Below are 72,089 nucleotides of genomic sequence, written 5' to 3' on the forward strand. Positions count from 1 at the left end.
AGGACATCTCTGAAGATCCAAATCCTCTAGTCTAACCATTTGTGCCAAATAATTAATACTCTTCTGATCTTTGGTAAAGAATTAGTTACAATTACTAGCTTGAGGAATCCAGAAGGAATTTACCTTAATATTAAGCTGTCTGATCTCATAATGTAGTGTCAATTGGGGAGGTAAGACTGTTATGCACCATAAGAAAATAAAAAATGGTAAATATGTTAACAAGTAACAAATGTAAATAGTTTTTTTATTCCTGTTCTACTTGAAATTCATTAATAAATGTTCTTGCAAACAGAGTAAATTGTCTTATAGTTCATTAAATTGTAATATAAGAAAGACATGAAGGTATCATTCTTTTTTTATATATAAATTTATTTATTTTAATTGGAGGCTAATTACTTTACAATATTGTATTGGTTTTGCCATACATTGACATGAATCTGCCATGGCTGTACATGTGTTCACCATCTTGAACCCCCCTCTTACCACCCTCCCCATCCCATCCCTCTGGGTCATCCCAGTGCACCAGCCCCAAGCATCCTGTTTCACATATGATAATATACATGTTTCAATGCCATTCTCCCAAATCATCCCACCCTCGCCCTCTCGCACAGAGTCCAAAAGACTGTTCTATACATCTGTGTCTCTTTTGCTGTCTCGTATATAGGGTTATCATTAGATCTTTCTAAATTCCATATATATGCATTGCTGCTGCTGCTGCTAAGTCGCTTCAGTCATGTCTGACTCTGTGCGACCCCATAGACAGCGGCCCACCAGGCTCTCCCGTTCCTGGGATTCTCCAGGCAAGAACACTGGAGTGGGTTGCCGTTTCCTTCTCCAATGCATGAAAGTGAAAAGCGAAAGTGAAGTCGTTCAGTTGTGTCCGACTCCTAGCCACCCCATGGACTGCAGCCTACCAGGCTCCTCCATCCATGGGATTCTCCAGGCAAGAGTACTGGCGTGGGGTGCCATTGCCTTCTCCGATATATATGCGTTAGTATACTGTATTGGTGTTTTTCTTTCTGGCTTACTTCACTCTGTATAATAGGCTCCAGTTTCATCCATCTCATTAGAACTGATTCAAATGTATTCTTTTTAATGGCTGAGTAATACTCCATTGTGTATATGTACCACAGCATTCTTATCCATTCCTCTGATGCAGGACAGACAGTCTATTGCTTCCATGTCCTGGCTATTGTAAACAGTGCTGTGATGAACATTGCGGTACACGTGTCTCTTTCAATTCTGGTTTCCTCGGTGTGTATGCCCAGCAGTGGGATTGCTGGGTCATATGGCAGTTCTGTTTCCAGTGTTTTAAGGCATCTCCACACTGTTCTCCATAGTGGCTGTACTAGTTTGCATTCCCACCAACAGTGTAAGAGGGTTCCCTTTTCTCCACACCCTCTCCAGCATTTATTGCTTGTAGACTTTTGGATCGCAGCCATTCTGATTGGCGTGAAATGGTACCTCATTGTGGTTTTGATTTGCAATAATGTATTTTTGAGTTGAACTGTTTGAGATGGTACATAATACAAGGTTTCTTCATTAATCATTCTCCATAGGAATTCAAAAATGTCATAGTCGCTTAAGCAATTAAATCAAGGAAGAAAACAACAACCAGGTTTACCAGTTGGGTCATAATTATAACTAATCTTAGGCAAGCGGATCTTCAAGACTCTAGGTACTCTAAGTAAAGCACACTGTTCCAGTGGCATCCATGAGCTGAAAAAGTTCTTACATCCCTATTCATTCCATTTATTTTTATCAAATACTGAAATTCCAAGGGACCCTATGAGGGTTTCCTCCTTTTTTGATAATTTTTTGGCTAATCTGAATATATAGTGGTTCCTGGATATCAAAAAAACGGTTTTAATTGAAAGATGACACTCTAAATAGGCAATGATTTGGGAAGGCAACTAAGGCAAAGGAGTTAAATCATGGGGTACCCTCAGACATCAGAGGCTAGCTCTTTAGTTTCTAGAACTCCATTTGAGGAAGCAAAAGAGACCCATGAAGTGAACTAGAAATCAGTTAATTTCCTAAAATCTTAACTCAATGTTAAAAAAGAAAAATTATTATAGTTTGTTGTAGAATTCTTAGGTAAACAATGACTGACAGTTTGCTATTTAACCTGAAATACAAAATGTTCTGTAGTCAGTCATTTTTACACTTATGCTTTCAACCAAAAGTGTATATTGAAGAAGGAAAGACATGTTCATGTATTTTAAATGATGGTTCTCTGAATAAATTTCTCGCATATTCATGAATTTCATGTATTGTCTTTCTGTGTTATTCTTCTAAAATTTATACAAGATTATGTGCCACTTCAGTGATGATTTAAAAAGCATAACTCTTTATAATTCTATATGTGAATTTCACTACTATAGATTGCCCATTTATGGAAATCTCTTTTCAGAGATAATTAAACTTAACTTTGAAATTTGACATTTTCATTTCCAAGAGAATATAACCTTTATCCTTTATGCTAAGGCAGGTTGAAGGTGATATATATGACAGCCTTATTCCTTATCTTAGATGAAATAGAAAGCTACAGGTTCAATTTCAAGGTGACTATGCATTAAGAGATGTTGCATTCTGTTGGTGAAAAGAGAGATTAGAAATTATTGAATAAAATATGTGTCCACGTAGTCTTGTTTATTGAAATTTCACTTGTGCTAACCAAGAGTTTTATTAAATGCAAATTGAAAGCAATTTTAGTTATAGATGAACTAAAATTTATATTTTTAAAGCACTTTAATAACAGGATAAACCAACCAGGTTTGAGGAGATTCCCTTTAGGAAAAGTAAAGACAGAATTAAATTATAAAAGTATATATAGATATTAATATGTAAAATGAAATGATATGGTAGATTACAAATGATAAGTTTACAAATTCCACAAACTCACAAAACCCATAAAATTAAGATATAGAGATTATTTAATAGTTTCCTATATCTCTAAAATACTTTTTAAGTTTTGACTAAATATTATTAGATATTATATTATCTATAGAGAAAAGAAACATGCCATTTATATTTTCCTCTAGCACGGTATATCAAAATTCTTTCATTAATAGTAATTTAGAAAAGTATTTTTTACCCTCCCAATACATTGTTAATAATTTAGTGCAAATTGTTAAGGCTTATGCAGATTTGGAAAAATTCCATAAAGTTTCTTTCATACATAGACTGCAATATTTGGAAAAAAAGTTCTATTTTCTGTTTTCTGACTCCTTCTGTTTCAGATCTCACCTACCTTTGACAACCTACATTCCTTGTTTTCTGGGTAGTAATATCTTCCTATTTTATGTTTTACTGAAAGATAAGGATTAATTTGTCTAAAATTCAATCTTAGGCTAGACTCTATGGAAAGGAACAAGACATTTAAGCAACAAGGAAACCACCCATGAATGTTGATACCTCCACAGTACAGTTTATCTCTAATTTTGCCAGGAGATAAGGAGATGTGGCAGATTCTACCACTGCCTTATCAGAATATCTGCAGAGCACCAACCCCTGCTTACAACACAGGACTGGTGCTACTTCCAACCATATTCTGAGTAGACAGGATGGGGGAAAACCAAGTTTCTATAAAGCCATTTGCTCTTGCATTCTTACGCATGTTCTCAATAGCAAGAAAGGCCAATGCTTCCCAGTCATGCCACTTAAGAAGCATAAATCTCAATGTTTGAGATCACTCTCCCAGAGTCCTGTTTTGATTTGCCAGGGTGTAATGGTCAAGAGTGGATTAACAGTTTCTGATCCTGAGTCCATAAATTTTCTCCAATGAATGCTACTCCATATGGCCAAGTATGTGTGCTACTTGGCCATCTGTTTTAATTGGATCTGGTGGCTCAGACGGTAAAGACTCTGCCTGTAATGTGGAAGACCAGAGTTCTCCAGAAGAAAGATCTGCTGGAGAAAGAAATGGCAACCCTCTCAAGTATTCTTGCCTTGAGAATTCCATGGACAGAGAGGTCTGGCAGGTTACAGTTCAAGGGTCACCAAGAGTCAGACATGACTGGGCAACTAACACTGTCACTGTCACTACCTATTATTTCTGCATCGTTTTTGATGGACTTGGAAAGGGCAAAGGACATTCAAAGTTAGTAGTAAATAACAGTTTTACATAAATAAGTGCTCTTTTAAAATAAAGAACACACCACTTTTATACAAAATATAATATGAAATAATTGTCATACTGACATATGAATGAATTGCTTCAACCTGAGAATCCATTTATTCATCCCAAATATTATTATTTCCAGGGTACCATCAGATCAGATCAGATCAGATCAGTCGCTCAGTCATGTCCGACTCTTTACAACCCCATGAATCGCAGCACCCTAGACCTCCCTGTCCATCACCAACTCCCAGAGTGCACTCAGACTCACGTCCATCGAGTCAGTGATGCCATCCAGCCATCTCATCCTATGTCGTCCCCTTCTCCTCCTGTCCCCAATCCCTCCCAGCATCAGAGTCTTTTCCAATGAGTCAACTCTTCGCATGAGGTGGCCAAAGTACTGGACTTTCAGCTTCAGCATCATTCCTTCCAAAGAAATCCCAGGGCTGATCTCCTTCAGAATGGACTGGTTGGATCTCCTTGCAGTCCAAGGGACTCTCAAGAGTCTTCTCCAACACCACAGTTCAAAAGCATCCAGGGTACCATAATACACAGTAATTATCAACAAATTTCCTGCTTTCTTGAATGTTGAAGAATACAGAAAATAAAGCAAACATTATGTAATATGTGTTGATATGAAGGTAAATGAAGCAGGATAAGGAGATAGAGAAGGGCAGAAGAGATAATGAAGTTTATATGAACTTACAGTGATACTGAAGGTAACTCTTTTATATTTTAGAATGAATAGTCAAAGAGTAAATACAAAATTTACAATTCTGACCAAAGTTGCTAGTTTTTCTGCCAGCAACATTAGAGTGTCTCATGAGGTAAACCTTTAATTTCCTAAATTTGTGCTTTTATTTTTTACATCCCTCTGTTTTATTTTTTATTGAGATATAATTGACAAATTACATTAGTTTCAGTTGTAAAATGTTTCATTATCAGTAGTCTAATAGTTAATAAGAAGTCTTGTTAACATCTACTAAGTAACCTATTTAAAAATTTTTGTTCTAATTTGTTTTTAATTTTATATTGAGACCAGCAGCTTTAGAAGATAGAAATATATTTTGAGAAAAATAACAATTCATATATGATTTTAAAATATCTGTGAAGAAGCAGTAAAAATATCAGAATATTTTTGAAAGGTATTTTGAAGTCTGTAATAGAAGAGTTCTATTATTTGGTCTTTTTCTATTTTATCCCAAAGTGGTTTAATGCATTCAAGTAGTTTCTGCATACTCTTATGTCTTTCTCACATCATTAGTCTAGAGCTACTGCTGAGAAGTAGCATTACGATATCAGCTTCCACTGAGAGGCTATTTACAACACTGGAAATTATGGAAATTTGGAATTAGTGACAGGTGTTTCTAAAAACTCCTCTGAATTAACATGTTTACATGCTTGGTGATATTCTTCAAAACCAGTGCCTTTAGTTTTAATAATATATTGAGAACAGGATTTATTAGTTTATCAAGCCTATAGTATCAATTAAAATATAATCAATTAAATGTCAATATAAGAAAATACTGAGATAGGAGAAGAGGAATAAGTATTAGGAGAAAATGTGTGGAGTGGGTACAGGAGAATGAGTTTCTAGCACATTAAAATTGCAGTTTCAGAAATGAGGTTTGTGCAACAGTGAGGCTGATAACCTGAGAATTCCTATATTTTTTTTAAAAATGCATAGCAAAAACTATGCTGTAAAAACAAGTACCCAATGATACTGAAAGACTGCTTTTTCTATATATACCTGATATCATAATTATAAAACTTGTACATATCAGTGGGTGCCATGATACTATTTTATTTGGAAAATGTTCTGTTTACTTCATTTTAGTTTGTTAATCTCAAATCCATATATATCTATTCTAGAAGAAGAAGAAGGTAAGCAGCAATAATTACAGCTGAATAAAAGTAATTCTTAAAAGCAGCTGTCTGCTTATTGTCACAAAGAAAAAAATTATCTCACAAGAAATGAATTTGGCCAAAGTGAAGAATATCAATCTATTTAAAAGCCCCTCAGAAGTGACAGAAAGAAGACCACACCCTAATAATTTCTATTGTGACTAGATAAACAGAATATAAAAAACAAGATCAGAAGATATAAAGCCCAAACCTCTGATATATTTATTACAATTTACAGCTTACAAACACATCTAAAGTTCTACTTCACTCAGAACTTTAATATTTGATGTATAGTTCAATATGGATGAAGAATTTATAAAAAGCCACAAGAGAGTATAAAAGGCTTAAACTTCACAATCCATAGAAGTAGGGGTGTTGCTACATATATTGTATCTGCAACTTGTCATTTTTTAAATTACATCATAAAATGACTAATATGTAGGATGCTTGGCAGAACCTGTAATTAGTAATACCTAGTTGCCTAAATGTGGCATTGAATTAAAATATAAGCCCTCAAGTTTCCTGAGATCATGAGATTTTCAATGTGTAAACTGAGTCAAGATTATCTAGATGATCTCTACAGAAATTATGCAGCTCAGCTTAGATATAGAACTCAAAAGCATTGATCAGATCAGCCTATATTTTCCCAGATTCATACATTCTCCTCATTCAGTCAGAGAACACGAATGACCTTGAGAGGGTTGGCTATTCCAAATTATTAAGATGAAGTCCAGGAATTATTGTAAGAGTTCTTAAGATCTGTTATCAGGTAAAATCCTGAGTATGCCCCAGTATAATAATGTCCTGAATATTCACTTTCAGAACAATGAAGTTGTTAAATTGGTTTTGAAGATTTGAAAATTAATCAGATAAATTTAGACCAGTGGTAGTCTATCTATTTTCCTGTGTTATTTGGTTTTGTTGAGGGAGGTATTGGCTTTTTGACCTCGACAAACTTTCTTATATTTCATCATATGCTTGTCAGAAAAAATTTGTCAGGTTTTGCAACTGTTTATCTTTCTCTCAGACTGTATTGCAGATACCTTAATTTCCTAAGAGAATATATATTTATTTCTGCTTTGCTATCAATCTTATGTACAAAGCTATATTTCCAGAAGATGCTATGCTGGACATTCTGTGACTTTTACTCATTATGAAGTGATGTAATACACTGTTCAGAACACTGTCTTTTGCACACTTTGGCAGAAACATAATTATTGCAACTCCAAATATATTAGATTTTGATAGAAGAACTTTTCCAAAGTCGACAGTAGCCTATTTAAAATAGAATAAGAAAAACACCTTTAATGCCTGACTATATGAAAAACTTCAGGGTTGTTTTTTAAGGAAATCTTCAGTTAAACTGAAATTTTTAAGTGTTTATATTTTTAGAAGCCAAAATTGATTGACTAGTCCTACGTTTCACAATGAATACCTTAGAGATGTGCATTATTTTATTACTTGTCAGATTTTATTTTTACATTTTGGCAGCTCTTAGTCCCTTGTTTTTCAGACTTACAATTAACTCTCATTTGTATCAGCAAGTTTGCTCTCTCATTAGTCTTGTACTTCACTCTGCAAATATCACTATCTATCTAATCATAGAAGCTACAGAGAGATGTGAGAATATCCTTAAACTTTGGGCCTGAAGACATCAGTCAGTTGATTTATTACTATCCTTTTGTACTAGGAATAGAATAGATGATATGAAGACCTGAGTTAAATATAGTTTATGGCCATCCATGCTTTCACCTTAAATTTGTATGAAAATCTCCCTTCTTGACAGTGGCAGTTAATGTGAATAAAGTAGACTGGGACCTGTCCTCTGGGTCACTATATTTAAACTTCTTTTCTTTAAATATATCCAAAGGCCTATAATTAGTATTTGCTGCTTTTGAAAACTCCCTAGCACAAAACAGAAACAAATTTGAAAAATGGTTCCAATACTTAGACTGTGATGATAAAGAAGAATTCAAGGACTAACTCATAAGGACTACCTTCTAAACACAGTTACCTGCTCCTCAAGCACAAGCCTTTGTAATAACATCACAAATTTAAATGGCACTCTTTTTTTCCCAAAGAACTCAAGGAGTTTTTGCAAAGATTATTGGGAATACTCTTATTCAGCCTCCCAGCATCTTTATGGGCATGAGTTCTCTTATTAATTCTATCCTGCAAATAGCTAAGGTGGATGTAGTCTGTTCATAAATAAAGTTCTCTGAGCTTTTAGGAATGTCTAAGGGATAACTGTATAAATGGAGACTTTAGAGTTTAGTTTCCTAGAGTCTTGACCTTACTATACATTCCTCATTTCTTTTTGAAAAATTGCAAAAAGGGAATTACAAAAGCATTTGCAAATAGAATGTTTCTACCACAATACAACCTTCTTGAGTGCAATGCATTATTCAACCTTATTCAATAAAGTACAACATAATATGGGACTTTGGTGAAACCAGTAACCATGCTAAGAATAGCTTTTAGGGGAAAAAAAATAAGTTCTTCCTTAACCTGTTTGAAAAATAACAATAAAAAATCCAACAACCTTGAAAGCTAATGTCAGAGCCTGATTTTAAGAAACTAAAAGGCAGCTATTTCATTGATAAAGAACAATAGCAATATATCTGTCACCCAGCATTCAATAGACAGAAATGGTTGTCTTCCGAACAGTGAATTATAGATCTTAGAAACATAGTCACAGGAAGTAAAAGGGACCATGAGAGGACTTTAATGTCATTTATCAATGTATGAAGCAGTGACTACTGTCAATTCTACTAAAAAATGTGCAGATTTTTCTCAGATACAAGTGTTTTTTTGCAACGTTGACATATTTTTAATTCACCTCTTTGAAAAAGATGGTAAGTTGTGTAATGTGATGAAGAGTATAGTACACCCATTGCTACCAAATTCCTGTTAATATTTTACAAATAGTTTCATGAAATAAAGCAATTTTAAATGGAGGGTAGTACGCCTAGACTGCAGTGATGCTACTAAGCTAGACCATTCTGACTAGAAATTCTCAAGCTAGACACCTCACCTGAGGAAAATACATAATATTTTAATATATTAATTTTAAAATGAGGCTTTTTACACAAAAAAGTGAAATTGTTTTGCTTTTTCATACCTACCAAATTGATTCTGGCTTATAAAATACAAATACACACATATTCATGAAGTTGAAATATCTATTTTCTGCAATTTTCCAAACATAACAGTATGTAGTGTCTGAAAAATAATTAAAATTTAAGATACATATCAAGTAATTTTAGTTAATTAAACTCAGTTCAAAGACATATATTTTGAATTAAGGCCAGATTTTGAAAAGAGAGAGATAAACATTACACATACACACACATGCACACTCATTTTCACAGGCACACACGTCTAAACACACATAGAAAAATCTTTTGGGACTAGAATAAAAATAAAAACTGACAGAATAATCAGGGCCACAGATTGAAAGAAATTCATAACATTAACTCCACAAGAGCAGGGACTTTTTTCTGTTCTTTACTGTATACCCAAAATCTAGAACAAGCTCACATTAAGTATGTATTTGGTGAATGAAAGAATATGGGTAGAAAGCAGAAGCTATCAAGTATTCCTATGCAATGAGATACTGTCTATATATATTGCCTGAAATGGGATAAGTACTATGCATGATCCATATTTCTCTTATTCTGAGAAATCATAGCGAATACTAAAGTTTTTCAGAAAGAAATAAGAAACACATAGAAGTGCAATACCTCAGAAAAAACTGAAACTTACATCAAGAGCAGCTCTGAAAACCATGGGAAAAGTTTTATTTAAATACACCAACCACAACAACTTTAACCATTTGCAAAACAAAAATAATCAGCAATACTCCAGTATTTAATGAAATGAATAATGAATATTTTATTTTCAAATGAACGGGCAATCAAAAAAATTTTTATTTACCAGGATTGTTAATGTCCTCAATATACAAATGATGTTATAGTATTGACACACATTATTAAGTCATTTTTAAGTTTGCAACTATGTTGTTAGATTCAGGATGTGGGTAATGCTTTGCTAAAGTCATATGGAGGAAAAGTTAATTTAACCATCTTATATGTCATGAGTATATTAATAGTAAAATAAATATGGAATTCTACATAGATTATATAGCAGTAAAAGACTGTCCTTTTGCTTGTTCTTAAAAAACATTTCCATGAATGTTTGTTTTATAAAAATTCCTACTTGTATGAATTGATTAAAGCAAATATTCTAATTTATTTAATCAAATTTTTTTGGATTTGAGATATCCTGTGTTAACCGAATTAGTGTTCTGTAACTTTGTTTTGCATTCTGTCACTCTGACTACAAGTTTAATCTTGAAGCTTGCTTTAAAAATAGCAGACTCAATGCCAAAAAAGACTTGGGAGAGTACTCGCATATTCCTGCTTGTTCTTTTGTGCCTCTGCAATCACCTTGAGAACACACTCAGGCTTGTCTGCTGGAGAGTAAGGTAGAAAATATCAGTCAGTTTGCTCCAGTTGTCCCAGTCAGTGTCAGCTTAGACCCACGGACAGCCAGACATGTGAGCAATCACAGCCAAGACTACCCTAGATAACTGTCCCACATAACTAGACAATTTATTATGTGCTGTCGTCTTATGAGGGCTTGTTTATGTTGTTCTTATTATATTTATGTCACTCTATAGTGTCAAATGATAATGAATATCAGTTCAGTTCAGTTCATTCACTCAGTCATGTCTGACTCTGCCACCCCATGGAATGCAGCACGCCAGGCTTCCCTGTTCATCACCAACTCCTGGAGTTTACTCAAACTCATGTCCATTGAGTCAGTGATGCCATCCAACCATCTCCCTCTGTCGACCCTTCTCCCGCCTTCAATCTTTCTCAGCATCAGGGTCTTTTCTACTGAGTCAGTTCTTCACATCTAGTGGCCAAAGTATCGGAGTTTCAGCTTCAGCATCAGTTCTTTCAATGAACATTGAGGACTGATTTCCTTTAGGATGAACTGGTTGGATCTCCTTGCAGTCCAAGGGACTCTCAAGAGTCCTCTCCAACACCACCGTTCAAAAGCATCAATTCTTCAGTGCTCAGCTTTCTTTAGAGTCTAACTCTCACATCCATACATGACAACTGGAAAAACCATAGCCTTGACTAGATGGACCTTTGTCAGCAAAATAATGTCTCTGCTTTTTAATAAGCTGTCTAAGTTGGTCATAACTTGTCTTCCAAGGAGCAAGCATCTTTTAATTTCATGGCTGCAGTCACCATTTGCAGGGATTTTGGAGCCCCCCAAAATAAAGTCTATCACTGTTTCCACCATTTCCCCATCTATTTGCCATGAAGTGATGGGACCAGATGCCACAATCTTAGTTTTCTGAATGTTGAGTTGAATATCATAGTCACCACTAAAAAAGTTTGATGTTGATTTTATTTTATTTTCATGCTTCCTTCTTTTGGAAACTTGCTAATCTTATACTATTCAATTATGAATACAGTAGTTTTCTAAAGAACTTTGCAATAATGAATTCAAGCTTTAATACCTCTATTAAAGTATCTGAAAAAAACACAGTAGCTATCAGATTTGGTAGTATCCTTTCTGTGTCCTCCTCATGAACCAGAATTTGACCTCATCAGCTATTCTGTTGATATCCCAGATGAATTCTCTAAAGTGTTTTCCCTGTGGGTTTCTCTCTAGTTTGTTCTTGAAGAGTTCTTAGGAATTCATTAGCAAAAAATAGAGAAAACCTGCTTATTTTCACTTGTGGTACCTGAATTTATCCTGCTAACTCCTAACTGGTTAAACTTGAAATTCACTGAGAAAATAAAAGACATAAATAAAAGCCCCCCTCCTTTTACAGGGTTGAGTAATATAAAAAAGTACTGCTAACCCTAGAAGTATGCTAGGTCACTGTATTTTCCTCCCTAAATGTATATTTATCTTTCTTAATTTCATGATTAATGACATTTTCTAACCTTGAAATCTTGAAAATATGTATGCATTTTTTTTTTCTCAAAAAGTCAGGCTCAGTGCAGTGGCCTAGTATGTAATATCACTAAACTCTGAAAAATTTACAAGTTATTAAATTTTACTAGTTCATACATGCTTGGTCTATATATTGGGATGTAAAGGCAACTGAAAACTGGTCACAAAATATGTCCACATGATAATCTCTTGAACCTATGAGTATTATTTAATATAGAATGAAATAGGGAGATAGTCTATTAATGATGACATCACATGGGTCCATTTAGAAGCAATGAAAGAGGATCCAGAGTCAGACATGAAAGAATGCACTGTCAGAAACAGAGACTGGATTGATCTACTTTGAGGTGGAAGACAGGGCTACCAACCAAGGAAACAGACAGTGACTAGAAGCTTAAAAAAAAAAAAAAAAAAGCAAAGAAATAGCTTCTCTCATTAGACCTTCCAGAAAAAAAACAGCTTTGTTGGTACCTGGATTTTACCCCAATGAAATCAAGTTAGTACTTTGTTCTCCAAAACAGTAAGAGAACACTTTGTGACATTTTGATTCACTATATTTGTAGTAATTTAATTTGTTACAGTATCAAGAAGGAAGTAATACATGGATCTAGTCAGTTTACAAGTCTATCACCCACTGTTTTAAGGCAGGGTTTAATTTTGTTTATTATTCCTTCAGGCCTTGTTTGCCTCTGCTTCTAACATTCTATGCTGAGTTCACAAATGTTTGCACTTTAAATCCATTCTTTTTTAATCCTTATATTTGTAAACTGATAAATATAATTTAGCATCTCCTCACCTGGCTAAATCACAGGGTTATAACAATTGAGTCTAATCCAAATACAATTCTTGAAGCTGCAAATAGTATTGCTATAGCAGAAACTAGTTGAGGCACCCCCATTATGTCAGCCCTTAGTGGTGGTGTTGTGACTGCTCAGTAGTGTCTGACTCCCAATGACCCCATGACTGTAGCCTGCCAGGCTCCTCTGTCCATGGAATTATCCAGGCAAGAATACTGGAGTGAGTTGCCAGTTCCTACTCCAGGGGATCTTCCTGACCCAGGGATCAAACCAGCATCTCCTGCATACTCAGCCCTTATTCTTTATGCCCTTTCAACGAGTCTCCTGTAGATGATTTTTACACCTTCTCTCGTTTAATTGCACTCTGAAAATGATTGCCCTCTAGTTAAAGTTGTACTATGCATACCTGATGTTTACTTCTCCAAGACAACACTTGCTACTACTCCTTTCCTTCCTGAATATTCTTCATCCCAGGAATAAGGTCATGGAAGGATAACGTGGGGGACCACCAGAACCTTCTTTGGAACTACCCCCAGCCCTAGTGATCTCACTGTCTCTAAGAGGAAAGAAGAATGCTAGGCAACATCAACCCCAATCCTTATTTACAGTCCTATTTTTCACCCTGAGACCATAAGATCCCTTCCTACTTCCCAGAAAATGGGGACATTCTTGAGGGCATTAGCCTGTGTTAGAAATCTGCTCTTTTCTGCTCTGCCAGAACTCCGTCTTTGCATTTCTATTTGGCACTGATGAACAGAGGACTGGTTTTTGGCAACAGTATTACTTAGAGTTCTCCTAAGCAGCAGGATGACAGAGCTTAGTTAGCCTCCCTGGGAGCACCCTTGAGTTTTAAGTTTGTTACATATTATAGCAGTTAAAAGATTATTGCTCTAATAGTCATAGTTTTATTTCAATTCTTTTATGTATGAAGAAATTTCCTCTCTGTCCACATTTGCTGTGAATTTGCTATTCCTACATATTTTATGAAGCAACATTTTCTTTTGTCTTGAACTTACTTTATTCTTTCTTCAAATCACTCCTCTTGATCTCACTATGTTATTACTTAGCAGAGAAGCCAGTGTTCTCCCACAGTGTAAAATATTTTATGCATTTTGACCATTTGTCTTCTCACCCTTATCTTTACTAAACCAGAGTTAAAAGCTTTCTGACTGAAATCATAAGCTTCCATTTTCCCACATTTTTTAGAGCCCCTTGTCACAGAAAGTTCAAACTTCATTGCTTCTGTTTTTTTGGACAGAGAAAATTTTGGACAAAAATGTTTATTAAGCAAAATATGCCCTTACTGCTTTTACAGTTTTCTACTCAGTAAGACACAATTGTTTTCCTTCCTAAAACTTAGATCTACTCTCCTTAACATCTATCCTTGACTTCATTCCAGAATTATCCTTATGTTTTATCCTTATGGTAAAAAGGATAAAAATTACCCCTTTTATCATCTTTCCAGAAATAAATAAGTTGATCTTCTAATAGACTATGCTGTTGGTAGAAAACCAGAGGGGATCTCCCAGGAAGTCATTAGAATTTTAAAAGGAATATTCAGCTATAAACTCTTTAAAATTTGAAATACTAGAACTTCACAAATGATCACATGATAAAGAGGTTATTTGGGGTAAATCAGTCCCAAAACTTTCAACCTCTACAAAAATTCACGTAACTGAACTTGATCTTTTTTTGTTAGCCTAAAATAATTTGAGTCCAAGGGGATTCTCCAAGAATTAACTTCATGTACATAGTGAAAAAAATATTTTCACCACAAATAATGATTAATTCAAAGTCACTGCATGAAAATGCCTTTAGGTAAAAACAAAATATCATCCTTTATTTTCTGTGTAGTACAAAATGTGCGTGCAGGAAGAAATGGCCTACTTACACATTTATTTTATACGTTTTCCCTTGAATTATCTTTTCGTGCTTTGCTAATTTTCTAATTCAATGAATGCAGATAAATTTATCAGAGTGTTTCTAATTTTCTCATTAATTGTTCACAAATAAATATTTCAGATAAAGGTTAAAATTAATTAGTAGCATTGCCACTTTTCATTTAAAAAAATATTTATTTTTGCCTGCTCTGGGTCTTCATTGCTGCATGTGGGTTTTCTCTATTTGCAGAGATTGGGGACTACTGTCTAGTTGAAGAGGACACACTTCTTACTGTATTTGCTTCTCTTGTTATGGAGCACAGGCTCTGCGGGTTTGCAGGTTTCAGTAGTTGCTGCATATAGGCTCAGTAGTTGTGGCACATGGGCTTAGTTGCCTCGAGGCATGTGGGGTCTTCCAGGAACAGGGATCAAATTGGTGTCCCCTGCATTTCAAGGTGAGCTCCAGGACCACCAGGAAACCAGGGAAGCTTGCCATTTTGCCTGTTTGAAGTGCTTTATAATTGCTAACAAGGCATTACCACCCATTGTTTTACCATGAATGCCAGTATCTACACATTGCAACCTTGCTGATGGAGTAAGGAAACCATTCTTGACACATTCTATTTCTTAAAACAAAGATACCATGACTCACTATCTGTTTTTCTGGGGCTTTCCATTTCTTGATATTAGCTAACTAGCCTTTGCTGCTTATTAAATCACGTAGATGGTGACATCAACAGAGCAGCAGTTCTCAGAGATATTACAGTTCCAACTTTGGCAGAGGTAAAAAAAAAATTGTTGATGTTCTGAATCAGAAATTTTTCAATGGTTAGATATCAATGAAAGAAAAAGTAGCGAAAGTGTTAGTCACTCAGTCGTGTCTGACTCTGTGCGACCCCAAGAACTGTAGCCCTCCTGGTTCCTCTGTCCATGGAATTCTCCAGGCAAGAGTACTGGAGTGGGTAGACTTTCCCTTCTCCAGGGGATCTTCCCAACCCAATCTAACTCTAATAACAAAACAGTTTAAAGATTGTATGTAACACATTCTAATTTGCATTTAAAATTTTCTCAGAAGATATATCCATGGCATGAATATTTGTATGTGTTTATGTATATTGTTTCTGTTTTTCTTGTTATTGTTAAAGAAATATTAAGTTGGTTTGAAAGAGTAGAAAGAAAATCAGTTCAGTTCAGTTGCTCAGTCATGTCTAACTCTTTGCGACTTCATGGACTACAGCACGCCAGGCTTCCCTGTTCATCACCTACTGCTGGAACATCCTCAAACTCATGTCCATTGAGTCAGTGCTGCCTTCCAACCATCACATCCTCTGCCATCCTCTTCTCTTCCTGCCTTCAATATTTCCCAGCACTAGGGTCTTTTCCAATGAGTTGGCTCTTTGCATCAGGTGGCCAAAGTATTAGAGCTTCAGCTTCAGCATCAGTCCTTCCAATGAATATTCAGGACTGATCTCCTTTAGAATGGACTGGTTAGATCTCCTTGCAGTCCAAGTGACTTTCAAGAGTCTTCTCCAACACCACAGTTCAAAAGCATCAATTCTTTCACACTCAGCTTTCTTTAGAGTCCAACTCTCACATCCATACAAGAACTGGGAAAAAACCATAGCTTTGACTAGACAAACATTTGTTAGCAAAGTAATGTCCCTGCTTTTTAATATGCTATCTAGGTTGGTCTTTATTTGGACTTTACTTTCTTGGGCTCCAAAATCACTGCAGATGGTGACTGCAGCCATGAAATTAAAAGACACTTGCTCCTTAGAAGAAAAGCTATGAACTAGACAGAAAGAAATTACTTATGACTAAAAATAAAATCCAGGACTTCCCTGATGGTCTAGTGGTTAAGACTCTGTGCTTCCTCTGCAGGGGGCATGGGTTTGATTCCTGGCCGATGTGGTGTGGCAAAAAATAAAATAAAATCCAGCGATCTCTTAGCCCCACCCTCTTCTTTTCTCTTTTGGCTAGAATTCTTACAAGATGTGATATTGCTGGTCAGAGATCTTCCTGTTGAAAGTGGAGTTAGGTGAAACAAGATGAATAAAATTAGGATCAATAATAAGGGTGCCTTAAAGAGGAAGTATATTATTTTGGGTGGAGATTACTGAGAGGGAGACTTGGAACTATATTTTCTTTTTTGTAGAATAAAGTTTTTCAATTTAGCAGTGTGTAATTCTTCCATATTAAGTGATCTTGAAATGCATAAACTTTCAAAGATATATCAGACTATATCTTTGGCCTTTTGATACATTATGTATGCTCAGTTGCTCAGTTGTATCCTACTCTTTCTGACCCCAGTGGACTGCAGTCTGCCAGGCTCCTCTGTCCATGGGATTTTCCAGGCAAGAATACTGTAGTGGCTTGCCATTTCCTACTCCATTTGATACATTAATGCTATAATAATGTAAATTAGAGCATTTAAGCTTCATGGCTCTATAGCTTTGAACTTTATAAGTAAACAACTGTCTAGCTTTTCAGACACTCATATAATCAGGCATTTTTGAAATTATGAAAATTCCTACTGACACTTATTCTTCATTACTCTTATCAATTTGCACATTGTAGTGTGCTCAGAATTTAGTAGTCATACACATAGAATATTCTCAGTAGATTATTTCTCATAAAATACATTAAAATTATAGATCACTTATAATATAGCATTGACTGATAACACCTACACAGTAAATTATGTTTATTTAGATTGGAATAAATTACCAAATCTTATCTAATGAAATATCCTTGAGGTTATCCTTTAAGATACTTAGTTAAAACAACTCAACATGTAAAATATATAACCTAGACAATCTGATTTTTACATTGCTTCAGTTTCCAATGCTACATAATAACTGCCAAAATGATAATTAACAGTTGCTGCTAAGTTACTTCAGTCATGTTTGACTCTGTGCAACCCCATAGATGGCAGCCCACCAGGCTCCCCTGTCCCTGGGATTCTCCAGGCAAGAACACTGGAATGGGTTGCCATTTCTTTCTCCAAAAATTTTTTTTTCCTCAGAGCTTAAAAAAACCACCATGTTTCCCTGGTAGCTCAGCTGGTAAAGAATCCAGCTGCAATATGGGAAACCCAAGTTTGATTCCTGGGTTGGGAAGATCCCCTGGAAAAGGGAATAGCCACCCACTCCAGTATTCTGGCCTGGAGAGTTCCGTAAACTGTATAGTCCATGGTGTTGCAAAGAGTCAGGCATGACTGAGTGACTTTCACTTTAAAAAACAGAAACTTGCACTAATTCTATTGAACATATATTGAACTGATTACCTACATGAATATATCACATATAATTCTAGAAACATGATCTAAGGATGCAATTTAATGTCATAGTTTGAAGCACAGTCTTTAACACTAAGCTTCTTAGGTTGAAGTCCTGGTACAGCCACTCAGTTTTCATTCCAATCCCAAAGAAAGGCAATGCTAAAGAATGCTCAAACTACCGCACAATTGCACTCCTCTCACACGCTAGTAAAGTAATGCTCAAAATTCTCCAAGCCAGGCTTCAGCAATACGTGAACCGTGAAATTCCTGATATTCAGGCTGGTTTTAGAAAAGGCAGAGGAACCAGAGATCAAATTGCCAACATCTGCTGGATATGAAAAAAGCAAGAGAGTTCCAGAAAAACATCTATTTCTGCTTTATTGACTATGCCAAAGCCTTTGACTATGTGGATCACAATAAACTGTGGAAAATTCTGAAAGAGATGGGAATACCAGACCACCTGACTGGCCTCTTGAGAAACCTGTATGCAGGTCAAGAAGCAATAGTTAGAACTGGACATGGAACAGCAGTGGTTCCAAATAGGAAAAGGAGTATGTCAAGGCTGTATATTGTCACCCTGCTTATATAACTTATATGCAGAGTACATCATGAGAAATGCTGGACTGGAAGAAACACAAGCTGGAATCAAGATTGCCAGGAGAAATATCAGTAACCTCAGACATGCAGATGACACCACCCTTATGGCAGAAAGTGAAGAGCAACTAAAAAGCCTCTTGATGAAAGTGAAAGAGGAGAGTGAAAAAGTTGGCTTAAAGCTCAACATTCAGAAAACGAAGATCATGGCATCTGGTCCCACCACTTCATGGGAAATAGATGGGGAAACAGTGTCAGACTTTATTTTTCTGGGCTCCAAAATCACTGCAGATGGTGATTGCAGCCATGAAATTAAAAGACACTTACTCCTTGGAAGGAAAGTTATGACCAACCTAGATAGCATATTGAAAGGCAGAGACATTACTTTGCCAACAAAGTCTATCTAGTCAAGGCTATGGTTTTTCCTGTGGTCATGTATGGATGTGAGAGTTGGACTGTGAAGAAGGCTGAGTGCTGAAGAATTGATGCTTTTGAATTGTGGTATTGGAGAAGACTCTTGAGAGTCCCTTGGACTGCAAGGAGATCCAACCAGTCCATTCTGAAGGAGATCAGCCCTGGGATTTCTTTGGAAGGAATGATGCTAAAGCTGAAACTCCAGTGCTTTGTCCACCTCATGCAAAGAGTTGACTCATTGGAAAAGACTCTGATGCTGGGAGGGATTGGGGGCAGGAGGAGAAGGGGAGGACAGAGGATGAGATGGCTGGATGGCATCACTGACTCGATGGACGTGAGTCTGAGTGAACTCCGGGAGTTGGTGATGGACAGGGAGGCCTGGCGTGCTGTGATTTACGGGGTCGCAAAGAGTTGGACATGACTGAGCGACTGAATTGAACTGAACCAAAGCAGCATGACTCTGTATATGTGGATAATAAGCCAAAATGTCCTATAAGAAATGGATTATAGGTAAAGTTTTTGAAAGTAGTCATCAAGGAAAAAAAAGTGTTTACTATTATATTGCACTACTTCATTTGTAACATTTTTTTCCTGTTTTCATTTTAATGTTTTCTTTCAGTGTTTTTATTTCAAATTTTCAACTTAAATTACCTGAAGATCTTCCATATGTTGCTGAAATGTACTGTTAAGTATTACTTGTTAACAGTTCTCAAAGTTCAGATAATACCAGTTGAGATTCTAATGTGTCAGCACTACTTGACTAGAGAGCTGCCTAAATGGAACATTTAATATATCCTTGCTCATAAATGTAAACAGTAATGCCCTACTATAGTTTCCTCTTTTAATATATAAAACTGAATTATCTCTTACATTAACAGACAATGAAAGCTTACTGATCCATTCTAATAAAGGCTTTAACTTCATTAGTTAAAACAGATAAAATGTAATAGCATCCATTGCTATAGATAATGTTTTAGATTTCTGATAAATAAAATTATTCTCTATGAATCTAGATTGATTTGTTGAACATATCTAGATGATACATGAGTATCACATGGATTATAAATCTTAAAAGTGCATTTATTTTTTGTTGTTCCCTTTATATTAAGCATTATAGTATTTCTATAGTCTTGTCTTTCTTATGTTCCAATTCTTTTCATTATTTAAAATTTTTATTTCATATTGGAGTATAATTGATAAACAATGCTGTGTTAGTTTTATGTGTTCAGCAGAGTGATTCAGTTATGTTGTTGTTGTTCAGTTGCTAAGTTGTGTTCAACTCTTTGCAACCCCATGCACTGCAGCATGCCAGGCTTCCCCCTCCTCCACTATCTCCAGGAGTTTGCTCAAGTTCATGTCCTTTGATTTGGTGATGCTATCTAACCATTTCATCCTTGCCTCCCTCTTCTCCTTTTGCCTTCAGTCTTTCCCAGCATAAGGGTCTTTTCTAATGTGTCAGCTCTTTGCATCAGGTGGCCAAAGTATTTCAGCTTCAGCTTCAGCATCAGTCCTTCCAATGAATGTTCATGGTTGATTTCCTTTAGGCTGATTGGTTTGATCTCCTTGTTGTCCAAGAGAGTCTTCTTCTCCAGCATCACAATTCAAAAGCATCAATTCTTCTGGACTCAGCTTTCTTTATGATCCAACTCTCACATCCATACATGACTACTGGAAAAACCATAGCTTTGACTAGATGGGCCTTTGTCAGCAGAGTGATGTCTTTGCTTTTTGATATGCTGTCTAGGATTGTCATATCTTTCCTTCCAGGAACCAGATATCTTCTAATTTCATGGTTGCAGTCACCATCTGCAGTGATTTTGGAGCCCAAGAAAATAAAGTCTCTCACGGTTTTCATTGTTTCTATTTGCCATGAAGTGATGGGACCAGATGCCATGATTTTGTTTTTTGAATGTTGAGTTTTAAGCCAGCTTTTTCACTCTCATCTTTCAACCTCATCATGAAACTCTTTAGTTCCTCTTTACTTTATGCTATTAGAGGGGTATTTTCTGCATATCTGAGCTTGTTGATATTTTTCCCAAAAATCTTGATTCTAGCTCGTCATCATCCAACCTAGCATCTCACATGATGTACTCTGCACATAAGTTAAATAAGTAGGATGACAATAGACAGCCTTGTCATAATTTTTTCACAATTTTGAAGTCAGTTGTTCCATGTCCTGTTCTAACTGTTGCTTCTTAAGCTACATACAGGTTTCTCAGGAGACAGGTAAGGTGTTCTTTTCTTCCCATCTCTTTAAGAATTTTCACAGTTTGTTGTGGTCCACAGTCAAAGGCTTTCTTGTATTCAATGAAGCAGAAGTAGATGTTTTCCTGGAATTTTCTTGCTTCTCTGTGATCCAGAGAATGTTAGCAATTTGGTCTCTGGTTCCTCTGCCATTTCTAAACCTGGCTTATACATCTGCAAGTTCTCAGTACACGCACTGCTGAAGTCTAGCTTGAAGGATTTTGAGCATAATTTTACTAACATGGAGGGTTATATAGATTCATATCTATTCTTTTTACAAATTATTTGTTTATGATCACTATACATATATTAAATCTTAATGAGTCACTTATAGTTAAAAGGAGACACTTCTTTACAGTTAAGTATTGATTTGGATGGAAAGCAGAATAGTATTATGTACTTACACATATATATTTAATATAATTCAATGTTAAAATTAACTTGTTTTTAACATAGCTGACTTAAAGTACTAAAATTATATCAGTCTAATTACTGTTTTGTTTTGTTTTGTTATTCATGCTTACAGACTTTTGTTTTGTTTTGTTATTCATGCTAACAGACTTTTAAAATTGTATTTGTTCCTCTTTTTCTTGTAAAACGTTTAAAACTTCGGTGTCCTATTTGTGACAACACAAAATGATGTCTTTTTGATAAGCTTATGCTAGCTGTCCCCCCCAAATGAGAAAAAATCACATAATAGTATATTATTATAATGCTATTATTAAACCATAAATTTTTTTCTTCAGTGTCTTGTAGTTTTTGGAGTACAGGTCTTTTGCCTCCTTAGGTAGATTTACTCCTAGGTATTTTGTTTTATTTTATGCAATGGTAAATGGGATTGTTTCCCTAATTTATCTTTCTGATAGTTTATTGTTAATGTATAGAAATGTGACAGATTTCTATATATAAGTTTGTATCCTGTAACTTTATTGTATTTATTGATGAGCCTGGTAGTTTTCTTGTGGTGTCTTTAGGCTTTTCTATGTGTAGTATCCTGTCATCAGCAAGCATTGAAAGTTTGACTCTTTGGATTTGGATTCCTTTCCAATTTGGATTCCTTCTGTGTGTTTTTTCTTCTGACTGCTGAGCCTTGATTCCAAAACTATGTTGAATAAAAGTGGAGAGAGTAGACATCTCTGTCTTATTCCTGATCTAAGAGGAAATGCTTTCAACCATTCACCATTGAGTATGATGTTAGCTGTGGGTTTGTTGTATATATCCTTTTTATTATTTTCAAGCATGTTCCCTTTATGTTGCTTGCTGGAGGGGTTTTGTTTTTTTATCATAAATGAATGTGAATTTTATCAAAAGATTTTTCTGCATCTATTGAGATGATTATATGGTTTTTATTCTTCAATTTGTTAAATTTGCAGCAAAATGGATGGTTGGCATTATGCTGATTGAAATAAGTCATACAGAGAAAGCAAATACTGTTTGATGTCACTTATATGTGGAATCTAAAAAATACAACAAACTAGTGGCTATAACAAAAAAGAAACAGATCAATGGATATAGAGAATAAATGAGTGATTGCCTGTTGGGGGGAGAGGAGCAATATAGTTGTGAGGCAGTGGGAGGTGCAGACTACAGGGTGTAAAATAGTCTATAAGGTGGTATTATACAACACAGGGGATATAGTCAATTATCTGTAATGACTGTAAATGAAGTGTGATCTTTAAAAATTCTATAAAAATAAAAAAATGAAATGTATATATTTTAAAAAGCTATATATTTAGTGTACAGATAAGTCCTAATTCTTAGATTATATATATATTTTTTTGTTGTTGTAGTAAATGTGACATGTGATATTAGAATTTTTTTGTGTAATGTTTCTTCTCAAACAAACAGAAAATGAAAAGCCCTAATAATTACAGGTAGCTTTCCTTATTAAAAAAAATAATTGTACTAAGTTATCACTGCTCTAAAGAATCTACCTGCAATGAAAGAGACCCAGGTTCAAGCCCTGGGTCAGAAAGATCTTCTGGAGAAGGAACTGGCTACCCACTTCCATATTCTTGCCTGAAGAATTCCATGGACAGAAGAGTCTGGTGGGCTACAGTCCATGGGGTCACAGAGTCAGATATGAATAAGAGACTAGCACTTTCACTTTTTTAAAAAATCACTGCTCTAAATTAAGTAGAAAATCAAGAATTCTTTATGTGATGTGAATATTTTCAACTGATGCTAAAGTTCATTCATGTATCTAAACCTTTCCCTGGTGGCCAACAGCTTTTAATACGCATTTGTAGTGATATTTTAAAATTGTTCCAGGTATGAATCGAGAGGTGTATAATCACCAGAAAGCTGGCTCCAAATAATTATCAGGTCTCTTTAGTATGCATGCAAGAGCAATGCATCATGTACGCATGTGGAAGTGTTTGATCAGGGCAGTAAATCACTCAGGTATGATAGTGACTTGATATTGAAGTGATCAAATAAAGAGTGCAATACTGTAGAATATGTATAAAACCTGAAGTATATTGCTATAATGAGTCATCAATTAAATTACAATAATTTTTGCCTTCTTGTATATTAATTCTTCTGAAAATACTTAATTCATATAATTTAAAATTCCTATGACTTAAAATTTCTTAATTTTAATCTGTATCCACTGAGCCTGCTTTTTTGTTATAAACACTAGTTTTTTTGTATTTTTTAGATTTCACATATAAGTGACATCAAACAGTATTTGCTTTCTCTGTCTGATTTATTTCACTCAGCATAATGCCAAACATCCATTTTGCTACAAATTTAACTTAATTGTTATGATTTAAAATCTCAGAGGATAATAGTTTTACGTAAGATTTGGTATTATTTCTCTAGTCCATTTTTTTCCCATGGTGTCATTTCTTCCCAATCCAGGGATCGAACCCGGGTCTCCCGCATTGCGGGTGGATGTATTACCATGTGAGCCACCAGGGAAACGACCACCGCTGTGCTGGCTCAGACGGTAAAGCGTCTGTCTACAACGCGGGAGACCCCGATTCGATCCCTGGGTTGGGAAGATCCCCTGGAGAAGGAAATGGCAATCCACTCCAGTACTATTGCCTGGAAAATCCCATGGACAAAAGAGCCTGGTAGACTACGGTCCCTGGGGTCGCAAAGAGTCGGACACGACTGAGCGACTTCACTTTAATCTTTCTTTCTCTAGTCCATGGTGTGTGTATATGAATGTGCTTATTAAAGCAACTGCAAAGTAACTCTGTACACAAACATATAGACTAATTACTATATTAGGAGACTGAAAACACAGACACACAGAGTTAAGTGAAAAGATAAGTACTGGTCATGCTTTGTATCTCAGAAAGCATGATACCGTAACACATTCATTCACCTTGCTGTCTATGTTTGGCAAACACAATAAAGATATTGCTGGGTGTGTATTAAAGGGATTATAGTTTATTTCCAAAACACGAGCTACGATTATTCTCCAGCTTTGCAGAAGAGATTTAAGTCACCCATTGAAATATGTCAGGGTCTAACTGTCATGGGGAAATGAAGGAAATGAAAACTTTTGCTTTTAAAGTAAATAAATAAATAAATCTTTTTGTAATTCCATGTATATTGTAGTTTATAAATAAATATATGTGAGGAAGCAGAATCTGACAGTTTTACTCTTCATTCTCTATTATTCCCTCAAACACACACCCAAAAAGACAGACAAACAGAAAAATCCAGAAAGACAAGCACATAACTATATAAAGATCCTCTATAGCTTTGAGACCCAGAAAGAGTTAGAAGGAAAGTAGAAGATCTTGGTGAAGATCAATGTGCAGTTGGTTTACAATTCCTACTCCAATCCTGGGATTAAGAACCTCAGAAGTATTAAATAACTCACCAGAAAGTTTGGGGAATTGGAGACTGAAGAGACTTGTTATACTATATCCTTTCTGGAATTCTGACAAAGGCAACTTCCCAGGCCTTCCTCACATCACTATGGTTTGGGATTAATAGAGGAAGTATGGCTGTGTGGCATGTCATTGTGAATGAGTGGCAATTCCTCTCTCTGAGGAAAAACTACTGAGTTTCTGGTATTTCCCTAAGGAGGTTTTAGGGAGGAGAAAGTGACTATATTTCCATGTACTACCATGGAGAACACCCACAAGTAACTGTGAGATATAGCTGGTATATTTGACAGGTATCCTAATGGTGCAAGCTTGTGCTCCCTAGAGATGCAGAATGGAAGGTAAAATTTGATAATAAGATGAGGATAAGATTATTTCAGTGCTTGGTTGAGTGGTGAGGTGAGGAGAGATGAGAACTAGATACAACCTTGTGTTTAGGTCACAGGATGTAAGTTTGTAAAGTTGTTGACTTTCCAAAGACCAGACACATCTCCCTGATCTTATAATGCCAACTCAGACAGAAGGATGAGAAGGAAAAAAGCCTTAGACTTTGAACTTTAGATTACATGTTTCAAACTGAGAAAGTTATTTTCTTTCTATTTATGGAGTCATATTTAGAAGAGCTGGATTTAATTTAAAAATATAGACTAGAAACCAAAACTTTTTTTTTGATATTTAAGTTTTTATGAAGAACTGGGATTGCACAAAAGAGTCAGTATTATAGATATTAAAAAAAGATTACTCAGTAAAACTTGTAAGAGTATAAGTTAATCAATAAAATGTATTTAAATATAGATGGGTCATTGTTACATCTCATGTACTTTAGCTTATAAATCATAAGCAAAACAATATTAATAGAGCCATTAGAAATCAGGTACAAATAGTATGACAGTATTTATTTATTTATTTATTTATTTATTTTTTTTTTTTTTTCAGATTCAGGACTTTGATACTTTTTTTTTTTTCTTTTCTTTTTTTTTTTTTTATTCTTCCAATTTTATTTTATTTTTAAACTTTACATAATTGTATTAGTTTTGCCAAATATCAAAATGAATCTGCCACAGGTATACATGTGTTCCCCATCCCGAACCCTCCTCCCTCCCCATACCATCCCTCTGGGCCGTCCCAGTGCACCAGCCCCAAGCATCCAGCATCATGCATCGAACCTGGACTGGCAACTCGTTTCCTACATGATATTTTACATGTTTCATTGCCATTCTCCCAAATCTTCCCACCCTCTCCCTCTCCCACAGAGTCCATAAGACTGTTCTATACATCAGTGTCTCTTTTGCTGTCTCGTACACCGGGTTATTGTTACCATCTTTCTAAATTCCATATATGTGCCTTAGTATACTGTATTTATGTTTTTCCTTCTGGCTTACTTCACTCTGTATAATAGGCTCCAGTTTCATCCACCTCATTAGAACTGATTCAAATGTATTCTTTTTAATGGCTGAGTAATACTCCATTGTGTATATGTACCACAGCTTTCTTATCCATTCATCTGCTGATGGACATCTAGGTTGCTTCCATGTCTTGGCTATTATAAACAGTGCTGCGATGAACATTGGGGTACACGTGTCTCTTTCCCTTCTGGTTTCCTCAGTGTGTATGCCCAGCAGTGGGGTTGCTGGATCATAAGGCAGTTCTATTTCCAGTTTTTTAAGGAATCTCCACACTGTTCTCCATAGTGGCTGTACTAGTTTGCATTCCCACCAACAGTGTAAGAGGGTTCCCTTTTCTCCACACCCTCTCCAGCATTTATTATTTGTAGACTTTTGGATCGCAGCCATTCTGACTGGTGTGAAATGGTACCTCATAGTGGTTTTGATTTGCATTTCTCTAATGACCTAATTAACCTTAAAAGCTTCTGCACATCAAAGGAAACTATTAGCAAGGTGAAAAGACAGCCTTCAGAATGGGAGAAAATAATAGCAAATGAAGCAACCGACAAACAACTAATCTCAAAAATATACAAGCAACTCCTACAGCTCAACTCCAGAAAAATAAACGACCCAATCAAAAAATGGGCCAAAGAACAAAATAGACATTTCTCCAAAAAAGACATACAGATGGCTAACAAACACATGAAAAGATGCTCAACATCACTCATTATCAGAGAAATGCAAGACAGTATTTATTTTTAAACTATCCCATTGAAAATTAACTTGTATGGCCTGCATAATATGGAAAAACTAGTTAATGAGTCTAGTAGCTATTCTATTGACCTCTATTCTCAATTCTTAGATCCCTTTTTAATAATTTTCTACAGGGGCTACAGAATCAACTATTTATTTCCATGATCTATCCACCCTACTCTTGTTTTAGTTGTGTTTATCACATTATAAATCATAATTATTTGAGTTTCAACATGTATTTACCATGGCTTCCTATTTTTCTGCTGCATGATTGCTTTTGTGACATTTAGTCAGAGATCAGCTACAGAGCAGGATATAAAACTCTGGAGATCTTATGTTTGAGCATTGTAGGAAGAGGATTATCTCCAGACTTTTATCATCTACTGCTAGCCCAGGTGCCAAGCATATGTAGATTGTGTCAGTTGAAAAGATCTCAGTCCTTACATGAAGAGCTTGAAGAACCAGATATAAGGATTATAATTCAATAATCTTTTTTATGATATTTTTCACTATATGAGAAACACAGAAGATACATATATATATATATATAAAACATTTATATGTACATAAGTATATTCTCTTTTGAGAAGGGAACACGTGAATCTAGTGATATTTCTTATACTTTGGAGTTTAGAATGATCAGTAAGATATAATAAGTCTCTTTGCATCATGGTTCAAGAGCTAACTTCCTCTGGTCTCACAAAAGAACAAAGAACAGCTCTCCAGAATATATATACCTCATAAAATGGTTGCCTGAGCAGATGTTACAAAAAAGACAGTGATACACAGTGATAATAAAACTAAGTATATGCTTCAGTATTGCACTCTTAACCTGTGTCTACTTATAACTAACAGCTTCTGAGACTGATTTGATATCTCTTGATTAATAGGAAAGTCATCACCATCCCCTAAAAGGAGAGTCTGTGGACTCCACATGGGGAAGAATATAAAGCCAGAAGAGAAAGTTTTGTTCAGGTCAGTGTAAGTATATCTGAAGTTTAGCTAGTTTTAAAATTAGAATTCTATTTGTTTTCCCATATTTCTAGAAGATTTAGAGTAATATCAATAGTGGAGGGCATGTATGTATGATAAGGCAGAGTAAAAAGAGGAACTTATTGGTATAATCATGTAACAACAATATTTTATTAAAAGCAGTCACATTTAGTGAAAGAAAATTTAATTTCTTTGAATTTTGATTTTGAAAATTAGAATCACTAAGCTAAGAATATACCTTTACCTCCATACATTGAGATGAGTTTGTGATACTGCCTCAGTTCTCCCCTTGATATTTTCAAGAGTTCCATTAACTGAGGACTGTCACCCTGTTGGAAGCTCAGAAATAGAGAAGTAAATTTATATCACCCCATTGACAAGACTGGTAAGAAGTACTGTGTGTTTATACAATGATCATACTGCAAAACAGCAAAATGAGTAACTCTGGAGGTCTAACAAGGAGTCAGGTGATTAAAATCAAGATGAAAACATAATTTGAAAGCTTTTAGTGACCTAGAGCCAAACATCCTGGAATGTGAAGTCAAGTGGGCCCTTAGAAAGCATCACTATGAACAAAGCTAGTGGAGGTGATGGAATTCCAGTTGAGCTATTCCAAATCCTGACAGACGATGCTGTGAAAGTGCTGCACTCAATATGCCCACAAAATTGGAAAACTCAGCACTGGCCACAGGACTGGAAAAGGTCAGTTTTCATTCCCATACCAAAGAAAGGCAATGCTAAAGAATGCTCAAACTACCGCACAATTGCACTCATCTCACACGCTAGTAAAGTAATGCTCAAAATTCTCCAAGCCAGGCTTCAGCAATAAGTGAACCATGAACTTCCTGATGTTCAAGCTGGTTTTGGAAAAGGCAGAGGAACCAGAGATCAAATTGCCAACAACCGCTGGATATGGAAAAAGCCAGAGAGTTCCAGAAAAACATCTATTTCTGCTTTATTGACTATGCCAAAGCCTTTGACTATGTGGATCACAATAAACTGTGAAAAATTCTGAAAGAGATGGGAATACCAGACCACCTGATCTGCCTCTTGAGAAATCTGTATGCAGGTCAGGAAGCAATAGTTAGAACTGGACATGGAACAACAGACTGGTTCCAAATAGGAAAAGGAGTATGTTAAGGCTGTATATTGTCACCTTGCTTATTTAATTTATATACAGAGTACATCATGAGAAACGCTGGACTGGAAGCAACACAAGCTGGCATCAAGATTGCTGGGAGAAATATCAATAACCTCAGATATACAGATGGAACCACCCTTATGGCAGAAAGTGAAGAGGAACCAAAAAGCCTCTTGATGAAAGTGAAAGTGGAGAGTGAAAAAGTTGGCTTAAAGCTCAACATTCAGAAAACGAAGATCATGGCATCTGGTCCCACCACTTCATGGAAATAGATGGGGAAACAGTGGCTGACTTTATTTTTTGGGGGCTCCAAAATCACTGCAGATGGTGACTGCAGCCATGAAATTAAAAGACACTTACTCCTTGGAAGGAAAGTTAGGACCAACCTAGATAGCATATTAAAAAGCAGAGACATTACTTTGCCAACAAAGGTCCGTCTAGTCAAGGCCATGGTTTTTCCAGTGGTTATGTATGGATGTGAGAGTTGGACTGTGAAGAAGGCTGAACACCGAAGAATTGATGCTTTTGAACTGTGGTGTTGGAGAAGACTCTTGAGAGTCCCTTGGACTGCAAGGAGATCCAACCAGTCCATTCTGAAGGAGATCAGCCCTGGGATTTCTTTGGAAGGAATGATGCTAAAGCTGAAAGTCCAGTGCTTTGGCCACCTCATGCGAAGAGTTGACTCATTGGAAAAGACTCTGATGCTGGGAGGGTTTGGGGGCAGGAAGAGAAGGGGACAACAGAGGATGAGATGGCTGGATGGCATCATTGACTCGATGGACGTGAGTCTGGGTGAACTCCGGTAGTTGGTGATGGACAGGGGGCCTGGCTTGCTGCGATTCATGGGGTCACAAAGAGTCGGACACGACTGAGCGACTGAATTGAACTGACTGAGTGCTTTGGGCATTAATGGGACAGTGGTGTTCTGGCCATTGTATGTACTAAGCCTTTCTTGTACCAAGGGTAAAGGAGAAAAAAAAATGAAAACTAGGAGGTAAGCATATTATCTGTTGGACCTCTTTATTGCAGTAAGTGAATTCTGTTACAAGATTCTTTTCGTCGCACGTGCTAAATCTTATTTATAATCAAGAATGAAAAGTGGAAGTTTTAAGGGTTTTTATGTTCTATGATTTAGAACTACTATAATTTACAGTTTTAAATTTAAAAAGTTAATTTTGTAAGAGTATATATCTGCTTGTTTTAGAAATAATTACACATCTGCTGAAAATAAATCATACACACTTAGTATCTAGGCTTGTTGCAATAGTAAATACAGTAAAACTGGCAGCTCACTTTAGAAACAGCTGATATTCTTCTAATAGAGGATAAATTGAAAAATTTTTCCTCCAAATTTTAGAAATGTCATTAAATTGAAGAGAATCTGGTAAGCAAAATTTATTTTACCACAATAACAATTACTTATAATTCAAATATGAGAAGGTTCTATGAATATTTTATTACAGTAATTACAAAAATCAAGATGATTAAAACCTTGCTGTAAATAAGAATATAGTCCTCTTGATATACATTAAGCATAATTTTTCTAATTTGAGAATTACTTTGTGGACAATCATTAAACCTAGTTAAAATAAATGTTAAATTGCATTGGGCTTATTATCTTGAACACAGACTTTGGTTACTTACTATAAGAATATCATTACACTTAAAACTATCTTATTGCTAATCTTTACATTTGCATATATTAAATACATCAATGTTAGACATTAGGTTGGATATTTTATGTAATATTAATCTGTAATATAAAATCACTTTTACTCATGTGAAATAATTATTTTGGTCTAATATAATATGGTGATTAATGACTCAAAGTATACAGTTTAAACATAATTAAAACAAACATTTTATGTACTTTCAAATAGTTCTTCTGATTTCATATTTTTAAATTGAAGAATTATTTAGTAATATATCTTAAGAATGAATATATAATTTTCTTTTTTTTTTTTTAAGAGAAAGAGTGTCCTTTCTGTTCTCAGAATTTAGACCTTCAGGTCAAGAAGCAATAGTTAGAAATGGCCATGGAACAACAGACTGGTTCCAAATCAGGAAAGGGGTATGTCAACACTGTATATTGTCAACCTGCTATTTAAAGTATATGCATATTATATCATGAGAAATGCTGGACTGGATGAAGCACAAGCTAGAATCAAGATTGCTGGGAGAAATATCAATAACCTCAGATATGTGGATGACACCAAACTTATGGCAGAAAGCGAAGAAGAACTAAAGAGCCTGTTGATGAAAGTGAAAGAAGACAGTGAAAATGTTGGCTTAAAACTCAACATTCAGAAAACTAAGATCATGGCATCCGGTCCCATCACCTCATGGGAAATATATGGGAAAACAGTGGAAACAGTGACTGATTTTATTTTGGGGGGCTCCAAAATCACTGCAGATGGTGACTACAGCCATAAAAGTAAAAGACACTTGCTCCTTGGAAGAAAAGCTATGACCCACCTAGGCAGCATATTAAAAAGCAAAGACATTACTTTGGCAACAAACATCCATCTAGTCAAAGCTATGGTTTTTTCAGTAGTTATGTATGGATGTGAGAGTTGGACTTTAAAGAAAGCTGAGTGCTGAAGAATTGATGCTGTTGAACTGTGGTGTTGGAGAAGACTCTGAGAGTCCCTTGGACAGCAAGGAGATCAAACCAGTCCATCCTAAAGGAAATCAGTCCTGAATATTCATTGGAAGGACTGATGCTGAAGCTGAAACTCCAATACTTTGGCCACTTGATGTGAAGAACTGACTCATTTGAAAAGACCTTGATGCTGAGAAAGATTCAAGGCAGGAGAAGGGGATGACAGAGGAGGAGATGGTTGGATAATATCACTGACTCAATGAACATGAGTTTGGGTAGACTCCGTGAGTTGGTGATGGATAGGGAGGCCTGGCGTGCTGCAGTTAATTGTGTTGCAAAGAGTCAGAGACTATTGAGCGACTGAACTGAACTGAACTGACTGGGAGATAGTGAAGGACAGGAAGCCTGGCATGCTGCAGTCCATGGGGTTGCAAAGAGTCAGACAAGACTGAGTGACACAACAACAACAATCATATCACATAAAACCTACCCCTTTTAAATTACACTCAAACACTATTTAACCACTTATCATGACTATGAGTTTGAACATTTTCTTATACAAATAGTGAAAGTTTACATTTGACACTGTACTGATGACTCTTTATAATTAGAAGTTAAAATTTGTGTGTGTGTGTATTTTCTAGATTGCTTCAATATAGTCAATCCTGGCTTCCTCTTAGAACCACCTCTTGGTCTTACCAAAAAAAAAAAAAAATTACCTTTGCTGTCAACCTACCTCCAGGAATACTGTGAGGAGTGATGGGGTCTGAGAACTGCTGTAGGTTACTAGGACTCTAAGAGAGTTGATTGTGCAATGAGGGTTAAGAACCACTTGTCAAAGTACAGGTAGATGGAAGCACAGGATTTCTCTGGTAAGAAGAGAGTAAATTGATATTCATTAAGGAAAACCAGTCTCTTTCCTCTGGCAAAATGGCGAAAACATATTTGCTCTTTGCCCTAGTCAGTAAACAAATACTGAGACTGAGTGAAAGTATTTGGGAGCCCAGACCTATTTTGGGCATTCCTTATCCGCATATCTAGGTAAAACCTGGTGACCTATCACTTCCAGCATCTCTTGGTAACTTTGAGGTGCTTTAGACAAGGGACTGCCACTTGCTTTCTATTCTCAGTTTGCAGTATGAAGCACATTTAGATGTTCTCTTCAAGTCCTCCCACGGTTAGCCAGAAAAGTAGTAAAAGATTTGGCATCTGCAATAAATAGTGTTTGTCTTTACAGGGAGTACTAACATATTTGTTTTAAAGTATCACAGCAGTTGTTGAGCTGTTTTATTTAACCTTAAATTTGTGACTATGTAATACTAGGACAGAATGAACAATCAGAAATATTCAATTGTTACATATGACATAGACTGTTTTTTATACCAATGCCCCTTATTTATTACTTTATGCAAGTACTCTGGCAAGATTGAACAGTATTTACATATATAGTTCAATACTAGATTCAAGTTTGAATATACTTTGTTTGAAAGGGTGAAAATGTACTTGGATCTATCAACAAATATCAGCGTCAAAATATCTGATCATATCCTATCACTGAAAACAAAGTCCTGATAACTATTTTAACAAATTCGTCTTGCTCCTAGATGGAGAACATATGATTCTTGTTCAGATTTAATACATCTTAATTTTAGGAAGATGATATGTATATATCTTGGCCCTTAACAATAACTGCAGCAGACAGGACTGTCATTTTCCCCTTTCTATGTTTTCTCTTAGGAAAAGAGGACACGAGAATTCTGTGGGAGCTATTTCCTGAGGCAACAATATTTAGAGAAACAGAGCTGAGCAATGACATAGGTAGAGTGTGGCAGACATGGAGACGCACCTCCCAGGCTCCTTTTCAGGAGAGGTTGGCTGTCCTGTTGTATGTGTGCTTGTGGCAGGGATTCTTGTCAGACAGTTCCAGCATCTCCACCTCCTCCCACGTTGACGCCGAGAGGGACCTAGACCATAGCTATTAAGGGAGAAGAGGAAAGGAGATGAGAGAGAAATGCTAATGACAGTGATTTTGATCTGCCAGTCTTTATTTATGGAGCACACAAGATGCCAACCCCTGCCTTCAGATGGTAGACTGGTAAAACTCTGAGCTTAAATGTCATTTCTGTGGGTAAGGAGAAATGTTACAAATTAAATATGTTGGAAATGTTGAATAGAAAAATGACACTGTCTTTGTAATCTAGTCTTATATGCTTATATTTAAAAGTCTATCAGAATAAGTCATGCACCTGAAAAATTTTTATCTAGTTAAAGGGGAAAAACACTCCATACTAAATGTTTTCTGAAAAAGATGGTAGGATAGAAAATTATACATGTGCTTTGATTATGTCATGAGTCATGCTTTAATAAATTATTTTTATTATAGATGTTATATATAATGATAAACTTTCTTTTGATAATTTTAAAGTTTTACATAAATGTCAAGTATGGAAACAGCTTGAAGGTTTCACTGTTCCATTCAATGATAGCATGCCAGTGTGAGAAGTAGTATGTAACACATGCGTGCGTGCATGCATGCTAAGTCAGGTTAGTCATGTCTGACTCTTTGCGACCTCCTGGACTATAGCCCGCCAGGCTCCTCTGTCCATGGGATTCTCCAGGAAAGAATACTGGAGTAAGTTGCTATGCCCTCCTCCAGGGGATCTTCCTGGCCCAAAGGTAGAATACATTTCTCCTGCAGCTCCTGCATTGCATGGGATTCTTTACTGCTGAGCCACAGGGAAGCCCGTCTAATACATATTAGACATTTAATAATTAATTTTTGAATGAATAAATGAGAAAAACCAAATAATTATTATTGGCAGGCTACTTAGCATATCTTTCTACCTTAAAACCAAAACACTATTTTCCATCCAATATATTCTTCTTAGTTATTGCAAAATGCACCATAATATAGATAATAATACTTTTAAACATTTTGTTTACATTGTTTTCTCTATCCTCACAAATCTTTCTTCTATCTATACAAATTCTTTTTGCCAGTCTATAGGTTTGCAACTCAACTTACTCTATAGACTAAACTCATTTCTCCTCTAATTCCATTTTTAAAATACTTTTTGCAATAATATATGTATTCCAAATTATGCAATGCATTATTATGCTTTTCTGTTCTCTGTTTCAACAGTATAGTTTTATATAGTACAGTATATTCCAAGACTTTTGATGTCTTGGGTGTGTCCTGTAATGTCTTGTTATTGCTTCTATCTGAACGAGATACTATTGTTGTTTTGAAAAGTGTCTGGTCAAACTCCTCAGTTCCCAGTGCACCCATGAAGAGCTGGTTGGCTCCCACATCAAGCACTAATGCCTTTCTCCTTCTGGCTTCTCTACTCTTTTGCCTAAAGGATTTCTTGATATTTTTGTGAGCTTGCTTACCCCTCGTTCTCAGCAGGATACTAGGGATCAACTGATGAGAGACCAGAGTGTCAGGCACAACTCCCAGGCTTTCCATATCCCATTGGTATAAGTCTGATATGTGCTGCTAAAAGAGTACCCAGGAGGATTAAACTTATGCTGATAATTTTTTTCACTAGCACATCCTTTATTGGCTGTTTCTCTTCACTGTTTTCATTCTGTATTCTCACTTGTACTTTCTGGTATCACTTCCCAAATAAACCACCTGCCCTTGAGTATTTGACTGAGGCTGTGCTTTCCAGGGAATCCAAACTAAGACAAAGCCTTTTCCAGCTTTTGTGTCTCTGACTCATTTTCCTTCAGAATACAGCTTGAATATTAGACTAAATAATGATCCCTCAAAAAAGTCCATGTCCTAATTCCTGGAATCTGTGAATGTTACCTTACCTGGCAAGAGGACTTTCCACACTCAACTAACTTCAGGTTCTTGAGATAAGATTATGCTAGCATATCCAGGTGGGTCCAGGGTAATCACAAGATCATTGTGATTCAGAGAGAGAATAAGAGAGAATGGAAGCAGAAGTCACAGAGGAGAAAAGATGGTACACTGCTTGTTCTTAAGATGGAAGAAGGAGCACAAAACAGGGAAGGTAGGCAATGTCTAGAAGCTGGAAAAGGGCAAGGAAGCAGATTCATTCATAGATCCTCCAAAAAGAATGCACCCTTGCAGATCTATTGTTAGACTTCTGATCTCCAGAACTATAACATAAATTTGTGTTTAAGCCACTGAATTTGTGGTTATGTTTTACAGCAGTAGGAAACTAATACAAATATCACTTCTTCAAAAGCCTTCCATAGTCATCTTATCTATGGGAAATTTCACTCAAGCAAACATATGGAAAATATGACTATTCTGTATTATCACATAGTAAGTGCTCCACATTTAGTCACAAACAAAGATACCATGCACTCTTTTAAAATGTATTATCTTTATAGTATTATAGGTACAGTGTGTGTATGTGTGCATGTGGGCACGCTCAATAGTGTCTGACTATTTGTGGCCTTATGGACTGTGTCCCACCAGACTCCTCTGTCCATGGAATTATCCTGGCAAGAATACTAGAGTGGGTTGCCATTTCCTCCTTCAAGGGATCTCCATACTCAGGGATTGAGCCTGCATCTCCTGCATGGCAAGCAGAATCTTTATCACTGAGCCACGGGGGATGCCCATTCTAGTACAGTATTATTAAAATAGTAATGTAATAGTAGTAATAATATTGAGTGACAATATATGTTCAATGTAAAAAGAGTATGTTTCCATTCCTAACTTATGAGTTATTGTTTAAAAGTCTTTTCCAAGATGACTTCCTACTATGATAACTGAACTTTTTCTTGGGCATTGTTTCCTCAGTCTATTAACCACATTTATTATTTCTCTGATTCCTCACTCCATGGGGCTGACATATGCTTTAGAGTTCAGAGATGTGTGACTTTCCAGGCTAACAGTTATTTTGCACTTGAGTTATTTAACTAAGCTGTTTAAGCTTCACTACTAGCAATATTAACTGAATATCTTCCTACTCGAATGCCTTTATTAGACATGTCTCTAATCTCTTGACAAATAAAATACTTATTGGATATGTCTTCTTGTCCCCTAATGTACAAAAAACATCCTTGATCTCCTGAGTCAAAACAAAACAAAACCAATAGACAAAGGGCAGAAAAATCTCAACCTGAAATACCCAGGTTGCCAGGTGAGATAACCAATTCCAGCTTGTTCATTATCAGCGTGCTTTCTACTATGCATGATGCTACCTATGTTTTCCTAGCAGCAGAGGCTCCTTGCTATTAATATGAACTTATTAATAGCATGTTCATAAGTTGTTTTATGGATCTTTATTTTAACTTCAAGTGTTTTAATTCTTTCATGAACTTGTACATACTTTCCTACCTTCATAATTGATCTTGGATATTATGCTATTAGTTATATTTATAATAGTCTTCAGTTTTATAGCTTACTATACACCACCAGGGGCGGCGGCTGGGAGGAGCAACCCCACGCCTGAGGCCAGGGGCGGTGGCTGGGAGGACCAATCCCACGCCATGGCTGCCCTGGCACAGGAGGGCCTAGAGGAGCTATCCCACGTTGAAGGTCAGGAAGGGCGGCACTGAGGAGATACCCCTAGTCCAAGGTAAGGAGCATTGGCTGTGCTTTGCTGGAGCAGCCGTGAAGAGATACCCCACGCCCAAGGTAAGAGAAACCCAAGTAAGACGGTAAGTGTTGCAAGAGGGAATCAGAGGGCAGACACACTGAAACCATACTCACAGAAAACTAGTCAGTCTAATCACACTAGGACCACAGCCTTGTCTAACTCAATGAAACTAAGCCATGCCTGTGGGTTAACCCAAGATGGACGGGTCATGGTGGAGAGGTCTGACAGAATGTGGTCCACTGGAGAAGGGAATGGCAAACCACTTCAGTATTCTTGCCTTGAGAACCCCATGAACAGTATGAAAAGGCAAAATGATAGGATACTGAAAGAGGAACTCGCCAGGTCAGTAGGTGCCCAATATGCTACCGGAGATCAGTGGAGAAATAACTCCAGAAAGAATGAAGGGATGGAGCCAAAGCAAAAACAATACCCCAGCTGTGGATGTGACTGGTGATAGAAGCAAGGTCCGATGCTGTAAAGAGCAATATTGTATAGGAACTTGGAATGTCAGGTCCATGAATCAAGGCAAATTGGAAGTGGTCAAACAAGAGATAGCAAGAGTGAATATCTACATTCTAGGAATCAGCGAACTGAAATGGACTGGAATGGGTGAATTTAACTCAGATCACCATTATATCTACTACTGCGGGCAGGAATCCCTCAGAAGAAATGGAGTAGCTATCATGGTCAACAAAAGAGTCTGAAATGCAGTACTTGGATGCAATCTCAAAAACGACAGAATGATTTCTGTTCATTTCCAAGGCAAACCATTCAGTATCACGGTAATCCAAGTCTATGCCCCAACCAGTAATTCTGAAGAAGCTGAAGTTGAATGGTTCTGTGAAGACCTACAAGACCTTTTAGAACTAACACCCAAAAAATATGTCATTTTTATTATAGGGGACTGGAATGCAAAAGTAAGAAGTCAAGAAACACCTGGACTAACAAGCAAATTTGGCCTTGGAATATGGAATGAAGCAGGACAAAGACTAATAGAGTTTTGACAAGAAAATGCACGGGTCATAATGAACACCCTCTTCCAAGAACACAAGAGAAGACTCTACACATGGACATCACCAGATGGTCAACACCAAAATCAGATTGATTATATTCTTTGCAGCCAAAGATGGAGAATCTCTATACAGTCAGCAAAAACAAGACCAGGAGCTGACTGTGGTTCAGACCATGAACTCCTTATTGCCAAATTCAGACTTAAGTTGAAGAAAGTAGGGAAAACCACTAGGCCATTCAGGTATGACCTAAATCAAATCCCTTATGATTATACAGTGGAAGTGAGAAATTTAAGGGCCTAGATCTGATACATAGAGTGCCTGATGAGCTATGGAATGAGGTTCGTGACATTGTATAGGAGACAGGGATCAAGACCATCCCCGTGGAAAAGAAATGCAGAAAAGCAAAATGGCTGTCTGGGGAGGCCTTACAAATAGCTGTGAAAAGAAGAGAAGCAAAAAGCAAAGCAGAAAAGGAAAGATATAAACATCTGAATGCAGAGTTCCAGAGAATAGCAAGAAGAAATAAGAACGCCTTCTTCAGAGATCAATGCAAAGAAATAGAGGAAAACAACAGAATGGGAAAGACTAGAGATCTCTTCAAGAAAATCAGAGATACCAAAAGAACATTTCATGCAAAGATGGGCTCGATAAAGGACAGAAATGGTATGGAGCTATCAGAAGCAGAAGATATTAAGAAGAGATGGCAAGAATACACAGAAGAACTGTACAAAAAAGATCTTCACGACCCAGATAATCATGATGGTGTGATCACTCACTTAGAGCCAGACATCCTGGAATGTGAAGTCAAGTGGGCCTTAGAAAGCATCACTACGAACTAAGCTGGTGGAGGTGATAGAATTCCAGCTGAGCTATTCCAAATCCTGACAGATGATGCTGTGAAAGTGCTGCACTCAATATGCCCACAAAATTGGAAAACTCAGCAGTGGCCACAGGACTGGAAAAGGTCAGTTTTCTTTTTTTTTTTTTAATTTATTTTTTTTTAAATTTTATTTTATTTTTAAACTTTACATAATTGTATTGGTTTTGCCAAATATCAAAATGAATCCGCCACAAGCATACATGTGTTCCCCATCCTGAACCCTCTTCCCTCCTCCCTCCCCACACCATCCCTCTGGGTCATCCCAGTGCACCAGCCCCAAGCATCCAGTATCGCGCATCGAACCTGGACTGGCAACTCGTTTCTTACATGATATCTACATGTTTCAATGTCACTCTCCCAAATCTTCCCACCCTCTCCCTCTCCCACAGAGTCCATAAGACTGTTCTATACATCAATGTCTCTTTTGCTGTCTCGTACACCAGGTTATTGTTACCATCTTTCTAAATTCCATATATATGCGTTAGTATACTGTATTTCTGTTTTTCCTTCTGGCTTACTTCACTCTGTATAATAGGCTCCAGTTTCATCCACCTCATTAGAACTGATTCAAATGTATTCTTTTTAATGGCTGAGTAATACTCCATTGTGTATATGTACCACAGCTTTCTTATCCATTCATCTGCTGATGGACATCTAGGTTGCTTCCATGTCCTGGCTATTATAAACAGTGCTGCGATGAACATTGGGGTACACGTGTCTCTTTCCCTTCTGGTTTCCTCAGTGTGTATGCCCAGCAGTGGGATTGCTGGATCATAAGGCAGTTCTATTTCCAGTTTTTTAAGGAATCTCCACACTGTTCTCCATAGTGGCTGTACTAGTTTGCATTCCCACCAACAGTGTAAGAGGGTTCCCTTTTCTCCACACCCTCTCCAGCACTTATTATTTGTAGACTTTTGGATCACAGCCATTCTGACTGGTGTGAAATGGTACCTCATAGTGGTTTTGATTTGCATTTCTCTGATAATGAGTGATGTTGAGCATCTTTTCATGTGTTTGTTAGCCATCTGTATGTCTTCTTTGGAGAAATGTCTATTTAGTTCTTTGGCCCATTTTTTGATTGGGTCGTTTATTTTTCTGGAGTTGAGCTGTAGGAGTTGCTTGTATATTTTTGAGATTAGTTGTTTGTCAGTTGCTTCATTTGCTATTATTTTCTCCCATTCTGAAGGCTGTCTTTTCACCTTGCTAATAGTTTCCTTTGATGTGCAGAAGCTTTTAAGGTTAATTAGGTCCCATTTGTTTATTTTTGCTTTTATTTCCAATATTCTGGGAGGTGGGTCATAGAGGATCCTGCTGTGATGTATGTCGGAGAGTGTTTTGCCTATGTTCTCCTCTAGGAGTTTTATAGTTTCTGGTCTTACGTTTAGATCTTTAATCCATTTTGAGTTTATTTTTGTGTATGGTGTTAGAAAGTGGTCTAGTTTCATTCTTTTACACGTGGTTGACCAGATTTCCCAGCACCACTTGTTAAAGAGATTGTCTTTAATCCATTGTATATTCTTGCCTCCTTTGTCAAAGATAAGGTGTCCATATGTGCGTGGATTTATCTCTGGGCTTTCTATTTTATTCCATTGATCTATATATCTGTCTTTGTGCCAGTACCATACTGTCTTGATAACTGTGGCTTTGTAGTAGAGCCTGAAGTCAGGTAGGTTGATTCCTCCAGTTCCATTCTTCTTTCTCAAGATCGCTTTGGCTATTCGAGGTTTTTTGTTTTTCCATACAAATTGTGAAATTATTTGTTCCAGCTCTGTGAAGAATACTGTTGGTAGCTTGATTCGGATTGCGTTGAATCTATAAATTGCTTTGGGTAGTATACTCATTTTCACTATATTGATTCTTCCAATCCATGAATATGGTATATTTCTCCATCTATTAGTGTCCTCTTTGATTTCTTTCACCAGTGTTTTATAGTTTTTTATATATAGGTCTTTAGTTTCTTTAGGTAGATATATTCCTAAGTATTTTATTCTTTCCGTTGCAATGGTGAATGGAATTGTTTCCTTAATTTCTCTCTCTGTTTTCTCATTATTAGTGTATAGGAATGCCAGGGATTTCTGTGTGTTGATTTTATATCCTGCAACTTTACTATAGTCATTGATTATTTCTAGTAATTTTCTGGTGGAATCTTTAGGGTTTTCTATGTAGAGGATCATGTCATCTGCAAATAGTGAGAGTTTTACTTCTTCTTTTCCAATTTGGATTCCTTTTATTTCTTTTTCTGCTCTGATTGCTGTGGCCAAAACTTCCAAAACTATGTTGAATAGTAATGGTGAAAGTGGGCACCCTTGTCTTGTTCCTGACTTTAGAGGAAATGCTTTCAATTTTTCACCATTGAGGATAATGTTTGCTGTGGGTTTGTCATATATAGCTTTTATTATGTTGAGGTATGTTCCTTCTATTCCTGCTTTCTGGAGAGTTTTTATCATAAATGGATGTTGAGTTTTGTCAAAGGCTTTCTCTGCATCTATTGAGATAATCATATGGTTTTTATTTTTCAATTTGTTAATGTGGTGTATTACATTGATTGATTTGTGGATATTGAAGAATCCTTGCATCCCTGGGATAAAGCCCACTTGATCATGGTGTATGATCTTTTTAATGTGTTGTTGGATTCTGATTGCTAGAATTTTGTTAAGGATTTTTGCATCTATGTTCATCAGTGATATTGGCCTGTAGTTTTCTTTTTTTGTGGCATCTTTGTCAGGTTTTGGTATTAGGGTGATGGTGGCCTCATAGAATGAGTTTGGAAGTTTACCTTCCTCTGCAATTTTTTGGAAGAGTTTGAGCAGGATAGGTGTCAGCTCTTCTCTAAATTTTTGGTAGAATTCAGCTGTGAAGCCGTCTGGACCGGGGCTTTTGTTTGCTGGAAGATTTTTGATTACAGTTTCAATTTCCATGCTTGTGATGGGTCTGTTAAGATTTTCTATTTCTTCCTGGTCTAGTTTTGGAAAGTTGTACTTTTCTAAGAATTTGTCCATTTCTTCCACGTTGTCCATTTTATTGGCATATAATTGTTGATAGTAGTCTCTTATGATCCTTTGTATTTCTGTGTTGTCTGTTGTGATCTCTCCATTTTCGTTTCTAATTTTGTTGATTTGATTTTTCTCCCTTTGTTTCTTGATGAGTCTGGCTAATGGTTTGTCAATTTTATTTATCCTTTCAAAGAACCAGCTTTTGGTTTTGTTGATTTTTGCTATGGTCTCTTTTGTTTCTTTTGCATTTATTTCTGCTCTAATTTTTAAGATTTCTTTCCTTCTACTAACCCTGGGGTTCTTCATTTCTTCCTTTTCTAGTTGCTTTAGGTGTAGAGTTAGGTTATTTATTTGACTTTTTTCTTGTTTCTTGAGGTGTGCCTGTATTGCTATGAACTTTCCCCTTAGGACTGCTTTTACCGTGTCCCACAGGTTTTGGGTTGTTGTGTTTTCATTTTCATTCGTTTCTATGCAAATTTTGATTTCTTTTTTGATTTCTTCTGTGATTTGTTGGTTATTCAGCAGCGTGTTGTTCAGCCTCCAGATGTTGGAATTTTTAATAGTTTTTCTCCTGTAATTGAGATCTAATCTTACTGCATTGTGGTCAGAAAAAATGCTTGGGATGATTTCTATTTTTTTGAATTTACCAAGGCTAGCTTTATGGCCCAGGATGTGATCTATCCTGGAGAAGGTTCCATGTGCGCTTGAGAAAAAGGTGAAATTTGTTGTTTTGGGATAAAATGTCCTATATATATCAATTAGGTCTAACTGGTCTATTGTATCATTTAAAGTTTGTGTTTCCTTGTTAATTTTCTGTTTAGTTGATCTATCCATAGGTGTGAGTGGGGTATTAAAGTCTCCCACTATTATTGTGTTATTGTTAATTTCTCCTTTCATACTTGTTAGCATTTGTCTTACGTACTGTGGTGCTCCCGTGTTGGGTGCATATATATTCATAATTGTTATATCTTCTTCTTGGATTGATCCTTTGATCATTATGTAGTGACCTTCTTTGTCTCTTTTCACAGCCTTTGTTTTAAAGTCTATTTTATCTGATATGAGTATTGCTACTCCTGCTTTCTTTTGGTCCCTATTTGCATGGAAAATCTTTTTCCAGCCCTTCACTTTCAGTCTGTATGTGTCCCCTGTTTTGAGGTGGGTCTCCTGTAGACAACATATGTAGGGGTCTTGTTTTTGTATCCATTCAGCCAGTCTTTGTCTTTTGGTTGGGGCATTCAACCCATTTACGTTTAAGGTAATTACTGATAAGTATGATCCCGTTGCCATTTACTTTATTGTTTTGGGTTCGAGTTTATACACCGTTTTTGTGTTTCTTGTCTAGAGAATATCCTTTAGTATTTGTTGGAGAGCTGGTTTGATGGTGCAGAATTCTCTCAGCTTTTGCTTGTCTGAAAAGCTTTTGATTTCTCCTTCATACTTGAATGAGATCCTTGCTGGGTACAATAATCTGGGCTGTAGGTTATTTTCTTTCATCATTTTAAGTATGTCTTGCCATTCCCTCCTGGCTTGAAGAGTTTCTATTGAAAGATCAGCTGTTATCCTTATGGGAATTCCCTTGTGTGTTATTTGTTGTTTTTCCCTTGCTGCTTTTAATATTTGTTCTTTGTGTTTGATCTTTGTTAATTTGATTAATATGTGTCTTGGGGTGTTTCTCCTTGGGTTTATCCTGTTTGGGACTCTCTGGGATTCTTGGACTTGGGTGATTATTTCCTTCCCCATTTTAGGGAAGTTTTCAACTATTATCTCCTCAAGTATTTTCTCATGGTCTTTCTTTTTGTCTTCTTCTTCTGGAACCCCTATTATTCGAATGTTGTAGCGTTTAATATTGTCCTGGAGGTCTCTAAGATTGTCCTCATTTCTTTTAATTCGTTTTTCTTTTATCCTCTCTGATTCATTTATTTCTACCATTCTATCTTCTAATTCACTAATCCTATCTTCTGCCTCTGTTATTCTACGATTTGTTGCCTCCAGAGTGTTTTTAATTTCATTTATTGCATTATTCATTATATATTGACTCTTTTTTATTTCTTCTAGGTCCTTGTTAAACCTTTCTAGCATCTTCTCAATCCTTGTCTCCAGGCTATTTATCTGTGATTCCATTTTAGTTTCAAGATTTTGGATCAATTTCACTATCATTATTCGGAATTCTTTATCAGGTAGATTCCCTATCTCTTCCCCTTTTGTTTGGTTTGGTGGGCATTTATCCTGTTCCTTTATCTGCTGAGTATTCCTCTGTCTCTTCATCTTGTTTAAATTGCTGAGTTTGGGGTGTCCTTTATGTATTCTGGCAGTTTGTGGAGTTCTCTTTATTGTGGCATTTCCTCACTGTGTGTGGGTTTGTACAGGTGGCTTGTCAAGGTTTCCTGGTTAGGGAAGCTTGTGTCGGTGTTCTGGTGGATGGAGCTGTATTTCTTCTCTCTGGAGTGCAATGAAATGTCCAGTAGTGAGTTATGAGATGTCTATAGTTTTAGGGTGACTTTGGGCAGCCTGTATCTTGAAGCTCAGGGCTGTGTTCCTTTGTTGCTGGAGAATTTGCTTGGTATGTCTTGCCCTGGAACTTATTGGCCCTTGTGCGGTGCTTGGTTTCAGCGTCGGTATGGAGGCATTTGATGAGCTCCTGTCAATTAATGTTCCTTGGAGTCAGGAGTTCCCTGGAGTCAGGGTTTGGACTTAAGTCTCCTGCTTCCGGTTATCGGTCTTATTTTTACAGTAGTTTCAAAACTTCTCCTTCTATACAGCACCATTGATAAAACGTCTACATTAAAGATGAAAAGTTTCTCTACAATGAGGGTCACTCAGAGAGGTTCACAGGGTTACATGGAGAAGAGAAGAGGGAGGAGGGAGTTAGAGGTGACCCAAACGAGATGAGGTGAATCAATAATGGAGAGAGTAGGGTAGCCAGTAGTCACTTCCTTATGTGCACTCCACAACTAGACCACTCAGAGATGTTCACGGAGTCATAGAGAGAAGAGAAGAAGGAGGAAGGTGACAGAGGTGGCCAGAAGGATAAAAGAGGGGAATGAAAAGGAGGGAGACAGATCCAGCCAGTAATCAGTTCCCTAAGTGTTCTCCACCATCTGGAACACACAGAAATTCACAGAGTTGGGTAGAGTAGAGGGGTTAGGGAGGAGACACAGGCGACCTGGTGGAGAAAAAGGAGAGTCTAAAGGGAGAGAGAGCAGTCAAGCCAGTATTCTTGCTCCCTAGTGAAAAATGGGTCCTGAAGATGGGGTTCTTAAAGGTACAAAATTGGTAACAAATACATAAAAGCAAGAATTAAAAATCTAGAGTAGAGTTTGGAATTTCAAAAATATGGTGTTAAAGAAAAGAAGGAAAAGAAAGAGAGAAAAAACGAACAAACAAAAACAAACAAGGTCGCGAAAATTGTAAAGAAAGTAAGGTACAAAATTGATAACTAATACCAAAAAGCAAAAATTAAAAATCTAGAGTAGAGTTTGGAATTTCAAAAATACAATGTTAAAAAAAAAAAAAAAGAAGAAGAAGAAAAATAAAGAGAGAAAACAGACAAACGAAAACAAACAATGTCACAAAAATTATAAAGAAAATACAGGTACAAAATTGATATTATTCAGATATACAATGTTATATAGAAGAAGAAGAGAAAGAAACAAAGAAGAAGAAAAAAAGAATTCACAGAAATTATATAAAAATAAACTATAGGTACAAAATTGATAACAAATACCAAAAAGCAAAAATTAAAAATCTAGAGTAGAGTTTAGAATTTAAAAAATACAATGTTAAAGAAAAGAAAAAAAAAAAACAAGGTCAAAAAATTATAAAATATATATATATGAAGTTTGCTGAAGAAGAAAAAAATAGGGTCTTTTTTTTTTTTTGCAAAGTAATAGGTTATAAAAGTGAAAATTAAAGGAACAATAGAGGACTTAAAAAAAAATTTTTTTTTAATTAAAAAAAAAGAAAGAATGATCGTAAAAATAATAAAAATATATCTAGGACTTTCTTGGTGGTGTTGTGTGTTCAGTTCATTTTTGGCTAGTTCCTTGGTCAGACTTATATTTCTCAAGATCTATAGACCCCTTCCTATGTAGTCCGTAGTAACCACAGGGTTTTGGTCTATTGCCTGTAGCTTCCAAGGCGTTTCCCTCTGTTATATCTTCTTCTGTTTGCTAGTCTCTTCAGTATCTGGTTTCCGCCCTGACACAAAGGGGACGGTGGAGGACACTTTTTTTTTTTTTTTTTTTTTAGGCTTACTTGTTCAGTCGCGCTGTGGGGAGGGAGGGAGGAATGCTGCAAACAAATAACACTGGCGTGGGCTCGCAGTGCCTCAGCCACCCTGGGTCTGCCCCCGCTCACGGCGCGTGTAGCCTCCCTGTCCACACTGCTCGGACTCTAGGTTGTTCCGCCGGGAACAATCCGAGGCTGGCCCTGGGCTGCATGCACCTCCCAGGTCCAAGCCGCTCAGGTTCAGGCACTCGGGTAGTCCTCAGAGGCACAGACTCAGTTGGGCCTGCGTTTTGTGCTCTTCCCAGGTCCGAGCAGCTCAGGTGATGTGGTGTTTGGCGAGCGCCAATGCTGCGACTTACCGCCTCCCTGCCACTCGGTTTTCTGGTTGTAACACCGGCGCACCTTCTCAGGCAGATGTTGACCATCCAGACCCCCAAGAAGTTTTAGTTAGCAAAGAAGCCCGCTTACAGTTTTATAGATAATGTCTCTCTGGGGCTGCGATTGCCCCCTTCCAGCTCTGGCTGCCTGTCACCTGAGGGGGAAGGTCTGCAGCCGGCTATCTCTGTTCAGTCCTTTGTTCCGTGCACGGGCCTGGCGGTTTTAGGTTAGGACTGGCTTTTCGCATGGTAGATACCCCACAGTCTGGTTTGCTAGCCCAAATTATTTTGCTCAGATAGCGCTCAGGGTATTCAGGTCAGATTCTTACTCTCAGCGATGCAGCCCGCGCCGCGCCTCCCTGCCCAGCCCCCGCTTGCTAATGGTGGATGCAGGCGTCTGCGCTGCTTCTCCGCTGGGGGAGTTACCGTAGGGCTCGAAATCTGCGAGTTTTAATTGTTTATTCATTTTTCTCCCTGTTATGTTGCCCTCTGTGCTTCCAAAGCTCGGCACAGATTCGGCAGTGAGAAGGTTTCCTGGTGTTTGGAAACTTCTCTCTTTTTAAGATTCCCTTCCCGGGACGGAGCTCCGTCCCTCCCTCTTTTGTCTCTTTTTTTTGTCTTTAGTATTTTTTCCTACCTCCTTTCGAAGAGTTGGGTTGCTTTTCTGGGTGCCTGATGTCCTCTGCCGGCATTCAGAAGTTGTTTTGTGGAATTTACTCGACGTTTAAATGCTCTTTTGATGAATTTGTGGGGGAGAAAGTGTTCTCCCCGTCCTACTCCTCCGCCATCTTGGCTCCTCCTCCCAAAAGGTCAGTTTTCATTCCAATCCCAAAGAAAGGCAATGCCAAAGAATGCTCAAACTACCGCACAATTGCACTCATCTCACACGCTAGTAAAGTAATGCTCAAAATTCTCCAAGCCAGGCTTCAGCAATAAGTGAACCATGAACTTCCTGATGTTCAAGCTGGTTTTGGAAAAGGCAGAGGAACCAGAGATCAAATTGCCAACAACCGCTGGATATGGAAAAAGCAAGAGAGTTCCAGAAAAACATCTATTTCTGCTTTATTGACTATGCCAAAGCCTTTGTGTGGATCAAAACAAACTTTGGAAAATTCTGAAAGAGATGAAATACCATTCCATCTGATCTGCCTCTTGAGAAATCTGTATGCAGGTCAGGAAGCAACAGTTAGAACTGGACATGGAACAACAGACTGGTTCCAAGCAGGAAAAGGAGTATGTCAAGGCTGTATATTGTCACCCTGCTTATTTAACTTATATGCAGAGTACATCATGAGAAACGCTGGACTGGAAGCAACACAAGCTGGCATCAAGATTGCTGGGAGAAATATCAATAACCTCAGATATGCAGATGATACCACCCTTATGGCAGAAAGTGAAGAGGAACTCAAAAGCCTCTTGATGAAGGTGAAAGAGGAGAGTGAAAAAGTTCGCTTCAAGCTCAACATTTAGAAAACGTAGACCATGGCATCCGGTCCCATCACTTCATGGGAAATAGATGGGGAAACAGTGGAAGCAGTGTCAGACTTTATTTTTCTGGGCTCCAAAATCACTGCAGATGGTGACTGCAGCCATGAAATTAAAAGATGCTTACTCCTTGGAAGGAAAGTTATGACCAACCTAGATAGCATATTCAAAAGCAGAGACATTAGTTTGCCAACAAAGGTTTGTCTCGTCAAGGCTATGGTTTTTCCTGTGGTTATGTATGGATGTGAGAGTTGGACTGTGAAGAAGGCTGAGAGCCGAAGAATTGATGCTTTTGAACTGTGGTGTTGGAGAAGACTCTTGAGAGTCCCTGGGACTGCAAGGAGATCCAACCAGTCCATTCTGAAGGAGATCAGCCCTGGGATTTCTTTGGAAGGAATGATGCTAAAGCTGAAAGTCCAGTACTTTGGCCACCTCATGCGAAGAGTTGACTCATTGGAAAAGACTCTGATGCTGGGAGGGACTGGGGGCAAGAGGAGAAGGGGACGACAGAAGATGAGATGGTTGGATGGCATCACTGACTCTATGGACATGAGTCTGAGTGAACTCCAGGAGTTGGTGATGGACAGGGAGGCCTGGCGTGCTGCAATTCATGGGATCACAAAGAGTCAGATATGACTGAGTGACTGATATGATCTGATATACCACATTTGTGCATGCTTAGTTGCTGAGTTGTATCTAATTCTTTTCTACCCCATGGACTGTAGCCCTCCACTCTCCTCTGTCCATGGGATTTCCAAGCAAGAATACTGGAATGGGTTGCCATTTCCTTCTCCAGGGGACCTTCGGAACCCAGGGATGTAAACTGCATCTTCTACATCTCCTTCATTGGCAGGCAGATTGTTTACCAATAATACACCTGGAAGCAAGCTCATATACCATATTCATTTTAGCTCAGCTCAGTCACTCAGTAGTGTCTGACTCTTTGCAACCCCATGAGCCACAACACACCAGGCCTCCCTGTCCATCACCAAATGCTGGAGTCTACCCAAACCCATGTCCATTGAGTTGGTCATGCCATCCAACCATCTCGTCTTCTGTTGTCCCCGTGTCCTCCTACCACATTCAGTTGATTGCAAACTGTCATGATTACTAGAAACTCTAGATAATTTATTTAAATAGGATCTCTGAAGGCAAAGAAGATTCTTAGGGATAGATGTAAACCGGAAAAAAATGTGCATACAGTCCATTAGATTGTCTGATCTCAAGACTAATCACTAGCCAAGTGCATCAGGGTTGGTGCTTTGCAGATTATCGCTAAATGAAGGCATTAATTCACTCTAGAAATGTTTATTGAGTAGCTGCTGCTGCTACTGTCGCTTCAGTCATGTTTGACTCTTTGCGACCCCGTAGATGGTAGCACACCAGGCTCCCCCATCCCTGAGATTCTCCAGGCAAGAACACTGGAGTGGGTTGACATTTCCTTCTCCAATGCATGAAAGTGAAAGGTGAAAGTGAAGTCACTCGGTCGTGTCCGACTCTTAGCAACCCCATGGACTGCAGCCCACCAGGCTCCTCCATCCGTGGGATTTTCCAGGCAAGAGTACTGAAGTGGGTTGCCATTGCCTTCTCTGTATTGAGTAGCTAGGGACTGAATATACTGTGTTATTATCTATAATATAGCAAATAAAATGTGTGGTACTGCACTCATGAAGCAAAGTAGGGAAGAAGCATAGATAATAAAAATTAAGAAAGCAAACAAACACCCTTATGTGGTGAGTTCTCTAAATGAAAATGACAGTAGAATATAACAGAAAACAGGAGGGGATATCCTCTTTTTACGTAGTTCAAACAGTGAGAATCTCTGAGAAATGTGATGTATAAATTGAGAGTGATAAAGAAATGAAAAGATCAAGCCTTCTGGAGAAAGCAGAGGCCTCACAGAAAGAAGGCACACTATATGTAATTTTCTTTACTTAGGAAAATGTGTGTTCACGAAATAACAGTAAACTAGGACAAAGTGTAGGGAGACTGGTGGAGGGTGGGGGGCGGTAGGATTAGATAAAGTTTGAAAGTTTGTGAGAACTGTAACATTTTGTTTGAGGTTGTCAGAATCTGAATTCTCTTAGCATGTTGGAAGTCATTGAGTAGAAGTGACAGCTGGGTGACTCGCAAACAGGACCCAGGGAATCTAAGGCCCCTTACCCTTTCACCCATCCTTGGAATATACACTCTTCCCACCAGTCCATCAGTGAGAGACATTTTTAAAGACACAGTGTTGAGATAGCTATGTGTTATTGAGACCATCTGGATGGTATATGTGACTAAATCCTGTTAAGTTCTCTACATAGACTTTTAAGATTCTGGCAGGTGGGTAGCGATCTACTTGCGTTTTGGCCACCCAAGATAAGCCTTATAAATAAGTTCCCCTGTTTAATAAATCTGGAGTGATCTGCCTCTTTCTTCAGTCTCCTCTTGCCCTGCATAGATACAGGGGGCAGTTTGTGAAGCAAGAGTACCACTGCACTGTGATGTAATTTTTTAACAGAGGATGAAGCAACCTAGTTTATTTTTTTAGAAATCACCCTAACTAATACGGAAAACTAGATTGTAGCCAAGTATTCTCACTTTAGTGCCATAAAAGCAGCACTGATGTTGCCATTGTCATTCTTGTAGTTGAATTTGATAAAATTTAAATCTGTAACTATTTTTCATGGAATCACTATTAAGTTTTTTCCCCAATTCGAATGATAATAATGCCACCCAAATATTTTGACTTGTCTTTAACTGACTTTTTTCATAAACTATTATTTAACCTCAAATAGTAAAAGCATGTAAAACATCATTTCCAAATTAGAGTTTCCCATCTTAGGAATGTTGTGTGGTTACTTTCAATGTAGATATTCCGAGTATAGATTACCTTTTTTTTTTCTTTAATATTTTTCCTTTTATAAAATTTATTTTTTGGCCTCTCTTAAATCGATGACTTATTTATGGGTAATATGTTTCTTAACAGATAAAGGGATCAGATTTTGGATACTTCTGTGTCACCCCTCCCCTCATCACATAAATTTGACCCTAAAAACTATCATACATAAATGTGATTCTTCTTTAATTAAAATGGTAACACTATCCACATCTAATATGAGGACCCTAGAGAGCTAGATTTAAGTGAAGAGGTAGGACTCTAGATAAATAGATGTCTCCAATACAGTGATTAGAACTGATTAAGATAATGAACATCATCTTGTTTAATATAAAAAATAATCAAAGCCAGTTAGCAATTAATACTCAACACAAGGAGTGATGTAAACATGAATTGTTTGCTCTGACACTACAGTAGCAATAATTACAATACCTCCACTGACAACATTAATATGAAAAGCAGCAATACCATCAGGAGAAGGAAGAGGATGACATAGAAAAGAAAGAGGTAGATAGGCATGAATAGGAATAATAGCAACAGAAACATTGTTAATAATTATTTAATTCAAGCAAAATGTGAGCACAAGTGGAATTTGAGCCAAAAGTCATAGCTGATTGGTCTTAATTAGCTTGGATACTACATGGGTAATTTCTTTAATTCCTTTTATTGGCTTCATTCTGGTTTTGTCAATTTGGATAATTCAAAATACGTATTGCTAAGAAGGCTTGTACTGGCCACTTGTAAATTCAGTGAGGATTATTCTCAGTGACAGCTTCAGTGGCTTTATTTGGATTGGAGGCAGTGAAGTTTAAAAAAGTAATTAATTCATTAAAATTGTATCATGAGAAATACAGTAACAGGCTAAATATATTTCTCACCTATAAAACTAAGTAATCAGAGCTAGATTTGTTTTTTAAACACTTGTTATAAAATAGAATTGGTTTAAAGAATAAAGGTAGATGATATTTTTGTTTGTCTCATAATCTTTTTAGTGTAATGACTTTTTAATGGAGGACTATGAATACAGTTGCAACAAAACTTTGCTCTGTTTACAGAAAGTGATGTGGAGATTTGTGTAAATGATTTTCATTCCATTGAATATTCTTTTTTTTTTTTTTTGCTAAAAACATTAGTTAAGTATGGATATAAAATAATTTTTCTTTGTATTTGCTGGGTAAATGTTATATAAAGATGCAGTGTTAATTATTTAAGGAAGTAAGCAGATGGTATCCCCATTTTACAAAGTTTTCCCAAGAAATTATGCACTATTGCTCCAAGTATTAATTCCAGGTTTGAAAGCTAAACAAGCATCAATATAGCAAACATGCAGTTTCTTTAATATTTATTAGGTTCTATCAAAATATATGTTTAGTTTTCTTTTAGTTGTTTGGCATTAATTTGAGAGTGCTACACTTGCAATTTTCATATTGATTTTAATTACCAAAAGAAAAGGATATTTTTATGGTTGCTTCACTCTCTTGGATTTGTTGCTAAAAATCACAGCACTTTAATTATATCTTTGTGTTAATAGGTTTAGGACTAATTTCTACCTCAGTAAATCAGAAGTACAAATCTGTTCAGTTTACTCAAACTGCAGTCAATGCTAATTTCCTTTTGGTTCAGCAATTTCATTTACTTGTGTATTGGAAGTTCAATTATTCACGATTACAGTTTCAATGTATTAAGATAAATGTGATATAACATCTAAATTGTAAATTGCAAAAGTTCAATTTTTATTATTTTGTGTATTGGAAGCTATTTAGAAATAATCTTAGAGAGTAAGTATAAATGTTATTAATTCTAATATTTGTGTATTTTCCTGGACATTATGTATTCAAGTATACACATAAACATATTCACTGTCAACATACACATTTTAAATGATAAAATAACAAAATTGCCTATTAAAATTGGAGTGATCCCAGCCATTCAAGCACTTCTGTAGTGTGAATACTGTAACAGTTGTTATTCTATGCTCCATTTTCAATGAATTATTTCTTAATATTTTAGATTTTTAGCTGCATTAAAGTTGAGGATCATAAGCAATTTTATTTAATGCTGATACATTTTCCACAATTGCATAAGATTGGCTCACATCTCAGCTGTGATCTAAAGTAAACTTCATTTTCATATGAAAAACCAGTATTTCTGATCACATTTACTATATCAAAAAATGCTTATGTGTAAGTAAGAAATTTAAAATCTCAGGTTTTCTGAAAAAAATTAAAATGTTATTCAGTAAAAGTAACACAAACTTTATAGTGCTATGTAATAAATATTTTTAAAAATTGCATATATATTTTTCTACTATAATTTTTTTTATTCTTCCAATTTTATTTTATTTTTAAACTTTACATAATTGTATTAGTTTTGCCAAATATCAAAATGAATCCGCCACAGGTATACATGTGTTCCCCATCCCGAACCCTCCTCCCTCCTCCCTCCCCATACCATCCCTCTGGGCCGTCCCAGTGCACCAGCCCCAAGCATCCAGCATCATGCATCGAACCTGGACTGGCAACTCATTTCCTACATGATATTTTACATGTTTCATTGCCATTCTCCCAAATCTTCCCACCCTCTCCCTCTCCCACAGAGTCCATAAGACTGTTCTATACATCAGTGTCTCTTTTGCTGTCTCGTACACTGGGTTATTGTTACCATCTTTCTAAATTCCATATATGTGCCTTAGTATACTGTATTTATGTTTTTCCTTCTGGCTTACTTCACTCTGTATAATAGGCTCCAGTTTCATCCACCTCATTAGAACTGATTCAAATGTATTCTTTTTAATGGCTGAGTAATACTCCATTGTGTATATGTACCACAGCTTTCTTATCCATTCATCTGCTGATGGACATCTAGGTTGCTTCCATGTCTTGGCTATTATAAACAGTGCTGCGATGAACATTGGGGTACACGTGTCTCTTTCCCTTCTGGTTTCCTCAGTGTGTATGCCCAGCAGTGGGGTTGCTGGATCATAAGGCAGTTCTATTTCCAGTTTTTTAAGGAATCTCCACACTGTTCTCCATAGTGGCTGTACTAGTTTGCATTCCCACCAACAGTGTAAGAGGGTTCCCTTTTCTCCACACCCTCTCTAGCACTTATTATTTGTAGACTTTTGGATCGCAGCCATTCTGACTGGTGTGAAATGGTACCTCATAGTGGTTTTGATTTGCATTTCTCTGATAATGAGTGATGTTGAGCATCTTTTCATGTGTTTGTTAGCCATCTGTATGTCTTTTTTGGAGAAATGTCTATTTAGTTCTTTGGCCCATTTTTTGATTGGGTCGTTTATTTTTCTGGAGTTGAGCTGTAGGAGTTGCTTGTATATTTTTGAGATTAGTTGTTTGTCAGTTGCTTCATTTGCTATTATTTTCTCCCATTCTGAAGGCTGTCTTTTCACCTTGCTAATAGTTTCCTTTGATGTGCAGAAGCTTTTAAGGTTAATTAGGTCCCATTTGTTTATTTTTGCTTTTATTTCCAATATTCTGGGAGGTGGGTCATAGAGGATCCTGCTGTGATGTATGTCGGAGAGTGTTTTGCCTATGTTCTCCTCTAGGAGTTTTATAGTTTCTGGTCTTACGTTTAGATCTTTAATCCATTTTGAGTTTATTTTTGTGTATGGTGTTAGAAAGTGGTCCAGTTTCATTCTTTTACAAGTGGTTGACCAGATTTCCCAGCACCACTTGTTAAAGAGATTGTCTTTAATCCACTGTATATTCTTGCCTCCTTTGTCGAAGATAAGGTGTCCATATGTGCGTGGATTTATCTCTGGGCTTTCTATTTTATTCCATTGATCAATATTTCTGTCTTTGTGCCAGTACCATACTGTCTTGATAACTGTGGCTTTGTAGTAGAGCCTGAAGTCAGGTAGGTTGATTCCTCCAGTTCCATTCTTCTTTCTCAAGATCGCTTTGGCTATTCGAGGTTTTTTGTATTTCCATACAAATTGTGAAATTATTTGTTCTAGCTCTGTGAAGAATACTGTTGGTAGCTTGATAAGGATTGTGTTGAATCTATAAATTGCTTTGGGTAGTATACTCATTTGCACTATATGGATTCTTCCAATCCATGAACATGGTATATTTCTCCATCTATTAGTGTCCTCTTTGATTTCTTTCACCAGTGTTTTATAGTTTTCTATATATAGGTCTTTAGTTTCTTTAGGTAGATATATTCCTAAGTATTTTATTCTTTCCGTTGCAATGGTGAATGGAATTGTTTCCTTAATTTCTCTTTCTGTTTTCTCATTATTAGTGTATAGGAATGCCAGGGATTTCTGTGTGTTGATTTTATATCCTGCAACTTTACTGTAGTCATTGATTATTTCTAGTAATTTTCTGGTGGACTCTTTAGGGTTTTCTATGTAGAGGATCATGTCGTCTGCAAATAGTGAGAGTTTTACTTCTTCTTTTCCAATTTGGATTCCTTTTATTTCTTTTTCTGCTCTGATTGCTGTGGCCAAAACTTCCAAAACTATGTTGAATAGTAATGGTGAAAGTGGGCACCCTTGTCTTGTTCCTGACTTTAGAGGAAATGCTTTCAATTTTTCACCATTGAGGATAATGTTTGCAGTGGGTTTGTCATATATAGCTTTTATTATGTTGAGGTATGTTCCTTCTATTCCTGCTTTCTGGAGGGTTTTTATCATAAATGGATGTTGAATTTTGTCAAAGGCTTTCTCTGCATCTATTGAGATAATCATATGGTTTTTATTTTTCAATTTGTTAATGTGGTGTATTACATTGATTGATTTGTGGATATTGAAGAATCCTTGCATCCCTGGGATAAAGCCCACTTGATCATGGTGTATGATCTTTTTAATGTGTTGTTGGATTCTGATTGCTAGAATTTTGTTAAGGATTTTTGCATCTATGTTCATCAGTGATATTGGCCTGTAGTTTTCTTTTTTTGTGGCATCTTTGTCAGGTTTTGGTATTAGGGTGATGGTGGCCTCATAGAATGAGTTTGGAAGTTTACCTTCCTCTGCAATTTTCTGGAAGAGTTTGAGCAGGACAGGTGTTAGCTCTTCTCTAAATTTTTGGTAGAATTCAGCTGTGAAGCCGTCTGGACCGGGGCTTTTGTTTGCTGGAAGATTTTTGATTACAGTTTCAATTTCCATGCTTGTGATGGGTCTGTTAAGATTTTCTATTTCTTCCTGGTCCAGTTTTGGAAAGTTGTACTTTTCTAAGAATTTGTCCATTTCTTCCACGTTGTCCATTTTATTGGCATATAATTGTTGATAGTAGTCTCTTATGATCCTTTGTATTTCTGTGTTGTCTGTTGTGATCTCTCCATTTTCGTTTCTAATTTTGTTGATTTGATTTTTCTCCCTTTGTTTCTTGATGAGTCTGGCTAATGGTTTGTCAATTTTATTTATCCTTTCAAAGAACCAGCTTTTGGTTTTGTTGATTTTTGCTATGGTCTCTTTTGTTTCTTTTGCATTTATTTCTGCTCTAATTTTTAAGACTTCTTTCCTTCTACTAACCCTGGGGTTCTTCATTTCTTCCTTTTCTAGTTGCTTTAGGTGTAGAGTTAGGTTATTTATTTGACTTTTTTCTTGTTTCTTGAGGTGTGCCTGTATTGCTATGAACTTTCCCCTTAGGACTGCTTTTACCGTGTCCCACAGGTTTTGGGTTGTTGTGTTTTCATTTTCATTCGTTTCTATGCAAATTTTGATTTCTTTTTTGATTTCTTCTGTGATTTGTTGGTTATTCAGCAGTGTGTTGTTCAGCCTCCATATGTTGGAATTTTTAATAGTTTTTCTCCTGTAATTGAGATCTAATCTTACTGCATTGTGGTCAGAAAAAATGCTTGGAATGATTTCTATTTTTTTGAATTTACCAAGGCTAGCTTTATGGCCCAGGATGTGATCTATCCTGGAGAAGGTTCCATGTGCGCTTGAGAAAAAGGTGAAATTCATTGTTTTGGGATGAAATGACCTATAGATATCAATTAGGTCTAACTGGTCTGTTTTATCGTTTAAAGTTTGTGTTTCCTTGTTAATTTTCTGTTTAGTTGATCTATCCATAGGTGTGAGTGGGGTATTAAAGTCTCCCACTATTATTGTGTTATTGTTAATTTCTCCTTTCATACTTGTTAGCATTTGTCTTACGTACTGTGGTGCTCCCGTGTTGGGTGCATATATATTCATAATTGTTATATCTTCTTCTTGGATTGATCCTTTGATCATTATGTAGTGACCTTCTTTGTCTCTTTTCACAGCCTTTGTTTTAAAGTCTATTTTATCTGATATGAGTATTGCTACTCCTGCTTTCTTTTGGTCCCTATTTGCATGGAAAATCTTTTTCCAGCCCTTCACTTTCAGTCTGTATGTGTCCCCTGTTTTGAGGTGGGTCTCTTGTAGACAACATATGTAGGGGTCTTGTTTTTGTATCCATTCAGCCAGTCTTTGTCTTTTGGTTGGGATATTCAACCCATTTACATTTAAGGTAATTACTGATAAGTATGTTCCCATTGCCATTTACTTTATTGTTTTGGGTTCGAGTTTATACACCGTTTTTGTGTTTCCTGTCTAGAGAATATCCTTTAGTATTTGTTGGAGAGCTGGTTTGATGGTGCAGAATTCTCTCAGCTTTTGCTTGTCTGAAAAGCTTTTGATTTCTCCTTCATACTTGAATGAGATCCTTGCTGGGTACAATAATCTGGGCTGTAGGTTATTTTCTTTCATCATTTTAAGTATGTCTTGCCATTCCCTCCTGGCTTGAAGAGTTTCTATTGAAAGATCAGCTGTTATCCTTATGGGAATTCCCTTGTGTGTTATTTGTTGTTTTTCCCTTGCTGCTTTTAATATTTGTTCTTTGTGTTTGATATTTGTTAATTTGATTAATATGTGTCTTGGGGTGTTTCTCCTTGGGTTTATCCTGTTTGGGACTCTCTGGGTTTCTTGGACTTGGGTGATTATTTCCTTCCCCATTTTAGGGAAGTTTTCCACTATTATCTCCTCAAGTATTTTCTCATGGTCTTTCTTTTTGTCTTCTTCTTCTGGAACCCCTATGATTCGAATGTTGTAGCGTTTAATATTGTCCTGGAGGTCTCTGAGATTGTCCTCATTTCTTTTAATTCATTTTTCTTTTATCCTCTCTGATTCATTTATTTCTACCATTCTATCTTCTAATTCACTAATCCTGTCTTCTGCCTCTGTTATTCTACTATTTGTTGCCTCCAGAGTGTTTTTAATTTCACTTATTGCATTATTCATTATATATTGACTCTTTTTTATTTCTTCTAGGTCCTTGTTAAACCTTTCTAGCATCTTCTCAATCCTTGTCTCCAGGCTATTTATCTGTGATTCCATTTTAGTTTCAAGATTTTGGATCAATTTCACTATCATTATTCGGAATTCTTTATCAGGTAGATTCCCTATCTCTTCCTCTTTTGTTTGGTTTGGTGGGCATTTATCCTGTTCCTTTATCTGCTGAGTATTCCTCTGTCTCTTCATCTTGTTTAAATTGCTGAGTTTGGGGTGTCCTTTATGTATTCTGGCAGTTTGTAGTGGTCTCTTTATTTTGCCGTTTCCTCACTGTGTGTGGGTTTGTACAGGTGGCTTGTCAAGGTTTCCTGGTTAGGGAAGCTTGTGTCGGTGTTCTGGTGGATGGAGCTGTATTTCTTCTCTCTGGAGTGCAATGAAATGTCCAGTAATGAGTTATGAGATGTCTATAGTTTTGGGGTGACTTTGGGCAGCCTGTATCTTGAAGTTCAGGGCTGTGTTCCTTTGTTGCTGGAGAATTTGCTTGGTATGTCTTGCCCTGAACTTATTGGCCCTTGTGTGGTGCTTGGTTTCAGTGTCAGTATGGAGGCATTTGATGAGCTCCTGTCAATTAATGTTCCTTGGAGTCAGGAGTTCCCTGGAGTCAGGGTTTGGACTTAAGTCTCCTGCTTCCGATTATCGGTCTTATTTTTACAGTAGTTTCAAAACTTCTCCTTCTATACAGCACCATTGATAAAACATCTACATTAAAGATGATAAGTTTCTCTACAGTGAGGGTCACTCAGAGAGGTTCACAGGGTTACATGGAGAAGAGAAGAGGGAGGAGGGAGTTAGAGGTGACCCAAATGAGATGAGGTGAATCAATAGTGGAGAGAGTGGGCTAGCCAGTAGTCACTTCCTTATGTGCACTCCACAACTGGACCACTCAGAGATGTTCACGGGGTTATACAGAGAAGAGAAGAAGGAGGAAGGTAACAGAGGTGGCCAGAAGGATAAAAGGGGGGAATGAAAAGGAGGGAGACAGATCCAGCCAGTAATCAGTTCCCTAAGTGTTCTCCACCATCTGGAACACACAGAAATTCACAGAGTTGGGTAGAGTAGAGAGGGGTTCGGGAGGAGACACAGGCGACCTGGTGGAGAAAAAGGAGGGTCCAAAGGGAGAGAGAGCAGTCAAGCCAGTAATCTCACTCCCTAGTGAAAAATGGGTCCTGTAGATTGGGTCCTTAAAGGTACAAAATTGGTAACAAATACATAAAAGCAAAAATCAAAAATCTAGAGTAGAGTTTGGAATTTCAAAAATACGATGTTAAAGAAAAGAAGAAGGAAAAGAAAGAGAGAAAGAACGAACAAACAAAAACAAACAAGGTCGCGAAAATTATAAAGAAAGTACAGGTACAAAATTGATAACTAATACCAGAAAGCGAAAATTAAAAATCTAGAGTAGAGTTTGGAATTTCAAAAATACGATGTTAAAGAAAAGAAGAAGGAAAAGAAAGAGAGAAAAAACGAACAAACAAAAACAAACAAGGTCGCGAAAATTATAAAGAAAGTACAGGTACAAAATTGATAACTAATACCAGAAAGCAAAAATTAAAAATCTAGAGTAGAGTTTGGAATTTCAAAAATACAATGTTAAAAAAAAAAAAAAAGAAGAAGAAGAAAAATAAAGAGAGAAAACAAACAAACAAATACGAACAATGTCACAAAAATTATAAAGAAAATACAGGTACAAAATTGATATCAAATACCAAAAAGCATAAATTAAAAATCTAGAGTAAAGTTTGGAATTTCAGATATACAATGTTATATAAAAGAAGAAGAGAAAGAAACAGAGAAGAAGAAAAAAAAAAAGAAATAAAAAAAAGTCACAGAAATTATATAAAAAAAAACTATAGGTACAAAATTGATAACATATACCAAAAAGCGAAAATTAAAAATCTAGAGTAGAGTTTGGAATTTCAAAAATACAATGTTAAAGAAAAGAAGAAAAAAACAAAAACAAAAACAAACAAACAAAAAAAAAACAAGGTCAAAAAATTATAAAATATATATATGTGAAGTTTGCTGAAGAAGAAAAAAATAGGGTCTTTTTTTTTTTTTTTTGCAAAGTAATAGGTTATAAAAGTGAAAATTAAAGGAACAATAGAGGACTTAAATTTTTTTTTTTTTTTAGTTAAAAAAACAAAAAAGAAAGAATGATCGTAAAAATAATAAAAATATATCTAGGACTTTTTTGGGTTTTTTTTGTGGGTGTTGTGGGTTCAGTTCATTTTTGGCTAGTTCCTTGGTCAGATTTATATTTCTCAAGATCTATAGGCCCCTTCCTATGTAGTCCGTAGTAACCACAGGGTTTTGATCTATTGCCTGTAGCTTCCAAGGCGTTTCCCTCTGTTATATCTTCTTCTGTTTGCTAGTCTGTTCAGTATCTGGTTTCCGCCCTGACTCAAAGGGCACGGTGGAGGACACTTTTTTTTTTTTTTAGGCTTACTTGTTCAGTCATGCTGTGGGGATGGAGGGAGGGATGCTGCAAACAAATAACACTGGCGTGGGCTCGCAGTGCCTCAGCCACCCTGGGTCTGCCCCCGCTCACGGCGTGTGTAGCCTCCCTGTCCACACTGCTCAGACTCTAGGTTGTTCTGCCGGGAACAATCCGAGGCTGGCCCTGGGCTGCATGCACCTCCCAGGTCCAAGCCGCTTAGGTTCAGGCACTTGGGTAGTCCTCAGAGGCGCAGACTCAGTTGGGCCTGCGTTTTGTGCTCTTCCCAGGTCCGAGCGCCAATTTGCTCTTCCCAGGCGAGCGCCAATGCTGCGACTTATCGCCTCCCCGCCACTCGGTTATCTGGATGTAAAACCGGCGCACCTTCTCAGGCAGATGTTGACCGTCCAGACCCCCAAGAAGTTTTAGTTAGCAAAGAAGCCTGCTTACAATTTTATAGATAATGTCTCTCTGGGGCTGCGATTGCCCCCTTCCGGCTCTGGCTGCCTGTCACCGGAGGGGGAAGGTCTGCAGCCGGCTATCTCTGCTCAGTCCTTTGTTCCGTGTGCGGGCCTGGCGGTCTTAGGTTAGGGCTGGCTTTTCGCGTGGTAGATATCCCACAGTCTGGTTTGCTAGCCCAAATTATTTCGCTCAGATAGCGCTCAGGGTATTCAGGCCAAATTCTTACTCTCAGCGATGCAGCGCACGCCGCGCCTCCCTGCCCAGCCCCGGTTTGCTAATGGCGGATGCAGGCGTCTGCGCTGCTTCTCTGCTGGGGGAGTTACCGTAGGGCTCACAATCTGCGAGTTTTAAATTGTTTATTTATTTTTTCTCCCTGTTATGTTGCCCTCTGTGCTTCCAAAGCTCGGCACAGATTCGGCAGTGAGAAGGTTTCCTGATGTTTGGAAACTTCTCTCTTTTTAAGATTCCCTTCCCGGGACGGAACTCCGTCCCTCCCTCTTTTGTCTCTTTTTTTTTGTTTGTTTTTAATATTTTTTCCTACCTCCTTTCGAAGAGTTGGGTTGCTTTTCTGGGTGCCTGATGTCCTCTGCCGGCATTCAGAAGTTGTTTTGTGGAATTTACTCGACGTTTAAATGCTCTTTTGATGAATTTGTGGGGGAGAAAGTGTTCTCCCCGTCCTACTCCTCCGCCATCTTGGCTCCTCCCTCCTCTACTATAATTTATATTATTGATGAGAAGCAACAGAGCCTTAATATTGTAAATAATTTTATATTTAAAAATGAGGCATATTTTCTTGCACATGGAGTAAAAAATATGTACTGACCTTACCTTTAAAATCAATGAAATCTTTTTTTTCAATATGTGTTTAACATTCTAATGAAATTAATAAGAGCTCCTAAAATGATTTAAGAGAGTCTTGCCGTTGAAAGAAAATAACTTTTAAAGATTATTTTCTTTTACAAGCTCCCTTTTTTCTTATATTTCTAAAGAAAAAACATTAAACCTCTTGAGATTTTTGGTTTTAAAAAACATAAAATTAGGATTCTGTTAAGAAACCAGATCTTTGTAATAGGAATTATAGCCAATTCTGAAAGTAATACTTGGAAAGATTTTTAATATGCTCTATACTGTCTTTTAATAGTTTTCACTTTGATTTTAAAAACTTCAAGCTTGTTATGCTTCTAACACTCACAAATTTGACCAAGTTTTTATATTCACAGAATTATTCACAGCTTTAACTTCTGAGATTTCTGTTACTCATACTAAAAATAAATAAATATATGACTTCAAGGACATGTAAATGTAAATTAAAATTTCTATGACAATTTTTTTGGAAAAGGAAAAAAAATAAATAAAAAAAGCTCACTACATCCCACATTGAACTGAAAGCCAGAGAACTCAAAAAGTAAATTTCTACTAATGCCTTTTTAAGAGAATTGTAATATTTCAGCCCTTAACTGACAAACTGAAAGTTCACTGATTAACAGTAATGAATGCACTTGTCTTAAACCTCTAGCTGGGCCTCTGTTTAAATGCACGTTAATGTGAAAAATATTTGGTATACCCTGTTACAAAAAATTTGCTCATATTTGTGTTTTCCTTCAAGAGTTTTTCACACAATTTAATTTAAAGAGTTTAAAATATACTGGAAAATATAAATGTAACATGAAATTTGCAGTTGTTATTAGTTTTGAGATGCAATATTTATAGATAATTCAGATATTTAATTTATTAATCTTAATGTTTTCTGAATAGAAAAATCATTTTCTTTTTTTGTTGTAAGGAACATTTTTTAAATCCCTAGGCATTTTATAAGTATTCAACTTAAACTTATTTTATTTTGAAGAAAATACCCATTAATAATTATCTAAGAGATTATGATTACACTTGAAAGATCCAGCAAGAGAGCTGGATGTAAAGTAAAGCATAAATGAAGAATGCCCATGGTTAATTAAATTGCATTTCTTGAGCAAAACAGAAAGTGTGCAATCAGATTTGAGGTTCCTACCCTATCTCCCTGCTAAGCACTTAAGACTTTGAAAAAAATAAAGGAATAAAGTTAGGTTTAGCATTATTATAGATGGGAGCCACATCTCTAGGAGATAATACCATATTAGTTTTCTGGAATGACAATGAGGATATTCACCTTAAGAGTTTCCCTTTGATGCACTATTTAAAATCGCAAGTGAGGAATGTGTTAGGAATAAAATAGAACCACAGGTGGTGTTTTGGTTCTCAAGCCCCTAATGCTTCAAATAAAAGGAGAGAATTAACAGATGAAATACAAAATCTGTATGAAGTCTGGAAGAAACTGTTTAAATATTTAACATATCTGTTTAGATCTTATTAACAACAGCAAAACACTTCATCACAAAAAGCAAGCAGGGTTCAGATAATTACCAGTTAGTGGACCATTATCATTTGTGTGCTATTATTATAAATCTTGAGTTTTGTTTCATAAGATTATTATTATTATTTTTTTTTTTTTTTGAGAATTTACCAGTGAATCCATTTGTCAAAATGCTTTTAATCACATTTGGTCTGGGCATTTTTTTTTAATCCATCACTAATGGAAAGCTCAACTATGAGAGGAGTATTTTTGTTTCTCTTTTCCTCACTTGTACATAAGTTCTTGTTACAAAAGACTACTATTCCATTTCCTAAGATTTGCAAAAATCTTTTTTTTCCCCTTAAATATTACCCTGCTTTTGAATGGGACATTGTCTACCTATACATGAGAAATTATAGAAAAGTGGTTTGAGAGTTTAGAAGAGAGATCATCATGTTTAGTGGACACTGAAAAAGTTTACCTAAAAGAGTCAAAACTTCTATTTGAACTTGAATATTTAATACAAACATAGCATTTGAGTTTGAATATTCTTTTTATTTTAGATAAACAATTTAGCTGTAACTAATACTAAGGAAAAGGCAACCCACTCCAGTGTTTTTGCCTGGAGAATCCCAGGGATGGGGGAGCCTGGTGGGCTGCCATCTATGGGGTCGCACAGAGTCGGACACGACTGAAGCGACTTAGCAAGCAAATACTATGGCACATAATTAAAATAGATGACTTAATGCTAACATTTGGAGCAAGATTCACAGTTTCATTTTTTATTTAGTGGTAAGACTATTAGAGTATGAATATTTATAAATTGTTATTTTGAAGTATACTAGTTTGAGAACTGAGTATTCTATTAAGCATTTCTACTCATTCAAATTTCTACATGCTGCTTCTGTTTACTAAATGTTATTCTAACCTTGCAAGTTCTAATGAATTTTTAATTGTGAAGTGGTGAAATGGCTTTCTGCTAACACTCAAAAGCCATCCATCATTAAATATATTTTACAAACCAATTCCCTTCATCTCCTGATCACCTGAAGCTTACCTACTCCTTTGACAACTTATCATTTAACTTGCTCGAAATAAAACAAGAAATACATTATTTTGCTTTTGGATTTCTGAGTATGTTAACTTAAATTGCAATTTCTCATTTACATACAGTAACAGCTTAATTGGATTGTTATCTTAGTTTCTCCCTGGAAATCCTCTCTGCATAAGAAACTGCATTTTGTACTCACTGGTGTTGATCCTGTTTATTTGGAAACATATATCTATTTATTATTCATTGAAAAAGTGCTCATATTTTCATATTCTCATCTTTTAAGCTGAATCTTTGCAATCATTTAAATATGTTTAAGATTCTGTCACTTTCCCAATTAAAAAAGTGCTGTTAGCTTACCTAAAAGATATCCTAAGATTAGTTATGAATATAATTTTCCCACTTCTACATTTGAATAGTCTGCTTTATAAATTAGCATAGCACTAAGCACATAGCCATGAAATCTGCTTTGGCAATCAGAGAATATATGCATTGTATAAGATCAAAGTATTTTTAATAATATGGTGTTTTGGATCTTGTGATTTTCAGATTTTAATTTAGAACATTATTATAAGAAAAGAAAAAAACTGATTTATGAAAAGGTAAAAAGTGAGAGAAATATTAAAATGAGAATAGTTTCAGACATTGGAAGAAGCACAAGTAAAGATTCCTAAATTCAATATATTGCTCTGCATCTTAGAGTTAGATGATTCAACCTTTTAATGTGAATTTCAGTTTAACAAATAACTACTCCTTAGAAATAATTTCAGTTAAAAGTAACAACTTTTTGTGTATCTTTAACACTAAAAAGTATCAAATTTTAATTTATAATCAATGTGGAAAATAGAATTTTTCCTATTTTATATGGATGTGTATTAATCTCTTACTTTAGTGATGCAGGAGCCACTGATGGGTCATGGTGGAGAGGTCTGACAGAATGTGGTCCACTGGAGAAGGGAATGGCAAAGCACTTCAGTATTCTTGCTTTAGATAGGACACTGAAAGGTAAACTCCCCAGGTCGGTAGGTGCCCAATATGCTACTGGAGATCAGTGCAGAAATAACTCCAGAAAGAAAGAATGAGCCAAAGCAAAAACACCACCCAGTTGTGGATGTGACTGGTGATAGAAGCAAGGTCCAATGCTGTAAAGAGCAATATTGCATAGGAACCTGGAATGTTAGGTCCACGAATCAAGGCAAATTGGAACTGGTCAAACAGGAGATGGCAAAATTGAACATCGACATTCTTGGAATGAGTGAGCTAAGATGGACTGGAACGAGTGAATTTAATACTACTGTGGGCAGAAACCCCTTAGAAGAAATGGAGTAGCCATCATAGTCAGTAAAAAGTCCCAAATGCAGTATTTGGATGCAATCTCAAAGCAACAGAATGATCTCTGTTCATTTCCAAGGCAAACCATTCAATATCATGGTAATCCAAGTCTATGCCCTGACCAGTAATGCTGAAGAGCTGAAGTTGAGTGATTCTATGAAGACATACAAGACCTTTTAGAACTAAAACCCCCAAAAGATGTCTTTTTCATTATAGGGGACTGGAATGCAAAAGTAGGAAGTCAAGAAATACCTAGAGTAAGAGGTAAATTTGGCCTTGGAGTACCTAATGAAACAGGGCAAAGGCTAATAGAGTTCTGCCAAGAGAACGCACTGGTCATAGCAAACACCCTTTTCCAACAACACAAAAGAAGACTCTACACATGGACATCACCAGATGGTCAACACCAAAATCAGATTGATTATATTTATTACAGCCAAGGATGAAGAAGCTCTATACAGTCAGCAAAAACAAGACTGGGAGCTGACTGTGGCTCAGATCATGAACTCCTTATTGCCAAATTCAGACTGAAATTGAAAGAGTGGGGAAAACCACTAGGCCATTCAGATATGACCTGAATCAAATCCCTTATAATTATACAGTGGAAGTGAGAAATAGATTTAAGGGACTAGATCTGATACATAGAGTGCCTGATGAACTATGGATGGAGGTTCATGAAATTGTACAGGAGACGGGGATCAACACCATCCTCAAGAAAAAGAAATGCAAAAAAGAAAAATGGCTGTCTAAGGAGGCTATACAAATAGCTGTGAAAAGAAAATAAGTGAAAAGCAAAGGAGAAAAGGAAAGATATAAGTATTTGAATGCAGAGTTTCAAAAAATAACAAGGAGAGATAAGAAAGCCTTCCTCAGTGAACAATGCAAAAAAATAGGGGAAAGCAATAGAATAGAAAAGACTAGAGATCTCTTCAAGTTAATTAGAGATACCAAAGGAACATTTCATGCAAAGATGGGCTCGATAAAGGACAGTAATGGTATGGACCTAACAGAAGAAGAAGATAATAAAAAGAGGTGGCAAGAATACACAGAAGAACTGTACAAAAAAAGATCTTCATGCCAAGATAATCATGATGGTGTGATCACTCACCTAGATCCAGACATCCTGGAATGTGAAGTCAAGTGGGCCTTAGGAAGCATCACTATGAACAACCGTAGAAGAGGTGATATAATTCCAGTTGAGCTATTTCAAATCCTATAAGATGATGCTTCGAAAGTCCTGCACTCAATATGTCAGCAAATCTGGAAAACCCAGCAGTGGCCACAGGACTGGAAAACTTAGTTTTCATTCCAATCTCAAAGAAAGGCAATGCAAAAGAATGCTCAAACTACTACACAATTACACTCATCCCAAGTACTTGTAAAGTAATGCTCAAAATTCTCCAAGCCAGGCTTCAGCAATACATGAACTGTTAAATTCCTGATGTTCAAGCTGGTTTCAGAAAAGGCAGAGGAACCAGAGATCAAATTGTCAACATCTGCTGGATCATCGAAAAAGCAAGAGAGTTACAGAAAAGCATCTGTTTCTGCTTTATTGACTATGCCAAAGCCTTTGACTGTGTGGATCACAATAAACTGTGGAAAATTCTGAAAGAGATGGGTATACCAGACCACCTGACCTGCCTCTTGAGAAATCTGTATGCAGGTCAGGAAGCAACAATTAGAACTGAACATGGAACAGCAGACTGGTTCCAAATAGGAAAAGGAGTACGTCAAGGCTGTATATTGTCACCCTGCTTATTTAACTTATATGCAGAGTACATCATGAGAAACGCTGGGCTGGAAGAAACACAAACTGGAATCAAGATTGTCAGGAGAAATATCAATAACCTCAGATATGCAGATGACACCACCCTTATGGCAGAAAGTGAAGAAGATCTAAAGAGCCTCTTGATGAAAGTGAAAGAGGAAAGTGAAAAAGTTGGCTTAAAGTTCAACATTCAGAAAACTAAGATCATGGCATCCAGTCCCATCACTTCAAGGCAAATAGATGAGGAAACAGTAGAAACAGTGGCTGACTTTATTTTGAGGGGGCTACAAAATCACTGCAGATGGTGATTGCAGCTATGAAATTAAAAGATGCTTACTCCTTGGAAGGAAAGTTATGACCAACCTAGACAGCGTATTAAAAAGCAGAGACATTACTTTGCCAGCAAAGGTCTGTCTAGTCAAGGCTATGGTTTTTCCAGTGGTCATGTATGGATGTGAGTTGGACTGTGAAGAAAGCTGAGCACCGAAGATTTTATGCTTTTCAATTGTGATGTTGGAGAAGACTCATGAGAGTCCCTTGGATGCAAGGAGATCCAACCAGTCCATCCTAAAGGGAATCAGTCCTGCATGTTCATTGAAAGGACTGACATTGAAGCTGAAACTGCAATATTTTGGCACCTGATGCAAAGAATAGCAAGAAGAGATAAGAAAGCCTTCTTCAGCGATCAACGAAAAGAAATAGAGGAAAACAACAGAATGGGAAAGACTAGAGATCTCTTCAAGAAAATCAGAAATACCAGAGGAACATTTCATGCAATGATGGGCTCGATAAAGGACAGTAATGGTATGGACCTAACAGAAGCAGAAGATATTAAAAAGAGATGGCAAGAATACACAAAAGAACTGTACAAAAAAGATCTTGACGCCCACATAATCACGATGGTGTGATCATTGACCTAGAGCCAGACATTCTGGAATGTGAAGTCAAGTGGGCCTTAGAAAGCATCACTACAAACAAAGCTAGTGGAGGTGATAGAATTCCAGTTGAGCTATTCCAAATCCTGACAGATGATGCTATGAAAGTGCTGCACTCACAATGCCAGCAAATTTGGAAAACTCAGCAGTGGCCACAGGACTGGAAAAGGTCAGTTTTCACTCCAATTCCAAAGAAAGGCAATGCCAAAGAATTCTCAAACCTACGCACAATTGCACTCATCTCACACGCTAGTAAAGTAATGCTTAAAATTCTCCAAGCCAGGCTTCAGCAATATGTGATCCGTGAACTTCCTGATGTTCAAGCTGGTTTTAGAAAAGGCAGAGGAACCAGAGATCAAATTGCCAACATCCACTAGATCATGGAAAAAGCAAGAGAGTTCCAGAAAAACATCTATTTCTGCTTTATTGACTATGCCAAAGCCTTTGACTGTGTGGATCACAACAAACTGTGGAAAATTCTGAAAGACATGGGAATACCAGACCACCTGATCTGCCTCTTGAGAAATCTGTATGCAGGTCAGGAAGCAATAGTTAGAACTGGACATGGAACAACAGACTGGTTCCAAATAGGAAAAGTACATCAAGGCTGTATATTGTCACCCTGTGTATTTAACTTATATGCAGAGTACATCATGAGAAATGCTGGACTGGAAGAAACACAAGCTGGAATCAAGATTGCCGGGAGAAATATCAATAACCTCAGATATGCAGATGACACTACCCTCTAGGCAGAAAGTGAAAGAGGAACTAAAAAGCCTCTTGATGAAAGTGAAAGTGGAGAGTGAAAAAGTTGGCTTAAAACTCAACATTCAGAAAACGAAGTTCATGGCATCTGGTCCCATCACTTCATGGGAAATAAATGGGGAAACAGTGGAAACAGTGTCAGACTTTATTTTTTGGAGCTCCAAAATCACTGCACATGGTGACTGCAGCCATGAAATTAAAAGACGCTTACTCTTTGGAAGGAAAGTTATGACCAACTTAGATAGCATATTCAAAAGCAGAAACATTACTTGGCCAACAAAGGTTCATCTAGTCAAGGCTATGGTTTTTCTAGTGGTCATGTATGGATGTGAGAGTTGGACTGTGAAGAAGGCTGAGCGCCAAAGAATTGACGGTTTTGAACTGTGGTGTTGAAGAAGACTCTTGAGAGTCCCTTGGACTGCAAGGAGATCCAACCAGTCCATTCTGAAGGAGATCAGCCCTGGGATTTTTTTGGAAAGAATGATGCTAAAGCTGAAAGTCCAGTACTTTGGCCACCTCATGCGAAGAGTTGACTCATTGGAAAAGACTCTGATGCTGGGAGGGATTGGGGGCAGGAGGAGAAGGGGATGACAGAGGATGAGATGGCTGGATGGTATCACCGACTCGATGGACATGAGTCTGAGTGAACTCTGGAAGTTGGTGATGGACAGGGAGGCCTGGCATGCTGCGATTCATGGGGTCGCAGATAGTCGGACACAACTGAGCGACTGATCTGATCTGATCTGATGGGAAGAGCTTACTCATTGAAAAGACCCTGATGTTGGGAAAGATTGAAGGCAGGAGGAGAAGGGGACGACCAAAGATGAGATGATTAGATGGCAACAGACTCAGTGGACATGAGTTTTATTAATCTCTGGGATTTTTTATGGGTAGGGAGGCCTGGCGTGCTGTGGTTCATGGCGTTGCAAAGTGTGGGACAGAACTGAGCGACTGAACTAACAAACATACTTTAGTAGATATGACCCTTATTCAACTATTGCACTATAAACTGGAAATATACCATAGAGAAACAATTCTGAAAATAAGTGCACAAAGCTCTAAACAAGAGAAACAGTTTTACCATTTTATCTATACTTTCAATTCTATTACCGACTAATCCTGTGCACATCTTTACCTCTATTTTCCAATAAAAGCATCTTCATGAGTTGAGACTGTGGTCCACCCTGAATAATCATTTACGGTCATCAAAGCTAGACTTCTGATTAGACATATTCTGAGTTTCCATAATTTCTCATCCATATGCTTGCCAAGGTTCTTCAAATTCTGACATTTCAGTGTGTATTCCTCTGGGTTAAGGCTTTGTCTACTGTTAGAAATCAAATTAAGTCACATTGGTCATTAGTGTTAGTGCCGATTCCCATAGCTTGAGTTATGATTACCAAACATGTGTTTGTTCCACTATCATTTCAAAGAATAATGTAGAAAACATTAAATCAACAGAAAATAATATAACCTCGTGCTTTAGAAAACCAGAAGTTTGTGAGGAGAAGGATGTATTTAATGTTAACTATCACAACAGAGGATGAGATGGTTGGATGGCATTACCAACTTGATGAGGTGGAGATAGGAATCTGGAGTTGTTTTCTTTAAGCCCAGAGCTGATAACGGCAACAAAACAACTCATCTTGCTCAATGATATGTTTTTCCTTAAATTCTGTACCAAAGATCATATAACAACAATGTATCCTGCTTAAGGACATGTTTCTCCTTCTTGAGAAACTTCTAACTAATCCTGTCATCTTAAAATGTATATTATGTGAGTGTGTCTGGTAGGATCTTTCAATTATTAGTTCTAATTCTATTATCTTAAAATGTATATTATGGGAGTAGGTCTGGTAAGACCTTTACAGCCTTGAAACATTCTTTTGGTTTATTGTTAACAACCAATTGAAAAGTATATAGCTCCCTTGTTAAGACTAGCAAGGGGGGCACTCTCCATCCCCCTTCTGATGTCTGTGTCAGAAGCTTTCTCTGTCCCTTTTTCACATTAATAAAACTCTGCTATACAAAAACTCTTGAGTGATCAACCCTGGTCCCTGATCCAAAAGCTAGATCTTCTTATTCAGAGATCACGAATCCAACACCTTTCACTGTAAGCTATCAACAGCATAGCCATTGTGAGATCTGTCCCAAGTCAGTGGACTCTCTGATTATTGATGTTGAAGGAAAAGTTTAGGCCATTAAGAATTGAACAGTGGGTGTGTGTGGAAATGGAGGGAGGAAGGTATGAATATAGGTTAAAAAAAAAGAGCCAAACCCAACAAGTACAACAGATATTTATGTAGAGATAGGATAATCACTATCTTTTTCAACTTTCAATACTCTTTTTTGCACTGCAAA

The 72,089-nt window shown here is 36.9% G+C and overlaps 1 long non-coding RNA gene across 1 annotated transcript; it reads right to left on the reverse strand.

Moving 5' to 3' along the window:
• Window positions 1–9,911: 9,911 nt before the first annotated feature.
• On the reverse strand, window positions 9,912–47,805 carry LOC147380195 (uncharacterized). The gene is made up of 4 exons (XR_015134944.1): window positions 47,645–47,805; window positions 33,779–33,907; window positions 32,669–32,801; window positions 9,912–10,499 (listed from the first exon to the last, which is right to left on the reverse strand). It is a non-coding gene; the product is annotated as an uncharacterized LOC147380195 (long non-coding RNA).
• Between the last annotated feature and the right edge of the window lie 24,284 nt (window positions 47,806–72,089).

Source organism: Bos grunniens, chromosome 1 (genome assembly GCF_055505025.1).
Source record: "Bos grunniens cultivar Pamir isolate PY7600 chromosome 1, Bosgru_T2T1.0, whole genome shotgun sequence".
NCBI classification, from domain to species: domain Eukaryota; kingdom Metazoa; phylum Chordata; class Mammalia; order Artiodactyla; family Bovidae; genus Bos; species Bos grunniens.